Source organism: Sciurus carolinensis, chromosome 4 (assembly GCF_902686445.1).
Source record: "Sciurus carolinensis chromosome 4, mSciCar1.2, whole genome shotgun sequence".
NCBI lineage: Eukaryota > Metazoa > Chordata > Mammalia > Rodentia > Sciuridae > Sciurus > Sciurus carolinensis.
The window spans coordinates 129,910,695-129,982,783 of record NC_062216.1 but is presented as its reverse complement, the minus strand read 5'-3'; the positions used below and the strand labels follow the sequence as shown (position 1 = coordinate 129,982,783).

Genomic DNA, 72,089 nt, shown 5'->3' with positions numbered 1-72,089 from the left:
AGTGGGTAGTGAAATGAATGGAAACTTTCTATTTCTTTCATTTGAGAGGATAGTGTTGTTATTAGGGGAATCTTGGAATTAGTATTGAATTGTCCCTGGATTCCCAACCATCATTAGTGGATCACAGATGTGTACACTATCTATGCCGATTTTTGTTTTTTAGATGCAGACTCATTTACACCATAAGATGGGTAACAGCAACAAAGGGGGTCATGCATTATATTTTCTGTTGTAAGTGGTTTGTAGTGTAGTTTGGCATCCAGGGCTTCTAACACTAAAGATTTGACACTGCTAGGTTTTTATAACTATACTTCCTGAAAATCATGAGTTTCTCCTCTTCTGAAAATGTTGCACCAACAAAGAAACCCATGTTTGCAAAATTGCATCTTGGGCAACTCCAAAGGAACAATATTGTTTTACTGAACAATGCCCTTAGTATTCTTTAATGGAAACTTACAGGAAAGAAGAGCACCAGATGTGTGAAATTATAGAGAATGAGAGGATTAATGCTATACATGTAAAATGCATGTAGATTTGGTGCCAACATTTCCTTTAATTGATTTCCAGGATTCAGTCTTGGCAGTTTTACTTTATTGGTGGTGACCTACATGTAATGTATGGATGCAAGTCCAATTGGTTTACTAAAGTGGAGTGAATTTATGTTCATTTTGACAGTTTAAATGTTTTTATTTCATTGATCTTTGACTTTTGTCCACACTTCTTTTGTTCCTTGTGGAAAGGAGTTTGTTGGATTGTAACCAGTTTGAAACAAAGTATAGCAAGGTCACATTATTCAAACAATGGCAGCAGGGTGGGAAGGTGGGAGGGTGGGTTGCCCTCCCAGTTTGGTGGGTAGGACTCATTGGCCAAATGAGGTCATGAGAGACAATGGGTAAAATTCACCATTCTATTTTATATACTGAAGTCAAGGGCAGGGGAACCGAAGGATACTCCTGCCTCTGCCTTGATTGCTATCCCAGGGTAACCGATTTATGCTAATGACAGTGCAACATTGATGTTGATGAGCCATGCCAAAAACAGTCACGACAACCAAAAGGACCAGAGCAAATCCTTATAAAATATCACAGTTCCCTTTCCTTTGTTTTCTTTCCTCCCTTCCTGCTTCCCTCCATTCTTTCCCTCGTTCCTCCCTTCCCCTTTCCTTCCATTCTCCCTGTCTCCTATTCCCTCTTCCTTCCATTTAATGATTGAGTGCAAAACCTACGCTAATGGTGTTCATCTACCCTTCTACTCATCTGGGGAAACTAATTAGCTACGGACATAGAGGCAGGTGGCTTAGCAGACTTTTTGAAAATATGGTCAATCAGGTTTATAGTGGAAACAGAACAAAAAAAGAATACTCGGTAGTATCAATGTGAAGGGAGAGACCTGCACTGCAGCTGTTCGCACTAAACTCACTGAAGAGGTTTTAAATGAAACAAACTGTTTGCTTTGATGAAACAGTAACACATGATGTAGCATGAAATGGGGGAAGAGTACAAGCCTCAGAAAGTCACACAAGTGATGAGATTTTTTAATTTGTGTATTTCCCCTGGGTGTGATGGCCTCATATTTGGAATGTTTTGCATAATTACCAATGTGGAACTGTTTTGTATTGTAAAGTCTGCTGTGGGTATAGCTGGCATCTGCGTGCAAATTCATTTTTTTTTTTTCACAACAAACTAATCTTAGTTTCTAGAATCTTCCTTATGGAAAGAACAAAGTCTGTTGAAGTAAGCAGAGCTCTCTAAAGATGGTATATACAGCATAATACATACATACTCTATTTTTGATGTCCTTAATATACCTGGTTCCTTAGAACAAATTTATAACTCTTGATCACTTTAAAAGAAATGAATAGGGATAAATAGAATTTTTTAGGGTAGTGAAAATATTCAGTATTATATTAGAATACATGTCATAAACTTGTAGAATGTATACCACCAACAGTGAACCCTGGTGTAAACTATAAATCTTTGAGTGACATGCTCTGTCAATGTAGGGTCACCATCTGCACTAAAGGTACAGCTCTGGTGGGGGATGCTGATAATGGGGGAGGAAATGCATATGTGGAAGAAGGGGAAATCTCTGCACCTTCTGCTCAAGGTTGCTGTGAACCTAAAACTGCCAAAAATATAAAAGTCTTTTTAATAAAAAAAATGAAATGTCCTTTTCTAACTCTTAAGGACATGACATTATTAAAATGGCCCTCGAATATACCAGTCCTTCTGACTGCTCCAACAGAAATAAACATACAAAGACCTTTTCAATAGTCAATTGATAAAATGTAAGAAAAGTAAAAGTCATGGTTCAGGTAGTGGACATTTCTCAGGAAAAATTTTTTGGGGGATGCCCAAGGACAGTTTTCACACTGATTCTACTTTTAAAATATCTCAAGGTCAGGATGATTTTGTAAGCCAAATTTCCCAAAGGAACCAGAATATTACTTCCTTGTTTATTGTAAGAAAAGACTATTCTTTGAATATTTCAAGGCAAGAGAACTCATAGTATATATATATATATATATATATATATATATATATATATGGTAATATAACTGCTTTAGCAGTAAAGAAATGAAGTTGAGGGAAGTGCCTTTGTCTTTTAAAAGGACTAGGCACATTTGTTTGCAGCATCCATATGGGATTGTTAAACCTTGAGCAGTGCAACATAAGCCCCGTGAAGGCATAATCGTATGATCTTATGGTTATGTGCAATGAACATCCTTGGTCTTGTCCTGTATCATAAAAATCAATGAGTTGAATTTTAATCCTATCAATTGTTGCATCTAAAACACACAGGAATTAGGATGCACTTTTTGTGTATCATCACAAAATATTATATATAGGATTTCCTAATGCAATTGTGCTAGATATATAATAATATCATTTGTGTTTATCATATAGGAATTAATCATATTCTTAAATGGGTGTCTGCAAAAGATCCCTTTTTGAATTAGTAATAAATACTTACAGATCTCTATCACCTCTGAGTTATGTACAAAAAATCAAAAGAGAGGAAGAATATAGCTACATAATGTTATTCCCCACTATAGAATTCAAAGCTTGGTTTACAAGAGGATTCTATGGCTGCACTTTCTCCAAACTCTCAGGCCTGACCCTCTCAAGGTCATGTCTTTCTGAATCTCAGTTTCCTAGTCTGCAAAATAGGGATAGTAATATACAGTTCACAGTGTTATTAGATTTGATAAGAATGTATAAGTAGTTTCTGGCATGTTAACACACACACACACACACACACACACACACACACACACACAAATATCCAAATAATTCAGGAAGAATACTTAAAAGAGAAGGGAGGGTTTATATTACACTTTTACTAGATATCAGTATTGAGGGTATTGCATCAGATACTCAGTACAGTGAAAAGGAGATGGTATCTTTTCCAAGGCCATTGCCTGGGTTTAATAGTTTGCCACTGGACCACATCAGCAGAGAGGCAATACCACCTGCTACTCTAGAACTCTGGCTAGAGAAAGTCCCGTGTTTGCATGCCAGCTTAGTCACTTCAAATTCCTCAAAGTGCAATCATACTTACCATACTTATGTTTAAGGGTGGCTGTAGGAAGAATGACATAAAGCAATGAATGTTTAAAGTTTAGCACAGGGTCACACACTGTGTAATCTCTATTCATACTAGTTATTTGTGTTTGAAATGTGATCATAAGTGACATAATAACAAGTACATTAACATGAACACAACTGAATTGAAATTTAAACACCACTGAAAAGAGCAGAGATAATTGCTTACATATTGCTCCAGGGCTATGATTTATCGTCTGGAGGATGTGACCTTATAGGACATTGTTGGTGGCATCTCAAATCACAGTAGCACTAGAAATGTATGGAAAACATACCTTGATAACATATTGAACTCTGTTCTTACATTGTCCCAAATGTAAGAACAGAGTCTCTAGGAGCTAAGCTGGCAGCTACCACTGGAAATGACTGATTGCTTTAGTCTCCTTGAACCATGCATGTAGACAAATTTATTTTAATTTTAAGAGACTACTAAAGTTCTCTTTGCTGTGCTATCAGAATAATTTTTACAGAAGGGAAGGTCTCAGGAAGCAGATGCGAATCAATGAGTGACAGGGCTTGTGTATGTGTGTGTTCACATATGTGTATGTGAGCAATGCCCACATTTTCTATTGCAAGAGTGACTTGAAGAGGAGCTAGAAAATAAACAATGGATCAGTGAGTATATTGACTACACAAAATTAAAAAAAAAAAAAGAAAGGACAACAGTGAAGATTGGTTTTGGTAAGAAGAGCTTGTCAAGTGTCTACTGATGATTTACATTCTGCAGTTCTCTGGGTTTGAGGGTTCAGTATTAGAATATTGAGTATTCCCTTTTCCTCCCTGCCAGCACCCCGTCACCTCACTCTGCATATACCACACTGTCCCTTCTTTCACCACACTCAGGAGAATAGGTTCATCCCACCCAAGATGTGCTCTACAGTCAGTTCTTCCCAACCCAAGAGGGCCAGGAGCTCACTTTCTTCATTTCCTCTCTCATCTGCGTTTTATCCTTTCTTGATCTTCTTCTTGTTGTTGTAATGCATACTTAAGTGAGCATCTCATCTATACCTTAAACAACAACAACAACAACAACAAAAGCAGTAGACACTTGAGAAGTTCCTGTCCTTCTTTATCTACCTTCTATCACTGGTCTTTCCTTCCCTGTCAAATTTATTCAAAGGTATGTATTTCCTTTACATGCTTAATCCATTCACTTTTTATAAATTTAGCCTAAATTTTTATCAAAAGTAAAGTTTGATTTTAAAAAATCTCATTTTTAAGATTCAAATAGTTCTTAAAGGTTTGTAACAAACACCAGCAGTTTCCTAAGCATTGCCTCTCTGACAGGTCATACATGATAAAGTTTAATTTCCTTTGTGTTCTTCATATCTCTACATAACACACTACTACTCCTTGATTTTTCCATTCTTGGATATCTATTGACTTCAGCTATGAAAGATAAGGATTTGTCTCTTACTAATACTGCCCTTTACACAAGTTTCCCAAAACTTTCTAAGTTATATGTTAATTTTGATTAGTATGACTTTTTAATGCAATCATGGGTGAATCATAGGATCATATTTCTTTTCTTGCACACCTCTTTGTATACCCTGAGTTAACAGTAATTTTTTTTCTCTCATCTGCCTGGTTTTTCTACGTACTTGTCTAACCCCTCTCAATTGTCTCAATGTGCTCCCCTTGTGCTCAAACACACCAGATTCTATCAATGTCATCTTTTGCAGACATCTTTCCTGGAGCCTTCTGACCTGCCCCAGTTTAGTGGATTGTTACCCACACCTGGCACACAGCTGTCATATTGGTATCTCTCTTCATTACTCAGGATGTCTTTGCTTCACTCTTAAAGTGCTTGGATTCTCTGTTTTCATACCCTCATTTTAGTAGAACACTCCTTTCAGTAATTTCCAGAGAAAGACTGCATGTAGTGTGTATGTGTAAATATTTTGGCTCCTTGCATGTTTATCATAATCATGTACAGTCTGCTGTCAAACTTAAATTACTAGTGTGGTAGTGTGGTAGTGTTAGTGTGCTTGTATATAGAATTCTGAGCTGGAAATCACTTCTCCTCAGAATTAGGAAACCGCTCTGTTATTACAGTGTTGTTAAAAAATTCAGGTCACTGAGAAGCCGGATAGCTCTCTAGTTCATGTTTTTCCCCAACAAATAACAACATGACAGTCATCAACAGACAAAAGTGCTTTTGTTTGAGCTTTGGGATCCAAGTGAAAGGTTGCAGAAACCCTAGTGAAACCCAAGACTGAGGAGAGTCACTTTGATAAGACATACCTATGTCCTGACTGCATACCAAGAGCAGTCCCATTCCTTCATGGACTGGACTTCCAGCTGCACTTAGCCATGGTCTTGAGTCTAACCTGATCTAACAAGAGATCTGAAAGGAGCCATGCTCATGATATCTCTAAGAACAGGTGTGCTGATGCTGGTCCTGACTGGAGGACCAGGAGATGCACCCCTATGACCAGGCTCTAGCCCTGTTCAAACATGGGTCAGTCCTGTCTGTCAGGAGAATTGACTGGAGACACATCTGTTTCTGCTCACAGCATAAGGCCCCCAGCTTTCCATCCAAAAGCAGCACCTGAAGCAGCCTTGTGACCTGGCTTAATCCCACTCTAATATGGTCCCAGAGTCAATCATACCCCAGGTTTTGGCAGGAGACCTCAAACCATGCCCTCTGACCACAGGCCCACTGTCTTCTGATCTGATTGCAGAATTGAAAGCAGCTTCTGACTTGGCTTTAACTGTCCTCCACTATGGTTCCAGACATAGTCCTGTCTACCTGAGAATGTGGCAGCAACCTAGCCTCTTCACATCCCCCAGTAACAGATCTGCCAACTAAAACCAACTGTGGACCCAGCAGTGCCCAGGCCTGGTTCAACTATGTTCCTGGAGACAGTCTGAGAATCTGGCAGGAAAAGGTTGATACTTTGCCAAAACAATCACAAAAAACAGGAAGAGATATTTGCTCCTTAAAACGTAGAGACAGTAATGCAAGTCTAGACAGATGTTGAAGGATCAGGCTTACATGACATTGCCAAAGGAAACTAGTAGAGCTCCAGTAACTAGCCCCAAAGAAATGAATATCTATGAATCATCAGATGAAGAATTCAGTGCAATTATTTTAAGGAGGCTCAGCATGCTCCAAGAGAATACAGATAGTTTCATGAAATCAAGAAAATAATACATGAATAAAGTGAACTGCTCATCAAAGAGATAGAAATCATTAAAAGAACCAAAAAAAAAAAAAAAAAAAAAACCTGGAGTGGAACAATATAATGAATAAAATGAAAGAGAGAGAAAGAAAGAGAGGAAATTTTTAATAGGTCCAATTAAGCAGAAGACATTCATGACCACAAAGATAGTTCATATGAAAATGCTTACTAGAGGAATAAGAAGAAAAAACATTGGAAGAGACTGAAGAAAGTGATAGTATTTATGGAAGATCATCCATACACATATGCAAAATGCACAAAAAGTGCATTACATTCAACATGAGGAAAATTGGAAAATTCACAAAAGTATGGCAATTAAGCACATTGCTGAAAAACCAAAGACTCGAAGAAGAAATCAAAGGGAAATAAAAAATATCTTGAGACAAACAAAAATGGAAACAAGACACATTAGAACTTATGAAAGACAGCTAAATACCTACATGAAGAAAAAGAAAGATCTGAAACAAATAACTTTGAACCTTAAGAAACTAGAAAGACAACAAACTAACCGCAAAGGCAGCAGACGGAAGAATGTAGTAGAGATAAGGACAGAAATAGAGAATAGGCAAAAAGAAAGAAAAAGAAAAAGAAATAAAACTAAGATTTTTTAAAAAAATAAAATTAATATATACTTAGCTAAACTTACGAGAGAAGATTCAAATAAAATCAGAAATAAAAGAGGAGAAATTACAGTTGGGGCCTCAGAAACAAAAATGATCATAAAGGACTATCATGGACAATTATGCATCAGAAAACTGGATAGTCTAGAAGAAAGGAATAAAATCAGGTATTAGAAACCTGCACAGACTAATAACAATGGGATTCAATAATTAATCAAAAACTTCTCAACAAAGAAAAACCTAAGGCCAGATGACTTCACCAGTTAATTCTACCAAGTATTCAAAGAAAAAAATTAATATCTTCTTAAGCTAACCCAGAAAAACGAAAAGGTTACACTTTCAAACTCATTTTATAAAGACAGCATTACCTTGATACCAAAGTCAGACAAAAATACTACAAGAAAAGAAAACTATGGACCAATATTCCTAATAAAAATTATGGTGGGAAAATCCTCAATAAAATGAGATAACTGAATTCAACAGCACGTTAAAAGAAATTTACAGCACAACAAAATGGGATTTCTCCCTGCTATGCAATTACAGTTCAACATATGCAAATAAACAAATATGATATGCTACATTAAGAAAATGAAAGAAAGAAAACCCACATGATCATTTCAATAGATACAGAAAATGCATTTCACAATGTTTAACAACATTCATGTTAAAGCTTTCAACAAAATATAGATGGCAATTGTCTAAACATGTACGTTTAGATATTTTCATATGTGAAAAGACAGCATGATAATCAACAGGGAAAAGCTAAACCCTTTCCTCTAAGTTCTAGTGTAAGGAAAGGATGCCTGCTCTTATCATTTCTATTTAAGTAGTAGTGAGTAAGTAGAAAAGAAAAATAAATAAAAGACGATTACATTGGAAAAGAAGAAGTAAAATTATCTCTGCAGATGACATAATTATATATGTAAAGTTTAAAGACTTATCTAAAAACTTTTAGAAATAATAAACAGATTCAGTAAACTTGTAGGATACAAAATCAACATACAAAAATTAGTTGTGTTTTGGTAGATAAATGATGAACTATATTTGAAAAATAAATTAATTCTATTCATGGAAACAACAAAAAGAATAAAGTGCTTAAGAATAAACTTAACAAAAGAGGTAAAAAACTTATAATCTGAAAATTATGAGTACTGGAGGAAATGAAAGGAGACAAAGATAAATAGATAGATGCTCTGTGTTTATGGATTGGAAGAATTAATATTTTTAAACTGTCCATATTACCCAGAGTAATTTGTAGATTTAATGCAATCCTTATCAAAATCCTAAGTTCATTCTTTCCAGAAAGAAAAAAATCCTAAAATCATATGTAACCCTAAAGAATATAAATAGTCAAATCAATCTAGACAAAAAAGGACAAAGACACAGTAATTAAAACAGTATGATACTGGCATACACACAGACACATAGACCAAGGGGCCAAAATAAACCCAGGCATTGATGGTCAACTAATCTTTGGTAAGGATGCTAAAAATACACAACAGGAAAAGAATAGTCTCTTCAATATTGGTGTTAGAAAAATTGGATAGCCATATATAAAAGAGTGAAAGTGGACCTGATGCCATTACAAAAATCAACTCACAATGGAATAAAGATTTAAATGTCAGACTTGAAACTGTAAAATCCTAGAAGAAAATGTCAGGGAAAAGGTTCTTGACATCTGTCTGTGTTATGGCTTAGATATGAGGTGTCCCCCAGAAGCTCATGCGTAGGACAATGCAAGAAGGTTTAGAGGTGAAATGATCGGGGTATGAGAGCCTTAACCTGATCAGTGTGTTAATCTCCTGATGTAGATTAACTGGTGGCTATAAGCTGGGAGGGTGTAGCTGGAGGAGGTGGGTCTCTGGGGCTATATATATGGTGAGCTGAACTTAGGCTCTCTCTCTGCTTCTTGGTACAATGTTCTGTGGCACTTTTCTCTACCATGGCTTCTTCCTCACCTCTTGCTCAGAGCAATGGAATCAGTCATCTATGAACTGAGACCTTTGAAATCATGAGCCCCATGTAAACTTTTCCTCCTTAAAGTTGTTCTTATTAGGTCTTTTGGTCACAGTGGTGAAAAAAATCAAAACTGACTGAAACAGTCTGAAAAGTGATTTTCTTTTTCATAATACATCAAAAGTACAAGCAAAGAAAGCAAAAATAAATGAGATTTCATCCATTAAAATGAAATGAAATCCACTAAATGAAAACCTATGAAGAGAATATTTTTAGAAACTGTACACTTAGTGATTACTATTCAAAATATATAATGAATTCAACAACTCAATAGGAAATAATAATGATGGTGGATAATAATAATGATAAACAAAACTTTAAAATGACAAAGAATCTGAAAATACATTTCTTCAGAGCAGACACACAAATGGTCAACAGGTATATCAAAAGGTGCTCAATATCTCTAAATGTTAGGGAAATCCTAATCAAAACCTCAAAGAGATCTTATCTTATTTTTGTTAGAATATTATCAAAAAAGACAAAAGATAAGTGTTACTGAGGTTGTTGAACAAAGGAAACCCTTTTACACTGTTTATGTGAGCATAAATCGGTACAGCCAGTACTGAAAATAGTCTGGAATTTCATTCAAAATTAAAAATATAGTAGTATATGATTTAGCGACCTCACTTCTAGGTATATATCCAAAGAAAATGAAATCAGTATGTTTAAGAGATATCTATACTCCATGTTCATTGTACCATTATTCACAATATCAGGGTAGGGAATCACCCTAAGTAGTGTCCACTTGTGGATGAATGAATAAAGAAAATATGATGTGTGTGTATGTGTGTGTGTGTGGTGTGTATTAAATATATTGGTCAGCTTTATGGTACTATAATGAATTACCTGAGGCTGTTAACTTGAAAAGAAAAAAGTTTATTTTGGCAAATGGCTTTGTAGATTCCAGTCCAAGACTGGACTTTGGGCACGTGGTGAAGACAGCACATCATGGTAGGAGTGTGTGGCAGAGCAAACTGTTTACATTATCAACCAGAAAGTAGAAAAGAGAAAGGGGAAAAGGTAGGAGTTCAACAATACTCATTAAGAACGTACTCCACTGACCTATGGACCTACCTCTAGGCCTCACTTCCTAAAGACTTAATCCCTTCTAACAGTTCCACTTGAGAGCTAAGCCTTAAACACACAAACCTTTAGGGAGAATAACTGTATTCAAACCATTGCAATGGAACATTATTCAGTCTTTTAAAAGAAGGAATCCCGTTATTTGAGACAACAATAGATGAACCTGGAGGACATTATGCTAAGTGAAATAAGCCAGACACAGAGAGACAAATACTGCATGATCTCACTTTCATGTGGAATCCAAGAAAGTTGAACTCATCAAGACAGAGTAGAGTGATGGTATCCAGGGCCTGGAGGATGGGTGGGTTAAAAAGGGAGATTGTGGCCAAAGACAGCAAAGATTCATTCATGTGGGATGAATAAATTCTGGTGCTCTAACATATATCATAGTTAATAATACCATATTTACTATAGTTAATAATACCATATTGTATACTTAAAATTCATGGAGAATTGCTCTTAAGTGTCCTCACCACACACACAAAATTATAACTACATAAAATAATGGATATGCTAATTCATTTGGGTGTGGTAATCATTTCACAATGTATGTGTATATCAAACCATCACTTTTTACATCTTAAATATATTAAATTTTTAATTTGTCAAATATATTTCAATAAATCAGAGGGAAAAATCCAAAGCCACTTTACTTTCTTTTATATGTGACTTAAATTTACTTATATTTTCATTTTATTTTATTTTTTCTTTGATTGATTTTTAGGACTGTATAGGTCCATAATTGTCCCGGCCTGCGGGACATCAACGCAGGACGGCAAACCTAAGAGAGAAGGAATGAAAGGGACAAGAGACACAGGGAGTGGCAGCAAGACAGGAATCCTGATCAAGCTGCAAACTTTTATTGTTCTCACGGGTATTTATGCTGAGGGAATGAGGGGTATGACGAGGTGCAGGCTGGTTGGCTGTGTTCTTCTATTGGGCTCCTGATAGGCTGCAAGTTCGCGCTGGCGGGAAGGTGAGGTTCGCACCCGCGGGAAGGTGAGGTCGGGGAAGAGAAGCAGGGACGGCGTCATAGGCGCCATACTGTCAGAATTATCAGCCAGGAGTGGGGGAGGGGCGCTGCTGCTTATTGTAAAGGTCAGAATGTTCTCAGAATGAGAACTTCTTGGTCCCTGACACATAATGTTCTGAATCAGGATATTCTTTGATGTATGTGCATTTTTTAATCAATGAATGTTTTCAACATAGGAGATGTTCTTATGTTTGTTAGTGATTTTTACCTCCACTTTATTCATTCTTTCTGAAATTTCCATGATTTTATTGTTGGACTCTTAATTCTCTAATTTTTTCTCTGTTATTTTTACATTTGACTTTTTCTCTATAGGACAGTTCCTCAATATCTTAACTCCTTTTCTAGAATTTTCATTTCTGCAATATATTTTAATTGTTATAGGTACTCCTATAACAATTAAAATTGTTCCCTTTATTTACTTACTGCTTCTTCTCATATTTCTTTCTGACTATACTATTGATTTTCACTTCTTTGCATAGTTCGTTATTCACTACTTGTTTCATTTTTTGCTTTTTATGTTCAAAGTTTTGTCTGGTTGTCTGGGGGTCCTCGACCATCTGCTCCTGTCGCAGGTTGTAGTACTGAGAAGCTGATGGAAAGCTGTGGAAGAGTGAGATGGTTCTGCTGTGAGGTGTTGGTTTTGATTCCAGTGGTCAGGCTGGGCTGTTTGGATTTGCTCCTTAGGGGTTCCATAATGTTCTTAGGTCTTTTCCCCTAGGCTGGTTATAGTCTCTGATGAAGACTGCTCTAGTCTCCTGTCTGGAAGGCATAATTCTGACTACCAGTTTTCTGGGTGCAGAGTTGGGAAAGAGGGCTATATTTTTGATATTTGGAATGAAAACTTCCTTTAAAAAACTCCCGAATTTAGTATGGCACATCGCTAATGACTATGTTGGTATCTTCTAGGGTAAGAACTTTCATTCATTCTCAGCATACCATAAATTTCTGGGCTTCCATAAAGTGGTGAAACCTATCTGCAGGAGAACAAAGGCTGTTGTGGAGTCTGAGAGTTTTTTACACAAACGTTAAATAATCCTCTTTTATATCCTGCCTTCAGTTAGACTTACAGTGACATTAGCATCTGGTGCTGCTCCTTCCATATGATTTGGGTGCAGGATCTGGGGTGCCAATTGGTGGCCTCAGTTAACCTTACCCAGTTATTCGCATTCACTTTTTAAGTAACTTTTCCAACTATGGTTCCACATTGCTGAAAAACTGCTCTAGTGAGAGAACAGGTGACTTGGGCCTTGGTAGGACTTGTCTTATGCGTGGTTTGAAATTGACCATTTCTTTCATCCTTGAAAACTGCTCTTCCCCATAGCATTTATACCTTACTCATTCCTGAATCCCCTACTTCTCTTTCTTCCTGTGACTTCGTGGGTCCTCTTTCTTGATCTGCTTTTATTATTCATATGCCCCTAACATTCTTTTCCCTCTCTTTTCTCTTCTGACTTTTCTGCATAGCCAGAATAATTTCATGCCATCTCATGGTTTCAGCTGTCCATTGTGGTGCAAGATTCATGAATCTTCATCACTGTTCAGACTTTTCCTGTGAGCGCCAGTCTACGGTATCCAACTTTCCTCTAGATATTTTCACTTCAAATTCAACATGTCCATAACTAAGCTCATCGTTCCTCCAAATCTGTTTTTTTTTTCACTTCTTCCTACTTCAGTGAATGATGTCATACCTCCCCAGTAACTTGTAATAGAAACATTATTATAAGTCATCTTAACGTCATTGGTCTCTTGACTCCCCATATCTGAGTTCTGTCAACTCTACTTCCTACATGGCATGTGTCTGGGTATGTATGTGTGTATATAGTCATCCTCTGACTCTCCAATAATGCTGCTTTGGTTTGGGTCTTCGTTGTTTCTTGCCTTCCCTACTTCCACAGTTTCTTAATTATTATCCTAGTCTCATCCAGCATCTATGTTGCCTTCAAAGAATAAGGACCACAATTCTTTATAAAGAGCTAAACAGATCTTGGCAAAACAGATCATGGCTTTCATCAACTTTGAACGTTTATGCCAGTTCTTCATTCGTCACAGACATGAATATTTAAAAATTTGGCCCCAAAGGCGCTCCATCACGTGACCTCACTACACCCCTAGTACATTAACTCATTTGATTCTCTTTCCAGAAATCCCCTGCTCCGACCTACAGATGCACCTGAGTCAGTTATCTCCTCCAGTTTCCCCTCACCTTAATCAAAGTAGAATTAAGTCTTCTGTCCTTTGTGGGAAGACTGTATAGTATAGAGACTAGAATAAGGACTCTGGAGTCATACTTAGATCTAGAGAAAAACTCTACCACTCATGACCTGTGGGCTCTCCTCTCCTGGGCTCTCCTCTCCTCTCTCCTGGGCTCCCCTCCCCTCCCCTCCTCTCCTTTCCCTTTTCTTTCTCTCTCCCTTTCCTTCTTCCTTCCTTCCTTTTCCCTGTCTTCCTTCTTCCCTCCCTCTTCCTCTCTCCCTCTCTCTCTCCTTCTCTCCCTCTTCCTCCCTTCCTTTCTTTTGACAGGGTCTCACTGTGTTGCCTGGGTTGGTCTAGAACTGATAGACTCAAGTAATCCTCCTACCTCAGTTTCATGGGCAGCTGGGACTGTAGACATGCCTCACTGAACCTGGCCTTGTGGGTACATTTTTTTAATTCTTTTGTGCCTGAGTTTTCTCACCTGAAAAATGGGGTTAGTAATGGTATTTACCTTATGGAGCCAAGAGGTTTAAAGGGAACTATCACGTAAAAAGCATTAGAACAAGTATAGGCACAAAAACACTTACTGAAAAGTCACTCATTATTTCTGCCCTCGCTGTGTTCTGTATAAACCATTATTATAACCTCTCTGGAACTTTTTGCCCTCATTTTTTTTGCCCATATGTCTCTTCCTGTGATATTTTAGGTTTTCTGAGGAAAAGGAATATGGTATGATTCTTTTTTTGGGTCCCAAGAGACTAGCCCTTCTGGTATACAGGAGTATTTCAACATATGTTTAGGGGTAAATAGTTTGAGGATGATATGCTATGTATATGCCCCATTTGCTAAAGGACAGAATTTGTGCTTCAGTGAAAAACACTGCCTTATGAGAATTATCTGATTGTGATTTCATAAAGGCTCTAGACTATCATTGCTTTTGAGCTACTTTACAACTCTGAAAATTAGAGATAACTGAGAGCAAAGAAAAATAATTATTGTTTTGGACATGTAAATAGATTTAGCCCAACAGAGATTCAACTGACTTTTTTTTTTTATTGTAAACAAATGGGATACATGTTGTTTCTCTGTCTGTACATGGCGTAAAGGCATACCATTTGTGTAATCATAAATTTACATAGGGTAATGTTGTTTGATTCATTCTGCCATTTTTTCCCTTCCCCCCACCCCTCCCACCCCTCCCCTCCCTCTATACAGTCCTTCCTTCCTCCATTCCTGCCCCCCTCCCTAAACCCAACTCCAACCCCAGCACTAACCCTTCCCACCCCCCATTATGTGTCATCATCCACTTATTAGCGATATCATTCTTCCTTTGGTTTTTTTGAGATTGGCTTATCTCACTTAGCATGATATTCTCCAGTTTCATCCATTTGCCTGCAAATGCCATAATTTTATCATTCTTTATGGCTGAGTAATATTCCATTGTATATATATACCACATTTTCTTTATCCATTCATCAATTGAAGGACATCTAGGTTGGTTCCACAATCTGGCTATTGTGAACTGAGCAGCTATGAACATTGATGTGGCTGTATCTCTGTAATATGCTGATTTTAAGTCCTTTGGGTATAGGCCAAGGAGTGGGATAGCTGGGTCAAATGGTGGTTCCATTCCAAGTTTTCTAAGGAGTCTCCACACTGCTTTCCAGAGTGGCTGCACAGCCCCGCCAGCAATGTAAGAGTGTACCTTTCTCCCCACATCCTCGCCAACACCTGTTGTTGCTTGTATTCTTGATAATTGCCATTCTAACTGGGGTGAGATGGAATCTTAGGATGGTTTTGATTTGCATTTCTCTTATTACTAGAGATGTTGAACATTTTTCCATAAGTTTGTTGATTGCTTGTATATCTTCTTCTGTGAAGTGTCTATTCATTTCTTTAGCCCATTTGTCAATTGCATTATTTACATTCTTGGTGTAGAGTTTTTTGAGTTCTTTATAGATTCTGGAGATTAGCGCTCTATCTGAAGTATGATTGGCAAAGATTTTCTCCCACTCTGTAGGCTCTTTCTTCGCATTGCTGATAGTTTCCTTTGCTGAGAGAAAGCTTTTTAGTTTGAATCTATCCCAGTTATTAATTCTTGCTTTTATTTCTTGTGCTATGGGAGTCCTGTTGAGGAAGTCTGGTCCTAAGCCGACATGTTGAAGCTCTGGACCTACTTTTTCTTCTATAAGATGCAAGGTCTTTGGTCTGATTCCGAGATCCTTAATCCATTTTGAGTTTAGTTTCGTGCATGGTGAGAGATATGGGTTTAGTTTCGTTCTGTTGCATATGGATTTCCAATTCTCCCAGCACCATTTGTTGAAAAGGCTATCTTTTCTCCATTGCATATTTTTGGCCCCTTTGTCTAGTATGAGAAAATTGTATTTATTTGGGTTTGTGTCTGTGTCCTCTATTCTGTACCATTGATCCACCTTTCTATTTTGGTACCAATACCATGCTGTTTTTGTTACTATTGCTTTGTAGTAGAGTTGAAGATCTGGTATTGCGATACCCCCTGCTTCACTCTTTCTGCCAAGGATTGCTTTAGCTATTCTGGGTTTTTTATTCTTCCAGATGAATTTCATAATTGCTTGCTCTATTTCTGCAAGGTACATCATTGGGATTTTAATTGGAATTGCATTGAATCTGTATAGCACTTTTGGTAGTATGGCCATTTTGACAATATTAATTCTTCCTATCCAAGAACATGGGAGATCTTTCCATCTTCTAAGGTTTTCTTGAATTTCTTTCTTTAGTGTTCTGTAGTTCTCATTGTAGAGGTCTTTCACCTCTTTGTGAGATTGATTCCCAAATACTTTATTTTTTTCGATGCTATTGTGAATGGGGTAGTTTTCCTAATTTCTCTTTCTGAAGATTCATCGCTTATGTATAAAAATGCCTTAGATTTATGTGCATTGATCTTATATCCCGCTACTTTACTGAATTCACTTATGAGATCTAAAAGTTTTCTGGTGGAATTTCCTGGTTCCTCTAAATATATAATCATGTCATCAGTGAACAGGGATAGTTTGAGTTCTTCTTTTCCTATTTGTATCCCTTTAATTTCTTTGGTCTGTCTAATTGCTCTGGCTAGAGTTTCAAGGACGATATTGAATAGAAGTGGTGAAAGAGGGCATCCCTGCCTTATTCCAGTTTTTAGAGGGAATGCTTTCAGTTTTTCACCATTTAGAATGATATTAGCCATGGGTTTAGCGTAGATGGCCTTTACAATGTTAAGGAATATTCCCACTATCCCTATTTTTTCTAGTGTTTTGAGCATGAAGGGGTGCTGTATTTTATCAAATGCTTTTTCTGCATCTATCGAAATAATCATGTGATTCTTGACTTTAAGTCTATTGATATGGTGAATGACATTTATTGATTTTCTGATGTTGAACCAACCTTGCATCCCTGGGATGAAACCCACTTGATCATGGTGCACTATCTTTTTAATATGTTTTTGTATGCGATTTGCTAAAATTTTGTTTAGAATTTTTGCGTCGATGTTCATTAAGGATATTGGTCTGAAATTTTCGTTCCTTGATGTGTCTCTGTCTGGTTTAGGAATCAGGGTGATATTGGCTTCATAGAACGAGTTTGGGATGGTTCCCTCCTCTTCTATTTTATGGAATACTTTGAGAAGTATTGGAATGAGCTCTTCTTTAAAAGTTTTGTAGAACTCGGCTGAAAACCCATCTGGTCCTGGACTTTTCTTTGTTGGAAGGCTTTTGATGACTTCTTCTATTTCATTACTTGAAATTGGTCTATTTAAATTGTGTATGTCCTCCTCGTTCAGTTTAGGCAATTCATATGTCTCTAGAAACCTGTTGATATCTTCGAAATTTTCTATTTTGTTGGAGTATAGATTTTCAAAATAGCTTCTAATTATGTTTTGTATTTCAGTCATGTCTGTTGTGATATTTCCTTGTTCATTCCGAATTTTAGTGATTTGGATTTTCTCTTGTCTTCTCTTTGTTAGTGTGGCTAAAGGTTTATCAATTTTGTTTATTTTTTCAAGGAACCAACTATTTATTTTGTCAATTTTTTGTATTGTTTCTTTTGTTTCAATTTCGTTGATTTCAGCTCTCAGTTTAACTATTTCCTGTCTTCTACTACTTTTGGTGTTGGTCTGTTCTTCTTTTTCTAGGGCTTTGAGCTGTAGTGTTAGGTCATTTATTTTTTGAGTTTTACTTCTTTTATTAAATGCGCTCCATGAAATAAATCTTCCTCTAAGTACTGCTTTCATAGTGTCCCAGAGATTTTGATGTTTCTTTGTTCTCATTTACCTCTAAGAATTTTTTAATTTCCTTCCTAATATCTTCTGTTATCCATTCATCATATAGTAGCATATTGTTTAATCTCCAGGTGTTGGAGTAGTTTCTGTTTTTTACTCTTTCATTAATTTGTAACTTCAATCCATTATGATCTGATAGAATACAAGGTAGTGTCTCTATCTTCTTGTATTTGCTGACATTAGCTTTGTGGCATAATATATGGTCTATTTTAGAGAAGGATCCATGTGCTGCTGAGAAGAAAGTGTATACACTCGTGGTTGGATGGTATATTCTATAAATGTCTATTAAGTCTAAATTATTGATTGTGTTATTGAGATCTATGGTTTCTTTGTTCAATTTTTGTTTGGAAGATCTGTCCAGTGGTGAAAGAGGCGTGTTAAAATCACCTAGTATTATTGTGTTATGGTCTATTTGGTTTCTAAAATTGAGAAGGATTTGTTTAACATACATGGATGAGCCACTGTTTGGGGCATAGATGTTTATGATTGTTATATCTTGCTGATTTATGCTTCCCTTAAGCAGTATGAAATGTCCTTCTTTATCCCTTCTGACTAACATTGGCTTGAAGTCCACATTATCTGAAATGAGGATGGATACTCCAGCTTTTTTGGTGAGTCCATGTGCATGGTATGTTTTTCCCCATCCTTTCACCTTTAGTCTATGGGTATCTGTTTCTATGAGGTGAGTCTCTTGCAGGCAACATATTGTTGGATCTTTCTTTTTAATCCAATCTGCCAGTCTATGTCTTTTGATTGATGAGTTCAGGCCATTAACATTCAGGGTTATTATTGAGATATGATTTGTATTCCCGGTCATTTGGTTCATATTTAAAATTTTTGACACATCTTGGTTCCTCCTTTATTTGACAGTTCCTTTAGGATAATTCCTCCCTTTGCTGATTTGCTTCTTTGTTTTTTATCTCTTCCTCATGAAATATTTTGCTGAGAATGTTCTGTAATGCTGGCTTTCTTTTTGTAAATTCTTTTAGCTTTTGTTTATCATGGAATGATCTTATTTCATCGTCAAATTTGAAGGTAAGTTTTGCTGGGTATAAGATTCTTGGTTGGCATCCATTTTCTTTCAGAGCTTGAAAAATGTTGTTCCAGGCCCTTCTAGCTTTTAGGGTCTGGATTGAAAAATCTGCTGATATCTGTATTGGCTTCCCCCTGAATGTAATTTGGTTCTTTTCTCTTACAGCCTTTAAAATTCTGTCTTTATTTTGTATGTTAGGTATTTTCATTATAATGTGCCTTGGTGTGGGTCTGTTGTAATTTTGTGTATTTGGAGTCCTATAAGCCTCTTGAACTTGATTTTCCATTTCATTCTTCAGATTTGGGAAATTTTCTGATATTATTTCTTCAAATAGATTGTTCATTCCTTTGGTTTGTTTCTCTAAGCCTTCCTCAATCCCAATAATTCTCAAATTTGGCCTTTTCATGATATCCCATAGTTCTTGGAGATTCTGCTCATGATTTCTCACCATCTTCTCTGTTTGTTCAACTTTGTTTTCGAGGTTAAATATTTTGTCTTCAATATCTGAAGTTCTGTCTTTCCAGCTGTTCTATCCTATTGGTTATGCTTTCTATGGAGTTCTTAATTTGGTTTATTGTTTCCTTCATTTCAAGTATTTCTATTTGGTTTTTTTTCAATATCTCTAACTCTTTATTGAAATGATCTTTTGCTTCCTGAATTTGCTCTGTTAACTGTCGATTGGTGCGATCGTTCAATGCCTGCATTTGCTCTTTCATCTCATCGTTTGCTTCCCTAATCATTTTGATTATGTACATTCTGAACTCCCTTTCTGTCATTTCTTCTGCCATGCTGCCGTTGGATTTTATTGATGCAACATCTAGATTTGTTTGGGGCATTTTCTTCCCCCGTTTTCCCATATTGTTCAGGAATCAGTGGGTCCTTAAGATATTGCAGATTTCCTCCATCAACTCATAGTGTCCCTGAAGATTGCCAGTATATCCCCTCTTATCCTTCAGTAGCCTGAAGTCTTGGAGGAGGTTGATAATGCAGAGCTCCACGAAGAAGCTGCCTCTCTAGGGGTGGTGACCCTCAGGTGGCGTATATTACCTGCTAGTGGGCAGAGGTGCCTCCACTTGTTGACCAATGGTCATCCAATGGGGAACTAGACTGCGGGCTGAGGCAAGGCCTGTTTGTGCCTGTGTCTCTGGTTTTACCGTCCCTGTGGGAAAACCTCCCCCGGCCGGGAAGACTCACTCGGTGGGGACGTCTCGCTGGTCAATTGCCCTCCTAGAGGTTCCCCTCAATCTACAACTACCGCCTGGGCTGGGCTGTCTTCCTCTGCAACGATTCTAGGGGCCTGGACCTACGTCCTGGGCCTGGGAGCCTCACCCTTCACAGGCGAGTCTCCTTAGGCTGCCTCTCCCAGAGAATCTGCCCGCAGCCCTGGAAACTTCACTCTGCCCCTAGGCGTGTCTCTGTGCGGCTCTTCCAGCAAGAAGCCACCTAGCTCCTGGGACCCTGCTCTGCACCAATCGCCTGGCTATGCAGCCCCTCCTCTGAGCCACCACCTGGAACCCCATACAATAGCTCCGAGACCCAGAGACCCGCCACACACCTCCTCCTCCGCACAGCCGCCCGGTTTTCGACGCAGTCACTAGGAGTCCAAACAACTCACTTCGGGTCTCCTCCTCCCGCCAACCACCCGTAGCCCTAGGCAGTCACTCCAAGTCCAAGTGACCCACCCTGTTCCTCCTCCTCCTCCTTGGGGTAGCCCCCCGGGTGTTCAGGAGCGGTCGCTTTTAGTCCAATCAACTCACCACTCGCCTTCTCCTCTGGCAACCACCTGTGGCTCTGATGCAGTCACTCCTAGACCAAGCGTCCCACCGCTCTCCTCCTCCAGGCAGGCCACCAGTGTTCTGGAGCAGTTGTTCTGAGTTCAAACAGCTCGCCACGCAGCTCCTCCTCTGGCAATTGCCTGTGGCTCTGATGCAGTCACTCCTAGGTCAAGTAACCCGCCGCGCTCCTCCTCTTCCTCCGGGCAACCTCCCGGTGTTCAGGAGCGCTCGCTCTGAGTTCAAACAGCTCACCACGCAGCTCCTCCTCTGGCAACCACCTGTGGCTCTGATGCAGTCACTCCTAGACCAAGCGACCTGCCGGGCTTCTCCTCTTCCTCCGGGCAACCCCCCAGTGTTCAGAAGCGGTCGTTCTGGGTCTAAACAGCTCACCACGCAGCTCCTCCTCAGGCAGCCGCCTGGAGCCCCAGTGGTTGCTCTGAGTCCAAGCGCTGTGCTGAGCCGCCTCCTCTACGATGAGCCCAGTTGTCCGTGTTTACCGCTCCAGCGGGGGAAGGGGCGTCTCGCTGAGCAACTCCACTTCACAAATTCCCTGCGTTCCGGGGCTACCGCCCCATCTGGGACGCCTCCCCAACGGGAGAGACTCACCCGTTGGCTTTGAGTTGGTCCCAAGTCTCTCACTATCTCCTCCTTTGAATCCTGCGTCCTGGAGCAACGTGAAATGCAGCCGCCCTCTAGTCCGCCATCTTGGCCTCCCTCTCAACTGACTTTTCTCTTCCCACTACGGAAATAGGGAGAGTTGTGTCTCTGTTTGATCATTTATTTTAATATTGTTGACTACCAATTGTCTTTGAATTCTTGTTTCATTCACTTGTTTGTAGTTCCTTACCAATTCTCTCACTAACTTACTTAGTATCTGCATGAGAATACAAGAATCACGCCATTATCTTCTTCTTCTTCTTTTTTTTTTTAAAGTTATCCTTTTAACATTGCCCAAAACTTGTCTAATGATGATCTTGGGCATTTTAAAATATTTTGTAAGATGGTCTGAAAAGGACACATTGTAGCAATGATCTGAAACCATCCTTCCTATGTGATATCAAGATTATCATTTGTGATTAATACTGTGTATTATTCATTCAAGGCAAGTTTGGGAACTTTTGTCTAAGGGGAGGCCTGGCTTCTGGGTGTCTGAACTAAAACTTACATACACATCTTCTAATGACTCATCTCCTCCCATGAGGCAGAGAACAAAGACATTTTTTTTTAAGTATTTAGAGAGTCATATGGGGCCCTTATGGGTCTCTAGCATATGGAATCAGAGATGTGAAAATAGTCTTGAGGATTACAGAAAGGAAGGTTTGGCAGAATAATAAAGGAAGGAAAATTACATCTTGAACACCCTTTCAATCTTTATCAAATTATAAATATTACCAAGGTCATTTAACCATAAAAGAGTCTACCTTAACTGAATCCACTACCTTCTGGAAAATGACAAAGTATAAATTATCAAAAGCTTCTAAAGGGAACAGGTCAACTTCAAACTGACCATATAGAAAACTCTGATTTGGACTAACTGAAGAGAAAAATCAGTCTAAATTAGCAGCATAATGTACTTAGAGCAAACTTGATGTCAAGAAATACAAGTCGACAAAGGTCGTGTTACAGAGTAAGACTTTATTTGCCTTGCTTTAATGAGGAAATTCAAGTCATTTGTAATCAACACATGAATTACATGCAAATGTGTGGTTAAAGCTCTCAGAAGCAACAGATTTTCCTTAATTAAATTAAAAATTCTGCCTCCTTGCATTTTGATTATATTATTCACTTGCATCACAGATTGAATTAGTAAGGTTTTGCCATAACACAGAAATCCAGATGAGAGATTTATCAAAGAAAAAAGAGGGAAAGAGGCTGAGTTTCTTATGAGATTTTCTCTATGTTTAGTAAAATGTCCTGTATCCTTCCCTCTTCTTTAGAGATGTAACTGCTGGTGCTTATTATGTATCTGTTAGGGTATAAAAGACTGTTTAGGATCCTAAGCTTTTATAGGTCGGCTACAAGTTTTTATAGGTCAACAGTCATAACAATAAGAAGAATAATTACTTGCTAAGTAATAAGTGTTGGCCCTGTGCCAAATACTTTATACATAAACCTTTATATGTGCACCCATTTTATGGATGAGGTAAAATATCTTTACTCTCCCTGGTTAATTTATCTCCCTCAGCCTCTTTGTATGGGAAACTTTGTTTTTCATATCAAGTAAGACATTACTCCTGATAGGATACCTTCTAGACCAGGAGATCAAAGCAGGTTCTTACAACCACTTACTTTCTTGACATTCTGTGTTTTTCTTACACAGCACTTATCATCGTTTTAAGTGTAAATTGATCTGCTGGCTTGTTTTTTATTCTATGCCCTACTAGACTGTAATATCTATAAAGGCCGAGATTATATTTGCTTTATTGTCTATTATATACCAACACTTAGCAGGCACTTAAAAATATTTGTTGAACAGACAAAAGAAAAAAGTTCTTTGTAAAAAGCAGATTCTTATTTTCAAACCCAGAACTTTCTGAAGACCGAGCCTTAGGTTTGTACTTCTCTGGGTAGCTCACTGCCTCCTCCATTGGAAACTTCATCTCACGGTTTCTCTGATGGAGCTCGACTGTCTTCCCTGCAAGCGGAGCTGCCTGGCATGTCACTGTTACAGGAAAAAGCTGAGCCTTCCAGTTCTGAAAACATGGTGTTATTCTGATTTCAGTGGACAATGTTTTCACCCTGCTGTCTGTTAGCTTAATTAGAACCTGCCCTCCTCTTGGGAGGGCTGCTTCGTGCAAGGTGACTTCATGATGAACAATGCTAACATGAAAGCATTCAAAAGATGTCAAATGGTTAGGAAAGCTGGAGAAGGATGTTAGTAGAGATAAAAGGGATAAGAAAGAGGGATGCTGACAAGTTAGAATGCAGTTTTTGGTTTTGCTTTGCTACTTTCATGTTAGGTTACAATATTACAGCAGGTTTAATAAAAGGAAGCACTGGATTTTGTGCCAAAATACCTAGAAAGTCTAAAAAATATGGTAATGATACAGAAAAGTTGGTGAGCTGGGGAACAGTACTTTTGTTAAAAGTTTGTTTTTCAAAATTATACTTTCTTATCTCTTTAGAAATTCCTTAGGAAAATACAAAATCACATTTATTTTTCTTTTATTCATTCAGTATCTGCTAGAGATATTTCTTGATATGAGATACAAAGTTAAAGAAATGCATTCACTTGTTGACTTCATCCTGGAAGAGAAAATAGAAATAGGTACCAACTGTAATAGAGAGTGCTTAAATTAAACTGTGGGGGTGTTATGGTTTGGATCTTAAAAATCCCCCAAAAGAAGATGAGTTGAAGGCTTGGTCCCCAGCCTGGAGAATTATGTTCAATCCGGTACTTGTGTTCCTTAGTATTTGCCTAAATAGGTTAATAAAAACTGTGTCCATATAAAAACTTTAACATGATGTTTATAGCAGCTTTATTCATACTTGACAACACTTGAAAACAATCAATCTGGCTGTAAACATGTGAACAGAGGAAGAAATTGTGTCATATTTATACAATGAAATACTATTCAGCATTTAAAACAATGATCCACTAAGCCATTCTTAATGCAGTGATCTGAGTCTCGAGTTCCAGGCCTGCACTGACCTCAGGCACCGTCTTGTACACCATTATGGGCGTGTACTTCAGTGCATGTTTCTAAGTGAAAGAAGCCAATCTGAAACGGTATATACTCTATAATTCCAACTGTATGACAGCCTGAAAAAGGCAAAACTATTGGACAGATAAAAGATCATTGGTTGCTAGGGTGGGAGGAAGAAAGGCTTATTCAATGGATCACTGGGGATTTTTAGGGTAGTGAAACTACTATGAATGATACTATAATGGTGAGTACACATTATTGTACATTTTTCAATGTCCGCAAACAAAGACTAAACTCTCAGGTAAACTATGGACTTTGATAGTAATGTACCAATACTGGCTCATCAGCTGTAATAAATGTACCACGTCAACATGAGATGCAATGGGAGAATATGGGGGGTGTTGGAGTAGAGAGCTTAAGAGACTTTTCTACTTTCCATTTGATTTTTTTCTGTAAATCTACCACTATTCTAAAAAATTAAGTCTATTAATGAAAAAAAGAAGATAACAGATGATTGTTGGTTGTTTGGAAGAACAAATTAGTTTAATCTGATAAAATCTTGAGTCCTGTGAAATGTAAAGATACATATACGACATATAAATGGATTTACTATTAGGGGAAAAAAGGACCCACTAGGAAAACTTCCCTGTGACCCCCACCAAAAAAAATTTTTGGACACAATAGCATCAAAACAGAGAACAGTTGGAGCTGGGGTTCTGGCTCAGTGGTAGAGCACTTGCCTAGCATGCATGAGGCACTGAGTTTGATCCTCAGTACCACATAAAAAAAATAAATAAAATAGTTATAAAATACTTAAAAATTAGAGAATAGTAATCAAAGTTGGCAGGACTCTCAGGACTGTTCACATTTGAAATATTTCTTTTATCTGGTGGTCGTACCTTGGGAAAAACACAATAGAGTTGGGGCTTTGACACTGGGGATCCTGTGAGGAACCAGCCTCTTCCCTTGCTCTTATCATTAACTTCCAGCGTTAGCAGAATCCATGTTTTTGTTTTTGTTTTTTTCCCTTCTGGAAAAGAGTCTAACATGTTCCAAATTGGTCTTTCTACCAATTGTAAAATGAAAGAATTGTAAAATGAAAACACAGCAAAGAACCTCATCTTAGAATGGATACTCATAGAACAATGTTCTCATATGTATCTACCTGGTATGACATCCATGAAAATTGTGTTCAATTTCCCTTATCTAAAAATTCACCTAAAAGTTTGATTGGGACTCTGGTCACTGACTCCCCCTTTACATATTTAGCATCTGCTTCCACTCTTTTAAGCTGGCCTAAGCTGCTAATGTCATCTATCCAAGCCTTCTCCTCCTCCACTCTTTCTGGAACATAGCATAATGTAACTTTTTAAAGTCTCACTATAGTTTCACCTTGATTTCTCACCCCATACTTTTGATATTTGATTAGATTTATTAATTCAGTTGATATATGTTATTTCTTATGGATAACCTACATAACTTTTCTGTTAAGATATGGATTCAAGTTGACATGACTATAGCCATCTTGAATCATAATTGCTCTATAGTAACCCTAATTGGTTTTTCCTGCATCATTTCCCAGAAAACCAGAAATAAACAAAACCATTAAAATGGTATGTAGAGCATTACATGGGACCCTGGTGCAAGAAATGTGCCTGACTCTTTACTATAACTTAAGATGAACTGGGTATATTCCATCTCAAATGAAGTTTGTTCTGACCCATCTATATGCTCCTCCTCCTGGTTAAAATTGTGGGGATCCACTTGGCATTACTACTGCCCAGTAAAGTAAATGCTTCTGTCATTAAGTTCCTCGATAAATTGTACTCTTTGTGATCCTGGATCTGTTTTCTTGGGTCTCACAACAACTTGGGGTTGGTTCTAATATGCCAGGACCTGGTTGTTTCAGGACATAAACAATTCCTAGTTACAGTGGCATTTGAGAGAGATTTATGTGTATGACAATAAAAGAAGTTATTATCTAAGAAATTCTGTTGTTTTAATCGGCTTTTTTTTTTTTTTGCCACTGCGACAAAATGACCGACCAGCACAATTGCAGAGGAGGAAAAGTTTATTTAAGAGTTCATGGTTGCAAAACATAATTAGAAGCTATTTTGAAAATCTATACTCCAACAAAATAGAAAATTTCGAAGACATCAACAGGTTTCTAGAGACATATGAATTGCCTAAACTGAATGAGGAGGACATACACAATTTAAATAGACCAATTTCAAGTAATGAAATAGAAGAAGTCATCAAAAGCCTACCAACAAAGAAAAGTCCAGGACCAGATGGGTTCTCAGCCGAGTTCTACAAAACTTTTAAAGAAGAGCTCATTCCAATACTTCTCAAAGTATTCCAGAAAATAGAAGAGGAGGGAACTCTCCCAAACTCATTCTATGAAGCCAATATTACCCTGATTCCTAAACCAGACAGAGACACATCGAGGAAAGAAAATTTCAGACCAATATCCTTAATGAACATCGACGCAAAAATTCTAAACAAAATTTTAGCAAATCGCATACAAAAACATATTAAAAAGATAGTGCACCATGATCAAGTGGGTTTCATCCCAGGGATGCAAGGTTGGTTCAACATCAGAAAATCAATAAATGTCATTCACCATATCAATAGACTTAAAGTCAAGAATCACATGATTATTTCAATAGATGCAGAAAAAGCATTTGATAAAATACAGCACCCCTTCATGCTCAAAACACTAGAAAAAATAGGGATAGTGGGAACATTCCTTAACATTGTAAAGGCCATCTACGCTAAACCCATTGCTAATATCATTCTAAATGGTGAAAAACTGAAAGCATTCCCTCTAAAAACTGGAATAAGGCAGGGATGCCCTCTTTCACCACTTCTATTCAATATCGTCCTTGAAACTCTAGCCAGAGCAATTAGACAGACCAAAGAAATTAAAGGGATACGAATAGGAAAAGAAGAACTCAAACTATCCCTATTTGCTGATGATATGATGGTATACTTAGAGGAACCAGGAAATTCCACCAGAAAACTTTTAGATCTCATAAGTGAATTCAGTAAAGTAGCGGGATATAAGATCAATGCACATAAATCGAAGGCATTTTTATATATAAGCGATGAATCTTCAGAAAGAGAAATTAGGAAAACTACCCCATTCACAATAGCTTCGAAAAAAATAAAGTATTTGGGAATCAATCTCACAAAAGAGGTGAAAGACCTCTACAATGAGAACTACAGAACACTAAAGAAAGAAATTCAAGAAAACCTTAGAAGATGGAAAGATCTCCCATGTTCTTGGATAGGAAGAATTAATATTGTCAAAATGGCCATACTACCAAAAGTGCTATACAGATTCAATGCAATTCCAATTAAAATCCCAATGATGTACCTTGCAGAAATAGAGCAAGCAATTATGAAATTCATCTGGAAGAATAAAAAACCCAGAATAGCTAAAGCAATCCTTGGCAGAAAGAGTGAAGCAGGGGGTATCGCAATACCAGATCTTCAACTCTACTACAAAGCAATAGTAACAAAAACGGCATGGTATTGGTACCAAAATAGAAAGGTGGATCAATGGTACAGAATAGAGGACACGGACAGAAACCCAAATAAATACAATTTTCTCATACTAGACAAAGGTTCCAACAATATGCAATGGAGAAAAGATAGCCTCTTCAACAAATGGTGCTGGGAGAATTGGAAATCCATATGCAACAGAACGAAACTAAACCCATATCTCTCACCATGCACGAAACTAAACTCAAAATGGATTAAGGATCTCGGAATCAGACCAAAGACCTTGCATCTTATAGAAGAAAAAGTAGGTCCAGAGCTTCAACATGTCGGCTTAGGACCAGACTTCCTCAACAGGACTCCCATAGCACAAGAAATAAAAGCAAGAATTAATAACTGGGATAGATTCAAACTAAAAAGCTTTCTCTCAGCAAAGGAAACTATCAGCAATGCAAAGAAAGAGCCTACAGAGTGGGAGAAAATCTTTGCCAATCATACTTCAGATAGAGCGCTAATCTCCAGAATCTATAAAGAACTCAAAAAACTCTACACCAAGAATGTAAATAATCCAATCGACAAATGGGCTAAGGAAATGAATAGACACTTCACAGAAGAAGATATACAAGCAATCAACAAACTTATGGAAAAATGTTCAACATCTCTAGTAATAAGAGAAATGCAAATCAAAACCACCCTAAGATTCCATCTCACCCCAATTAGAATGGCAATTATCAAGAATACAACCAACAACAGGTGTTGGCGAGGATGTGGGGAGAAAGGTACACTCTTACATTGCTGGCGGGGCTGTGCAGCCACTCTGGAAAGCAGTGTGGAGATTCCTTAGAAAACTTGGAATGGAAACACCATTTGACCCAGCTATCCCACTCCTTGGCCTATACCCAAAGGACTTAAAATCAGCATAGTACAGAGATACAGCCACATCAATGTTCATAGCTGCTCAGTTCACAATAGCCAGATTGTGGAACCAACCTAGATGTCCTTCAATTGATGAATGGATAAAGAAAATGTGGTATATATATACAATGGAATATTACTCAGCCATAAAGAACGATAAAATTATGGCATTTGCAGGCAAATGGATGAAACTGGAGAATGAGATAAGCCAATCTCAAAAAACCAAAGGAAGAATGATATCGCTAATAAGTGGATGATGACACATAATGGGGGGTGGGAAGGGTTAGTGCTGGGGTTGGAGTTGGATTTAGGGAGGGGGGCAGGAATGGAGGAAGGAAGGACTGTATAGATGGAGGGGAAGGGTGGGAGGGGAGGGGGGGAAGGGAAAAAATGGCAGAATGAATCAAACAACATTACCCTATGTAGATTTATGATTACACAAATGGTATGCCTTTACGCCATGTACAGACAGAGAAACAACATGTATCCCATTTGTTTACAATTTTATAATAAAAAAAATAAATAAATAAATAAAAAAAAAAAAAAAAAAAAAAAAGAGTTCATGGTTGCAGAGGTCTCCATCCATAGACAGCCAGCTCCATTCCTTGGGACTTGAGTGAGGCAGAACATCATGGCCACAGAGTGTGGCAGAGGAAAGTGGCTCACATGTTGATCAGAAAGCAGAGAGAGAAAGACTCCACTTTCTAGATACAAATGTGTACCCCAAAGCCACACCCCAAAGCCACACCCCAATTCCCACCTCCTCCAGCCATACCCTACCACTTCAGTTACCATTCAGTTAATTCCCATCAGGGGATTAAATCTCTTTGGGTTAAGACTCTTACAACCAAATCATTTCTCCTCTGAACATTCTTGCATTGTTTCACACATGAGCTTTTGGGGGACACCTCACATCCAAACGACAACATCTATTATTTATATTTTTCTACCTTGTACTAAAATCTAAACTGTGAGCTGCATTTATGATTTCTTACAGGATTTCTTCTTTCAATGAAAAGTTTAAATTTATAATACAACATCATAATATTAATTGTTCATATGGTAAGAAATTCTCCCATTCATTTTACATGGGAAAAATATTCACTTCTTTTTGAAATTCCCAGTGGACAGTGGTACTATATAAACCAATATTATCCCAGATGTCATTTATTTGGTGCCTCCCTTTGCAGCAATGATTATTTCAATGATTTCACTTCGTACTTCTCATTCCTTCTTTGATCCTTTCCATTTAGGCTCTTTCCCCACTATGTGGCTAAAACTGGTCTTCTCTCAAACACAGCAGTAATCTCCATTCTATCCCAACAAGTCTCATCTTATCAGATTTCTTTCTCTACAGCTGGGCAGTTGCCCATCTTTCCTCAAGACACTTTCCTTGGGACTTGGCAACTGCCCATTTTTCCTTAAGACATTGTCTATTTCTTGCTTTTTGGATACCAGGCTGCTGGTTTTCCTCTTAATTCACTGTTAACTGCTTTTCAATTCTATGTATTTAATCTTCCTCCTTTTGACAACTTTAAATATTGGTCCGCTGTAGGGGAAAAGTCAGAGTTCTGTTGTCTTCTATCCAGGCCTTCTCCTTGGATAATTTTATCCAATATTTTGCTTCTAAATATTAACCATATGGCTTGGATTCCCAAATCTACATCTCTAATCCTGAAATTTTCTCTGAATTTTGTATTTATATATCAAACAGGCCACTTGCCATCAGCACTTGGACATCCAATGGACTTCTCAAATCTATGATGTTCAAAACAGAGCCTCTGCTCCTTCCCCAGTTTTCTATCTTGGAGGCATCCCTATCAACCAAGTGATTCAAGTTAAAATCTGAATGGTACCCATGTTCCCCACTTTCCCTCACTGTCAATGCTGATTTCACCCTTAAAGTATATCCTAAATCTATTCCTTCCTCTATGCTACTCTCATCCCAAACAGCCATTGTCATCTCCTTCCTGAAGAAGGAGTCAGTGGGTCAGGCCACTTCATTGCTTCAGATCTGCATGCCTGTCCAATAATTCTTCTGTAAACCTTGTTCTTTTTTCTCTGGCTTACAACTCTACAGGATCTGGACTGAAGAGTTTTCTCTCTAAACTCATCTCATACCAACTCCTAGTCTACACTGACACTGACCGTCTTTCTCCAGCATGACCTTTGTGATCACCTTAGAGCCTTTGTGCTGTCACCTGTGTCTGTCTGTAATGCCTACCCTAGGTCCGGGCATGGCTTGTGTCTTCTTTATCAGGCAGATTCAGGTTAAATGCCACCTCCTAGGGGTTTCTGTGATGGGAAGGAGTTCCTGCTCTTACCTTGTAACACAGGATCTTGCTATTACATGGTACTTCCTTGTGTAATTATTTGTGTGTTATTTGTTTGCTTTCCCAAGTGCATAGAATGTATGGTCCATCAGTGTTTGTAGGTTTTACCTTTCTTTTGCAATGCAGAAGCACATAGTGGTGATTCTAATCTGCCAGTTACTATGCTAGGCAGCAGGAAGACAGTGGTGAACACAAATAGATGCTCTATTATTATTATTATTATTAAAAATGGATTCATATATTTAGATAATTTGCTATTCACCTGCTCATGGAAGAAATATTTGTTATCTGACGATTATATTCCAGGCCCTGAAGATGTGGCAGTGAACAACAGAGGAAATGACCCCACCTAAGGTTTAAATTCTAGAAAGGAAACCAAAAAGAAAACAACAGGTAAACAAATATGTAATCTAACAAATGCAGACGATGAAACATCTGGCTCTGCACGAGAGGGAGAAGAAGCAGTGGGAAAGCCCTGAGTGAGGAATACATTTGGGAAGTCAAGGAGTCCACTGGGGCTGGAGCAGCATGAGCGGGGAGGAAACGGGAGTGAGCACAGTGGGCGAGGCAGCCAGAGCCCATTATATGTGGCTTTGGATTTTATTCTAACAGTGATGGGAATCCATTAGAGAGTTCAAAGCAGGGGAGTGACATAATCTTTCACAGCAAAGAGGACTGCTTTATGAACTGTTTTCTTCTCAAAAAGCTCCCAGGGAATTGGCTGCAAATACAGTGATTCTCGAGAAACTTGACATTTCTGGCTGATAATTCTTATGCATCAGGTCCTATGCGACCAGCACAGAAATCCTGGAATAGGCGCCCATATAAGCACATTCCTTTTGGAGGGCCTTGGTCAGGCCAGTCTATCTGGCTTACCAATCCCTCTCTACACTCATGAACAAAGAGAAGGGAGAGCAGAGTACTCAGGAATTTCCTGGCTCTTTGAAGCCTCAAGTAAGAACATGGCATGGATAAATTAGTATTCAGAAAGAGTTTGAGTCCTTTCTACAATGCGAAAAAACAAAACAAAACAAAACAAAACAAAATCAGGAAGTTCTCCTTTGGAATATTTTCTCAAGGTTTAATGATTTATATAGGCCAAATTAAGAGATCGATGTGACTCTGTAAAGCAAAACAATCCCTGGGATTTGTTTTACCCTTAGGCATTCAAAAGACTCCCAAGAGTAGCTTATATATAAAAAAAAAAAAAAAAAATTCTGACTTCCTCACATGGTTGACTTAGGAGAAGCACTTTCTGAATCAACCAGGGTGTTAATAAGTAAGAGAATTACTGAGAAGGTCTGGGAAGGAAGCATTAATGTCTGACCATAAATGGAGAAAGAAACTGAGAGAGTTCTGGGAGAAATGGTGCTTTCACTACTGATTGCTAAAAAGACTGTATTTGGAGATTGTGTTCTTAAAGACATGCACTTTGATTTAATATGACTGAAATTGGGGTGGTGCATTCACAGGGGGTGAAGATAAGGCAAATGCAGGTAGGCCATTGTCCTCTTTCCTCAGAACAACAGTTAAGCACTCAGTCATGAGTTTTCTGGTACATCTTTTGTCTTCTCACAAGTCTTCCAAGTACTCAAGAAAAACTTAAAATAGGACGTTTTGTGGTTTGAAAAAAAAAAAATTCATTTAAACCAGAGCATGAGTTTTTTTTCTACCCGAGCTTATTTGAAATATATTTTGTTCTTTCTTATAAAGGTGTAAATGCAGGTTTGGGATTTCCTCATAAGTGACCTTTACAATGACTTCCTGTTATTTTATTGTTCCTTGGGAACCAGAATAGCTGTGTAACACATTTCACCATGTGAGGCTGAATAAATCTTTCTAATTTGGAATTAGTCACTTGTGAATCCTAATTTGTGTTATGAGTACAATGTCTATGTTTATTTCTGACCAGTCATGACGCAAACCTGTATTATAGTCAATGTAACATTTTGTTGGGTTCCTTCAGTTTGAGAAGTTGGTGTCTGATACAAGCATTAAATATCCCCATCTTACTGTATTATTATTATTATTATTATTATTATTATTATTTTACTTTTAAATTCTGTGTTGGTGGTCTCTACTTATACCCCTACCTCTGAATCACTGTTAGCTCAGAACTTAATCATGTCCAGCAGTTAATGTGTACCTTGTGAACTTGCTAAACAAAGGACCAATTCAGACAGCTCATGGAAAAGCAAGTTGGCATTTAAACTTACAAAGCAAATACCCAGGTAAAAATTTGGCACAAAAAAGGTCTATTCAAGACTCCTGGGCTGGTGATCACAGGCCCTGTTTTGTACTCTTTATTCTCTTGCTGGGTGTTATAGTCACTAGGCACAGGTCCTAATTTGAAGAGAAGGAAAATAAAAATTGACCTCTGAGAAATCAGCTAGCAAAATCATAGAGCAGGATGAAGAAATCAAACATGAGTAAGTAAAGAATTTTAGAAGTATCTAAAATGCAATGAAAAGGTAATCTTGGAAGGAGGACTGAATTGCAATTACAGCTTGGTAAATGAAAACCTTTTAAGTTATCATGCATCCTTGTCTGGGGATAGACTGCGATCATGGAGAGGCAGAGCTAAGTGGAGTATAGAGAAGGTGACCTTGAGAAGGAAGACTTGCTGGGGGGGAGTGTCTCAGAAAAATGCCCTGGGACGATGCTAAGACCACTGAGACCTTCATCAGGAGGATTTGGCTGTCGGATCCTGGGACTTTTCTAGACACATCAGCCTATCCAGTCTCTGCAAAACATCTACTGACTCCTGAAATGAATTTATCTCCAGACACCACCTGTGCATGCTCTGGTTTCTGTGACACTGTTTTATGGGGGAGAAGATTCTCTGAACAGCCACTGTCTTATGCTAGATGGGTTTTTGGACATATTTTTTCATGAAAAACTAAGAAATTGGCATTCTGGCTCCTAGAAGAGCATTTAAGGTGAAACTTTCCAAACAAGTAGATCATTCCTGGAAAGGGTGTCTAAGCTAAGCTTCAGGAACTGTCAAAACAAGGACCTAACCCCAGGCCTCAGCCAGCATCTGACTTTTTTTCCCCTCAACTTTCCAGAACTACTATAAATATAAAAGGAGCATAAGTATGGTAGTGAGGCATCTCTAATTCTTTATGGTCTAAAACTGCATTTTTAATCACAACTATTTTGCCTCAATTTTTACTTACAAATGCCAACAGATTTTGGTGATCTAGAATTTGCTTCCTAAATACACATTTTTCTTTATGTGATCTAGATGGGAACTTTCCATGTAGGCACAAATCATGAATATTAGAATAAAAATATCCATAGGAGAGAAAGAATGTTGGTTATTGGATAGTGGATACCCACAACTCTAAATCACACTTTATTTCTGAGCTGGAATTAATATTAGGGGTACAGTTTGTTGTTTTCTAATGTCCTGAACAAGAAGGAGGGGGACCGTTCTCACACCAGATGCTTCCCATGCTGAGTGGGAATGTATGGAGAGTTTTTATGAGCCAGTCTGTGAAGCACATTGGGTAGTTCGTGCAGAACAGTGAGCTCACGGGAAAGCAGAGCGCTGATCTTGAGGAGGCTAGAATCAGATTAGAAGACAGCAGAAGCCAAGGCTGTGCTCCCACGAGAGGACCACAAAGCCCAGAAGTGGGCAACTTTCACTTTCTAGAAATAAAAAAAAGGGATTCCCAAAATGAGAAACACTAAAAGAGAACCAGAACTTTCTCTTCACTCTAATTGTTTAGAGCACATGACCTGATGCTCTTATATACATACCCTTAAGTACGGTCATAAGGAAATTTCAACATCATTTTCTTCCTCCTGTTACCAACCTTTAAGAAAATGAATTGATGTCACAATGCCATTAAAAGCATATAGTATAAAGTGACAGTTATGAAGGGAAGATACATAACGAGAGAGAAAGGGCTGTAAAACACATGATCTGCTTTTTAACTCCCTATTCTGTTGAAAAGTAGCCTACTAGATTTTGGAAACAAAACCACAAAGAGAACATTATCTTCTCACAGTAAGCATCGTGAGAGCATTGATTTTTTTTTTATCTTGTTTTGTAAACTTCTGTGTATCTGCACCTAGTATAGCATTTGAAATATTTGTTGAATGAAGTTTTTGAGTTTATCTTACAGAGGGGAAGATAATATCATGAAGAAAGTATGAATCACCTATCTTTGCTTGTTTATGGGATCAAATTCTGTCTTACTTGGTTTTGTGCTGCTATAACAAAATACCTAAGACTTGGATAATTTATAAAGGATAGATTTATTTCTGGAGGCTGGAAAATTCAAGTCAAGGGGCCCACATCTGATAAGGGCCTTCCTGATGCATTAGTCCATAGTGGATGGCAGATGGGTAAAAGAGTGTGTGTGTGTGTGTGTGTGTGTGTGTGTGTGTGTGCACAGGAGGGTATGGGGAGGAAGAAGCAATAGGGTGAGAGAAGGCTGAACTCCCTTTTCTTACAAATCCACTCCCACAGTAGTGCTGACAAAGCCTTCATGACCTAGTCACCACTTAAAAGTCCACCTCTCAACCCTGTCGCATTAGGGATTAAGTTTCCAACACATGAACTTTGGGGGTGGATTCAAACAAGTCCTAAATGTAAGTCTAGTTTGCCTGGTGACCTTGGGAAAGTACCATAATTTTATAGGGCATTCGCTGGTCCTCCTCAGATTGTCTCCTCTACCCTGAGCATACAGGATTTTTCTCTTTTCTCTGCCAGAGTCCCCGTGCTGCTAGCTAAACCTAGTTTAATAATGATTACCTCCCTAAATAACTACCAGCTAGTGAGGGGAATCACTAGCTGAACTTCCCGGGGAGCTAGGCACTGTTACACACCTTTTTATTTTCAGTTTCTGTGACTTCAGATCCTTTTAGGCATAAAGGATCAACTAGGAGAGAGACACAAATAAACAAATACAGGATGGCAACTGCAGAGTAAAGGTTTGTTCTAGTCATATTGGGTGTGAGGACTGAGAGGCAAGAGCGAGGCAGCAAATGAGGAAGGGAAACCTCTGCAGGCAAAGAGCTGAGCACCAAAGGGTGTTTGTGATAATTCTCCAAGGTAGAGATGGTAGGAAAGGGTATTCCAGGAAGGAGGAACAGCATGACCCGAAGGCATAAAAGGCCATAATATGCTACAGGCCACTGAACTAATTCTGTGTTTCTAGAGGCTGGGAGTAGAGGCAGCAGGAGAGAGTTCTACTAGGTGGGTACCATGTGCTTCAAATGCATCCTAAGGAGTCTGAAATTTATCCCATAAGTAATAAGAAACCATCCTTAGGTTGGCTTTTAATAAGAGGAATTCTGGAGTGCTAGGGCAGCTGGGGGGAAGTGGCTGTCAGGGAAACCAATTATGATTTCATTGAAGGGACAAGAGATGTTCAGGGCTGGATAATGGCAATGGTCAAAGGGTGAGACGCAGCAAACAGATGAAGGAAATTTAGGAGCTTAACAGACCATGGGGAATCATTGATGTGAGGTAAGAAAGAAAGAGGAATACAAAATGACCCTACAGTATTTAGCTTGGGCAAGTACTGTGCGATTTGAACATTCACTGAGCAGGAAAGTGAGAGGAATGAACAGTGCCATATTGGTTTTGAATTGGACTGTTCTATTCCACAGAGTCATTTTCCCGTAAAAGCACATCTATTGATTGCATTTCAGCATTCAAGAATGATTTAACTACAGACTGTATTCTTTTAAAGGAGATTCTTCTTCATTCACCAGAAAATCTAAACTGAAAATAAGTAGGTACTCAGATTTTTGTCAACAAAACAATTATTTAAATATATTTTACTTTTGATTTTACCTCTGTGTGATATCTAATTGTTTTGGGACTACAAATTCATTTTGTTTTTCAGTCGAATACATTTTCTTTTTTCAGATTCTTATATGAATTCTTATATGAATTTTATAGATTCTTATATGCACTAGCATCTCAGTAGAAGTGTGTGAAATTATTTCCATTTACTAGGAGGAAGCAGCACAGAACACGGGCAATGTTAGTGATGATTTAAATCTTAAGTCATTGTTATTTTTGGAACTAATTCTAAATTTGACCTTCAACCCTAAATATTATTGTCAATAATGCATTGAAATACATTACTTATTTTTAGGAAATAGGATTGTATATTAATGAAAATTAGAAAAATATTTTTCTTTTGGAAGAAGTCCCTGCTTGCTTATTGTATAGAATTTATAAAGAGTTTAAGGATTATTTCCCCAACAACCTTGTGAAGTATAAGGTTCTTTTATTTAGGGAGCTCCTTTTGAGAGGCAATGTGGAAACTTGTATGACCTGGGTTGTTTATGCAAAGCAGTCTACACCTCCCTGATTAGGTCAGATAATTTTTGCCTTGATCTGGATACAGTTGCCTTGTGTTAGCACTAGAAACAAACTACAGAATATATAATCAGAGATCCCTGACCACCTTCCCTTTTTTGGGGGGTTGGGGGTTCCAAGAGAATCCAGAATCCAGAAACTGAGTTGGTAGAATGGAGTTGTTGCTACACATAATCTATCAGAAGAAAGAAAGCACAGTATCCCCTTAAAAACACACCAAGCTACCAAGACTGGCTACACATTATAACAAGAGCACAATGGGACAGTCAGAGAGTAGCTCCTGGGAATTTATTTTGCATTGTAAAGAAATAAAGATAAAAACAGAGTAATCTTACCTTATAGGCAAGGCTGCCTCTCCCTCTGTACCCCCACCACTGTAGTGCATTTAAAGCAGCTCCCTTGGTCTGTTTTGAAAACAAAGTTAGAAGCTTCAGAAGGCAGATACATGTAATGGTTGTTTCACAATTCTGAGGTTAATGATAAAAGGTTTCTGTACCTAAGCTTGAAGTTTTAGGAAAATTTTAAGTGCATTTTACTGTATCTGGAAAAAAATTAATATTCTTGACAAAATGCAATGCAGAAATGAGTCGAGACATAATCCCTTTACCTGAGAGCAAAATGACCTATTTCCCTATGGTTCAACAGAAGGCAGGAAAATAAGGCTGTGGTTTCTGAAGTCTAACCACCCACGATCTCACTATGCCATTCTCCCCTCTGATCCAGCGCCACTCCCTTAACTTGATATCTGTTTACTTTAGAGGGGGCAGTTTTTGAGAAAGGATAATAAATATCCTGGCCCAGTGCCTCAGGAGCCATGATAAGCAAAAGCTCAAACTTGCCTGGAGATAGCCATAGTGATATTTAAATGTGTGGGTTAATTTCTTATCCATTGTAATAACTGAATTTCTCTTCCTTTGTCCCCCCTGCCCCCCTTCTACTTCTTTGCTTTCTATTTCTGCTCTGAGGCCCTGGGCACAGCACTGTCTGCAGGCAATAGCTCTAGAGCATATTGAAGGACACTCTTAGAACGAATAGTTTGTTTCCTGGCATCTGGATTCCTGCTCCTTTTTCGAAATGGCAGGTGTGAATGTCTTTATAAAATATTCTATGTTTATCTTCAACTTCGTGTTGTGGGTAAGTGTTTTTTTTATTATCAATTTTATGCAAGGAAGGGGATTCTGATATAAATATCATAAATAAGAACAGACTCTATACTAGAGAAATAGGATGAGGAAGAAAATGTATTTTCCATTACTCGTTTGGATTATTTGTTCTTTCTTTGGTTACTTCGGCAATTAAAAATAAGTCAATTAGTCAAAAAAGTGCACTTCAGGATCTATAAGGATAAACACTGCATAAATGTTTTGATATTGTTGCAAAAACAATCAAAGGAAAAACTACCCCTTCATTAAAGGAAAATTATTTTTAGTTGTGTATCAATCAGGGCTCCTCTGTTTAAGGACTCTATGGGAAAAACAGGGTCCGATTCATCCAGAGCCTGTATCCTGATTCCCCTTTTTACATTTGGGTTTGAAACAGGTGGCTAACTGGTTGTGGGATGAGAAAGACATGAGAAGAAGGTCATTTTCAGAGTCCCAAAGGAAAAAAAAATGAGTCATGAAAACTTGAAGGGAAAACAATAAAATTATTTAATCATAAGATTAGGCTAGTGGATATGTTTAGAGATTATAAAAATCAGAATTTTGATGTGTCATCAACCTACCTTTTAAGTGGCAGGGTTTGTATTTAGCAAATTATATTTCTCTTGAAAGCCTATTGACATAGACTAGCAAGGAAGTTTTAAGTAGCATCTAACATTGGAAATTGAAAAACAAGGTGTGAAAAGGGCAGGCTGGGATGTTGGAAAGTGACCTTATCATTTTTAGCATATATAATTCAGCTTTTATTTGTCCAAAAGTAAATTAGTGGAATAGTGCTTAAATAAGAAAAATCATGTTGTATGCTGGATTGAAAAATAGATTACATGGTACAAAGAGAATAGAATTCTGTGTTTGCTTTTGCATTTGGTTGCCTTCAGTAAGCAGCCAGCCAGTATCTATATGTTGGTAAATTTATATACTATTAAAATAATGTTGAACTTTATTGAACTTAACTACATGAGTACAGCTTTATTGCATAGAATGACTTTCCATTCAATGGTCAGTAGCCCTAATGAATACAGATGACATACTGGTAAATTAAATAAAGGGATATACGAATAAATAAAATAAAAAGAAGGTTTGTTCTTTGTACTTTCTTCTTTCCCTCAAAAAATGAACTGCTTCTGAAAATATTAAATGAAGCTCATGCACATATGTGCTTTCTAACATTGGTTCTGATAAATTTCTTCCCTTGAAATATTTAAAACATTGGGAGTAGAATATAAAGAAAGAAATGCTTATGTTCTTTGGCTTGGTTTTGTTTTTAGCTGATTATTATGGAGACCTGCCAACATTCACAAAAGATAAAATAAGCTAACTGACCCCATCACCCAACCCCAACAGCCTTGAATCCACAGCCAATCTTTCTTTATTCATGCTCATTCATTTCCCCTGTCCCCTGCTATTTTGAAGCAATCTAAAATATGCCATTTCATTTATCAGTATTTTGATATATATATTTGAAAGAAAATATTTCCTTTAAAAAGTATAGCCACAATATAATTATCATACTTTAAAAACTTCGTAAGAATTTCTTAATCAATTATGAAATATCCATCTAGGGCTCCAATTTCCAGTTGCCTCAGAAATATTTCTGTTAGGATTCAGGTCCAAGTAAGGTCCACACACATTGTGACTGACTGATATGTTTCTATGTCATTTTTAGTCAATCTGTAGATTCTCCCTCCAACTCATCTTTTTTCTCCCCCCCTCAAATTTTATATAATGGTGTGTGCTGTTTGGCTTATCACATTTTTCTATGGTCTGAGTTTTCCTATTTGTGTACTCAAAGTGTAACTTAACATGTCTCTCTGTACTATCTGAAAGTTAATAGTTACATGAGATAGTTTCATAAGCCTTAGGTTTGGTATTTTTTCTTTGCACAACTACATCATAAGTGATAGTGTGTTCTTTCATCAGGAGGCACACCATGTGTCACATTTCTGTAATGATGCTCAAGTGCTCCATTTTTAATTCATTGAGGTGAAATTTGCTGCTATTCTAGTTCTATGAACTTTTCTGCATATATTAGCTGGAATACTTTCCATAAGGAGAATATTCTCATTTACTAAGAATATTTAGATTGCCAGTGGTACCCAGTATATATGTATGTATGTGTGTATGTGTGTGTGTGTGTGTGTGTGTGTGTGTGTGTGTGTATACCAATCATACATAATTAAATAAAAAGTAGCATGAATACTTCTTTCTTAATTTTCATTTACCAGTTTTCAAACAATGAGTTGGCTTACTAGTATCATTCAGCAATGATGTTTGTCTTTCTTTAAGTATCCTTATGAAATGATAAGTTCCATTACAGTTCTTATCCTTTTTAATGTGCTATTTTTCCATGTTTGACCACTAGGAGCTTCTTCAAGTTGGCTTCTGAGTCTTTTTGATATGATCCTAATAACTTTGATATTTTCTTCCTTATGTGGTATATCACGATGCTCCAAGATCATTTGCATTTTCCTGCCCTGACTTGTAATTAGTTATTTCTCCAGGAAATCCTAAGAACTGCAGTCATTGTCTTCTTTCTATGATACAGAATATATGTGGTCCTTTTAAACAAACCAACTATCAATATATTAATAACTTTATACTAATAAATTGATGGCTCCAATTTTAGTAAGATATCCCAAAGCACCCAAACCAATAACAATCTTCAAATTAGAAAACAATAAAAAATATATCTTTCTTGCATAAAAGCAAGTTGGTAAGTGTTGTTAATCCCTCCTCCCCCCCCACACACCTTGTTAGATAACTAATTGGGAACTTGGAATAGATCTGAATTTTAAACCCAAATGATAAAGACAATCTAGGAAAAGGAGTATGTCATAGGTCTGGGGTTATTTATTTAAGATTGAGGTTCAAGGTCAGTTGTAGAAGTCTGTACCATGTTGTACCCAGACACTGTCCTGGCTTTCCTGGGGAGCTCTGAAGATTCTGTTTTTCTGATAACACAAAATATTTCTGATGCTGTAGATTTCAGTTAGATAGTTCTAACTTCCTTCAGGATCTCTTCCTGGCAGCCTGCATCTTGGATTTTACAATCTCTGTGTAAGAAATCCTGAAATGGAATCCTTCAGAAAGAAAAACTAGAGCAATGGTTTTAAAGATCATTGGTTATTCCTTAGCCAACATGTGACATCAGTATTTTAAAATCAAAATCTGAGTGTCTGAGTAGGCTGGGTATCTGAGATTAGGGAATGTTTCTATTTCTACTCTTCCCTCTACCCCCAACCCAGAGCTTGCAGTTAGGATTTTATGATCCTTCATAGGAAATTAGCAATTTGTCACATTCTTAATGTTTACTTAAGCAAAAATTTTAACAGTCCCACTGATGTGGTTTTCTTGTGGATGCCCATGGCCTTATGTTTTCAAATGCATTCTTTCTGGGGTAACTTTCAAAACTAAGTTTTTGCAAAGTGGGGCCAGATGTTGAAATATCTTTAAGATATGCATTTGGTCATTTAAATTAAACATACCAGTTTCTTTTGGGGGAGAACTTGAAATAGGTCACATAAATATGCAGGAATTTCAATTTGTTAGAATTACTAATTGAGGAGAAATATGTAAATACAAAAATCATTTCTAACCATTCATTCTAGAGTTTGCTGCAAATTAGAGAGTTTGAGGTGCTATAGATGATAGAGAAGTTATAGGTGCAAAACCTCTTTAAGTCTTTAATTAAAAACTGATGATTGGGCTGTGGAGATAGCTTAGCTGGTAGAGTGCTTATCTCACAAGCACAAGGCCCTGAGTTCGATCCCCAGTACAAAAAAAAAAAAAAAAAAAAAAAAAAAGAGTGAAAAAACTGATGAAATACCCACATTTCTTTTGCTCCTCTCAGAAAGTTCAGACCTGAGAGTATAGTAGATAATTAGACTTTCTTAAAGGTTTGGGTAAACATGGAACATGGGGCTTTCCAATGGAAAATGCAGTATAATAATGACTGGAGACAGAGAGATATGGACAGGAAAACTCTAAATGAGGCAAAATAGAGTGAGGTAGGATTACCAATCCCAATGAGGCAAGAAGAGAAGAAGGAGCCAAGCTGTAAAGGCAAAGGTATTAGCAACTGAAGGAAGCCGATGCATGAGGAGACTTGGACAGAGCAGAAGACTGCTTGTGGCGTGAACCCAGGAACCAGCATTTCAGTGTCTATTATTGTGTTTTTGTTGTGCCTGGGCCTCTAGATTGGATGTGCTGAGAATGATTAAAAATCTGGAAGCAAAGCAAACATAACTGAGATCGGGGTATATTAAAAATAATCAGACGCAATTATATTTTATTCTGTCCATAGATGATGCCCCAAGACAAAGACTTAAAAGTGGCTGAAATGTGTGAACTTGGTAAAAACAGAAGTTGTCTGACATTATACATTTAGTGTTGGTTGATGACAAAAGGCATTAGAGCCCAGTGTCTGAGTACTTGACCTGAATATCACCAGATGTGCTTCTGTCCTGCTTTGTTACCTGAAATATGTTCAATGACTTTTCTATGCCCTCGTCTCTGCATTTGAAAATAAAAGATGATAATTTTTCCAGGAAGATGATAATTTTTCTTTTACAAAGAATTAGCTAAGACACAGTATGAAAGCCTAAAACCAAGATCTGACATACAACAGTAGTTCAAAATACATTTTTTCTGATTCCAATCGTCATATTGTTTTTTAACTTGAGAATATTAGAATCAGGTGTGACAGTATTTTATACATAATGAGCTTTTAAAATTAATGTAATTTTAACCCACCTCTGACCCTCCTCTTTCCTCACAGGGACAGGAATCTGTAGGGATAGAGGAAATATGCCCACTCTGAGGCTCCACTTTGGGTACCTGGGATCCCATATTTCCCTGCCCAAATGACTTCAAACCTGCTACCAGGGACTGCACAAGCTACTTTCTAGGAGAGATTATGGTCTTGAAATTAACTTGCCTTTGTAGACTGAAGTATCTACATTCATTTGTGTTGGGTCCCTCAGAGCTCAAAACAGAGGAAGTAGTGTGGGTGGGAAAGGGTGTTGACTCTCCCACGACATCCAAGGAATTTGAGAATTTTAAATCAAACCTCATCCTCCAGGTCATTAAGCATACACATTTGTTAAGGTAGGAAGATAAAACACATTTTTTTCTGTGCTTACTATCTTGAGTTATAGCTTCTCCACATAGAGACCTGTGGTTTATGGACTAGTATTTGTATTCTCGCCCTAGGATCTCCAAATACATGTACAGGTCTACATCTGTTACTTAAATGGAAGTTGTAATTTGGAAACAATGTGATAAGAACATTTCTGAATTTGCATCATTTTAAACAAAAGTTTTCCATACCAGAGATTGACCCTAGGGGTGCTTTACCACTGACTCATTCCCCAGCCCTTTTTATTTTTTATTTTGAGACTCTAAATTGCTTAGAGTCTTACTAAATTGTTGAGGCTTGCCTTGAACTTGTGATCTTCCTGCCTCAGCCTCCTGAGCCACTAGGATTACAGGTGTGTGCCACCACACTTGGCTGAGTTTTCATCATTTTATGTTTTGTAAAACATTAGAAAGCAGATAAAATGCTGAACATTCATATCTCTTCATATATTTTGAAGTTATAGGAATTTTAGTGATTTAGTGTTTACCCAGGACTTATTTGTTTCAGAAAGAAGGGTGGTTTATTTCTTTGCCCTAAATCTAAAGCTATTTAAAATTAGAGTTTGCAGCAGTTGTACTGATACTGTTTTTACTTAATGGATGAGGAAATTTGCATGAATGCATCCAAAATATCATGTATACTCTGTACATGACACTCATTGACACAAAAAATGTCATTCATTTAGGGCAGAAGATAAAAAAAAAAAAATCATGATTGCTGAGTCTGCTAGAAATTGAAGATTTAAACCTCAGCGATTTAAAGCACTGGAAAGTCAGATATTATGTAAAGGATAGAAGACTATCTTAGTTCATCAGAACCACATTAGGCCACACCTGTACGTAGCAACCATTCCTCCAGCAGGAGGTCTGAGAAGAATCATAACTCATATGATTAAAAAGTGAGGTGAAGCACCTATCCTGTTCCCAATGAATAATATATCGGAATAGGGCCCATCTTCTTCAACAAGAATAAAGAAAAATTTAGCATAAGGACTCATAAAAAATACTGTTGACATTTTTATCAGATAATGTTACCCTGAAGACTTAGAGGACAGACACACATCTCTGAAAGAAACACTTCACAGTTCTGAAGTCAATATCTGCAAATTGGTATCTACAATGTGATGTCAGAAAATAACTCACACCCCCACCCATTAAACAGTGGTTAGAGGCCAGAAGATAAGATAAAGTTAAGTGGAAAACCAGAGGACAAGTTGAAAAAAAATAAATAGAAACTTTGAATAAATTAGAAACTGAATAGTAAAATAAAAATTCAATGTGGATGCCACATTAAACAAAAACAGTGATGTAGAACCTAAAATTGAGACATTCTCAAGGGGAAAATAAAAAGGAAAGTGATAGACACAAAAAAACAGAATGAAAACCCCATACAAGTTGTTTGCCTGAAAAAGAGGACATAATAAATGGAACAAAAACAATAACCAAATTAATATATGGAAATATGTAGAATTAAAAATATACCTCATATATAGTTGGAAAATGCCTTTTTGCCCCAGTGAGAGAAGACATCTATGCCTAGATAAATATCAAGAAAATGATTTGATCTAAAGGTAAAATTATTACAAAGGTCTGGATATAAATGAAGGAGGAGGAAGAGGGGGATAAGGATAGGAGGAGGAGAAAGAAGCAGCAAACAATACATGAACAAAAGCAAAGCTTACCATAGACTTCTCTATTGCAACACTGAATGTCAGAAGACAGTGGAGTGAGCAATGCCTGCTTAATATGTAAAGGCTTTTGCATGTGAAGGAGAGACAAAGATGTCTTCAGATACTCGTATTATAAAACGGACTTAAACATATCCCAAATGATTAAGGTATGAACTAAAAGTAGGTAAACCTAGGAAAATCATAAATAGCAGTATTTTTCTAAATAGCAGTATTTTTATTATGGAGTGTAAATTTAGAAAATAGTTTTCAAAGGGAAGAGACATCATAGGAAAAAAATAACAATTTCGTAACAACTACTGAAGCTTAACCCAAGGACAAATATAGCACTTACTAGGTTCTGTGGAATAAATACTGTTAGAAATACCTAGTAGTGAGCACAAACACTCTTAATCTAATTTTATACATTTCTCAGTGTTTGATGGCTCAAGAAGAAAAAGAAAAACAGGGATACAGAATATATAAATGACATAATGAACAAGGTATATTTAATAGATTTCTAAAAGTGTTTATGCCCTCTTGAAACTTTATTATCTTTTCTAGTATCTTTGGATATTTAGAAATTGGTGGAGAAAATGCAAAAACTTCTCACAAGTAGCAATTGTACATTCTGAATTCTACCACCAGAATGCAGTTGAACTAGACTTTTAAATAATAGATGTTCAGTAAAAGAAGAAAACTAAAAATTAATAACCATAGTAATAGCATCAGCAGCAGCAGCAGCACTGTCCTAATATGGCAGGGCAGTCAGGATCCTTGCTTCCTAGAGTCATGGAGTCACTTTAGTGTTTTGAAGTTATCATACATACAAATCTCATAGTTATCCACTTGGATATTATAGGAAGAGTCATCTTATGCTTATCATTTGGTCCCTTTCAGACCAATAATGATATAGCTCACAATCCACTCCTTTGCACGGCATACAGCACTACATATTTTCTTCCATTTTTAGCATCCTCCAAACACACTTTGATAAACACCCAAATCAAAAGATAGAAGTGGGAGGGATGATTGGAGGACACATTATGAGAGAAGAGGATGGATCAGCATTCTACAATTTATCTTTATCTTGGATAATGTCTTCCCATTTTCTTTCTACTATTTGATGGTTTTCAGTTTCTGTCCTATCTGCTTAGGCTTCTACAACAAAATACCAGAGACTGAGTAGTTCACAAAAATTTATTTTCTTATTGTGCTGAGAACTGGGAAGTCCTGGCCAACTGGGTTTGGTGAGGGCCCTTGTCATTGTGTTCTTATACGACCCTTCCTTACGGGTGTTAGTGGAGAGCAAGACACATCCCTCGTATTAGGCCACAATTCTATTGGATTAAGATTCCATTTTTATAACCTCATATAATCTTAGTTATCCTCTAAAACTCCTATCTCCAAATTTGTAGTCTCCCTGAAATTTAGGGCTTCAACATAAGAACTTTGAGGGATACAAATCAGTCCATTGCATATCCATAATAAACATCAAAGTTGCCTAACTTCTTAGGATGTTGATTCAGACCAACTATATTCTAATTACATAAGGAGCAAGATGTCCTGTGAGAGCTGAGTGAAATCCACAAGGATTCTCCTCATAAAGAAACCTGAAGCAGGACAAAGGTAGGCTGATTTAGTGCTACAGAGTCACTAATGGAAGACCAGAGTCCAAAATATTAACCCCCTTCCTTTCACAACCTCCCAATAGAAAGTAGGATACAGCTAGATCTTTCTTAATTCATACTTTTAGTTGTTTAAATCAGTATGAAAAACCAAGGAACAAACCCTGAAGGCCAAACTATGGAAAGGATTCAAAGAACCATTATGATGCTCAATCTTCAAAGAGGAAAATGAAATAATTTACTATTAATCATGATTCTAGAATGATCACATTTGATGAAAAAATAAATTTAATTTTAAAGTCAATCAAAACATTTGTGAATAATTTTGTGGCATTTAGACTGTGATCTTTATATGTAAATTTCTCCAAATCAGATGAGAATGATGTATTTCTTTTTATTTTAAAAATAAAGTTTGAAAGAGAGAGAGAGGGATACAAATGAAAGTTTATCCTATTTCAAAATCTCTAAAAGAATTTTGTTTAATTATGAAGATTGAAGTTGGGCAAAATATTCTAGACTTCTGAAATCGTTTGATACTCCTTCTTTTCCATATTGATGTCACAGACAATGTTCAGTGACTGAGAAGACTAAAAGTTGTTACTTGATTGGCATATTTGGTTGATTTAATAAGATATATGTATAGTTTAATTTCTAACTACTTCACCAAAGGGAAGTAAATAGTAACACAAACAAAAAGAGTGGGTATTTTAAAAAACCTACTCTATAAGGTTTAAGTTTCTTCTTTGACAGTTTAGTAAATACCCGTAAGCATGCTGATCACAATTAGCTGCTAGATAATTAATATTAATTTTAGTCAAAGCTAAAAGCCAGAGAGACTATCAAGACAATCCATGTAAGTCTACTTGTGAAAGAAGAAAAATATCAGCAAATCAAATAAAAGAAACAAATCCACTGGTTTAAAATTACTGAAAAATCTCAGAGGGTTTCATTATCTTTTAACAAAATTTTAGCACAGATTTATTAGCAAAGAACTGCTAATAAAGATAATGAGCACTTATCTCCATTTGCAAATGAAATTAGAATTTTGTGGAAGGCAGTTGGGCATGAAGAAGTAAGGGAGATTTTTTTAAGCTCCAAAGCTATTTTTGTTTTTCAATGGTTTGTACTTTAGAGTGTGTATAAAATAATTACATTGTGTAGGTTATTTGGTGAATGATAAAGAACTTTGCCTTTCAATCTCATTGGAATGACTGCAATTATTTTATAGGAGTTGAAGCATGCTGTAGGGGTGAATTGGTTAAGAGTTGCATTGAAGTTTTATGATGTGATTGCTATCTCTCAGGATTTCAGTTTCTTTAACCAAAATGAAGAATTTGGATGATTTTTGAGGTCTTTTAGGGAGCACAGATTCCATGACTATTCAGCTGCTCACTGCGCTTCTACTTGGTAACAAGGTCTTTGACTTCATTTCCATTGCAAACTTAACGAGAAACCATTAATAGTGCTGCTGGGCGTTCCAGGCATATGGCTCACCCATGCATAAAAACAAGGACGATCCAAGGTCAATGCGTTTTGGAAAACTCAGATGTTTCTTTGTCAGAGTTTTGAAAGGTTGGACAGTCTAGAAAGTCCTCCAAGTCTGGTATGTTACCAGGCTACTCTCAACATATCTATCTAATAATAAATCTTTGGGTTTTTTTGAAGCCACTATGTGTATGCGTGTGTGTATGCGTGTGTGTATGTGTGTGTGTGTGTGTGTGTGTGTGTGTGTGTGTACTTTTTAAAACCCTGAAAGACAAAGGTTTTCCTTAACACTGAAATAAAATGTGTTTCCCATTTTATGTGTTGGCTTTTCTCCAAATTAAATAATCTGGTAAAGTCATTAAAGGAATTTAAGACTTTAAGTACTGTTCTCCATTGTTCCTTCTCTCTGGGTAAGCTTATTTTTTAAAAGTTTATTTAGGTTCAAAAAGTATTGGTTGATATACAACCTTGTTACTTAACTGAATGTTTTGTCAAATGTTCTACTGTTTCCTTTTGATTCCAACTTCAACCTCCCTCTTGAATCTTGAATGAATATTTGGTAATTGGTTATTCCTTCTTCCTTGATCTAAGATAGCTTCTCAGTGACAAACCCAAGGGCACAATAAGGATCTTTTACATTCAAACTGTTGTGACTTACCCTTTTGTGTGCAATTATCTAACAAAATTACATGATTAGAAGTAAATCATGGAAAATACTTTTTCTCCTGTTAGTAGAGATGACTTCTTGGCTATAGACTATAAATGGACTATGAATAAGAAGCAGAGTTATTCTTGTCAAACTTGTGAATTACAATACTTCAGCAATTACCTATGCATGAATATGCCTTAGTTGTGTCTGTCAGACTGTAATGTACAGTTAATGACAAACTATTGTAACCAGAAGGATGGGGTGTATGGAAATAGTGTTTCGTTTTATCTTAATTGTTCTCTAACATTCTTTGTTTCTTTTCTGCAGCTATGTGGTATGCTGATCCTGGCAGTAGCAATATGGATACGAGCAAACATATATAATAAAGAGGTAAACATAACATAATCTACTCTGCCCTGCAGTTTCTCTTATAATGATGAAAGTAATGACAATTTTTATAATAATAAATATTTCTGAAGTCTTTTCTTAACTGCCTCATATAATCATACGGATAATTTAAGTTTGTAATTCAATCAAAATTACTTACTATGTGCGTGGGACACAGTAAGTAATCACTGTGCATAGAACAACCTTCTGGAGAGTGGAAGAGGTATTATCCCACAACTAGGAAGAGTTCAGTGGAACTGAAGGTAGGAAGGGGCCAACGTGGAAATTTGACTCCTTTTCTGTTGTTTAAGGCTGGTCTGACACAGCTTGAGGATATAGACCACTGCTTCCTGCCCACCCAGAAGAATAATTTTTATGGCACCAGGTACTGACAATAATTTAGCTGATCCCAAGGTGCTTGGCCCCAAAGGAAAGAACATGAGATGTTCCTCGGAGAAGAATGTGCATCAGTGTTGTAAAGGTAGTAGACCTGTTGCAACTAGCATTGAGGGCAACCCCTTATGACAACAGGGAGCTGATCATGCTAGTGCAACTCAGCAGGTAGCTGGGAGGAAGCCCACCTTCTTGCTATCTACACAAGATCAAAATGACCCCTTCCCACCACTGCAAGCCTTTCCATCCCTGGAGCAAAGCTCTTACTAACATTTCCACAGGTTTGAAGGAAGTTTAGTTCTGAGTATTGATTCTGGCTCCAGCCTTTGGACTCCACATGTGTTATTTCTGCTTCATAAAATAGAGTCACAATGTGGAAGGAGGAGGCAGGGACTCAGTGTGTGGGCAGGTGGTTTTATCAATATAATGCTTATAACCCCCCCTCCCATGTAGTACTTATCTCCAGGCACTATCTCCAGGTTCCTCTGCTTCCATTATTTTCTTTCCCTTCTCTTGTCAGGAGTAACCTTTTCCTCAAATTGTTATTCTTACTCCATGCAGAGCAGTTGAATTGTTCTCCTTGTTTTTTTATGCTCTTGTCACTTTTCAAGATTGCACTGTCTTTTCAAAAGTCTTCCTTTTAAGAGGAAAATTGATGTCTATTGATAATGAAGACAATGCATTTTCTTTTAGAATTTACTATAGTGGGGCAGTTGAACGTCTTTGGCCACAGCCTGGTGGAGAAAAGATTTAAAAGCAAATTAACATCTGTTTTGCTTCCTTTCCTAAAGTGGTTGACTTTATGGAAATTTATTTATTTTTTTCCTCTTTCTCTTTTTCTTTTGTAATTTTCTTTCTATCCCTAGAGAATCTAGAGAATCATCACGGCAATTAGCTGCTTGCACATTCTAGGCCTTGCCCTGGTAAAGAAACTGGACTGGGGGCAGGGCAGCAAGTAGTTAGTAACTTCCTAATTTATCAGTTTCATTTATTATTTATTCAGATAAATGCGACTCTGACTGCCTAATGGCCTGGGGATCTGATGTTTGGGTCCAAAGAGAGTACTAGAGAGTGTGTAGAACCTGTCTGACTTTGGAGCTCATAATTGGGCACAGAGACTAAAAGCCACAGCTTCGAGGGTGCTTTTGGTATTTTAAAGATGTGTGTGCAGTCTGCATTCCATTGTATTTCATTTTCTTATTTCTGGTTGATAGTCGCTTTCTCCCAAGTGTTTCTGGTAAACAAACGTGGTGTTTAGTCTGTTAAGGAATGGCACACATTGAACATATTAAAGGAGCACTGTTGTCCTTGAGAGGGTGTGACTCCACATCTGGGAGAATGAACTAATGGGACTCGACAGCATCTTTAGTTACATTTTGACTCTTATGCTGTCAGTCTCTTACCCTGAAGGAAAGTCTCAATCTGCCAGGAAAACGTTAACCAGTCTGACATGTGAAACTGTTGATTTACATTTATATGAAGTCATTGACAACCAATCAGGACTGAGAGAAGAGTTGATTTATTACTAGAAAAACAGGTAGCATTTTAAGAAAACATGGGCATAAAACAAAAAAGGAGGTTGTCATGGAGGTGACATCTCTTTCTGCTAAAGTGTCTCAGAGGGACCCTATTTTCTCAGGATAAATTTTGCACCTTGAGGCAAAGCCTGCGGGCAGCCATCTTGTCCCAGCAGATACCTTCTAGTCCACAGAGGACATCCAAATCCTTCTCTTTCAGGTCCAGCCATCCTGCTTCCTGTAGAAAGTCTCCCCTTGTCTTAAGATACACATAGACTCATGTTCATCCAAGACAGTTTTAAAACCCTGCTGTCTCTCTGCAGGAGCAAACATCTGAACTTGTTTCTATTTCATTCTTCCTAACAATAGCCACTTGTTGGGCTGGACTTGGAACAGGGACTTCTAGGCAGTCAACACACTGGTTTCTGCTCAATCCCTAGCTGTGGGTCACTGGGCTTGGTCTGGCTCACAGAATGCCCAGTATAGGTGCTGGCTGCACTGCCCAGGCTCCTGTGTAGGTATTTGGTCTATTCTTTCTAAGTCTGGGCTATGCATCCTAAGTTCTAATGACCCAGTTAGGAAGTCTCCAGCCCTCCAGGTACCTTAGATTTGCCTGCACTGGTGCAATGTTCTGGTGAGCAATATTTGATGGTGAATTGATAGAGCTTTTTTTTTCTCCTTATGATTGCTTTTTTGTACCATCTATTTTGACCCAGATGTCATGCCTGTTTATTAACAAAAATGATTTCCTAGCTACAATTATAACAATAAAACAAACAGAAAACCCCCAAAACAAACAGAAATCTTTAGGACATAAGCAAACTTTCAAAATATGTAAATTGAAACATTATCTGTAAGCATAGACTTTTGGAGACAAAAGAGTCTTTGGAAATCACAGACCTGACCCACTTCCCTTTTATAAATGGAAAACTGGGCCCAATGGGTTAGTTGGCTATCCTAGCTAGGGTTACAAACTTAGTTACTTAACTAACAAGTAAGTAATACAAGACAAGAATACAGATCTTCATTTTAATGCTTTTATCGTGTCTATACATTTCTTCCTACTCATTGTCTAATAAAGGATTTCTCTAGGCTGAGTGGATTTAAAAAGCCTTTAAAACAAAAGAATTATTAGTAGTGGCGACAGTTATTTTTGTATTGACCGTTAAGGGAGGTGACCTTTGGGCTGTATGGCAGATTCTGAAAGGCAGAATCTTGAGTGGGTGGAAGGACTATTGCCCTTCCTAAAGACAGTCTTGCGGATAGCAGCTGTGGTCATTATAGGAGACAGATGGGCGACCCACGGCACAGATGTTAACACAGGCACAAGTTCCACTCTAATCGTGATGGATTATAGAACATTCATGGAGGACAAGTGGTAGACTGAGGCTAGGTGTAATGAGGGTGGTGAAGAAGAGGATATACTGTGCTGCTGGGTGAACTGAATTATGGCAGATGGGTAGCCCATCTATCTTGAAGGGCCCTCACATCTTTTCCTCTCATCTGATGACTTAACAGTACATAAAATAGCGTTTCTGGAATATGCCTGCTGGGAACAAGATAGAATTGATATGGATATTAGGAACTGTTCTTATTTTTTATCAAAATGCAAAGCATTTTTATTAACCTGTAAAATGTCCCTCATCTTCCCATCAGTCAATTCCTGTCTCCTTACTTCTTTGCTCAAAGGAATACACTGTTCTGATTTTTATTGCCATGGTTTTGCTTGGTTTTGAACTCTGTATATATGGAATCAAACAGTATTTACTCATATTATGGGGTTTTTTTCCTGCTCAACATAATGAGTCTGAGATTCATTCCTATTGTGTATATCAGTGATTTGAAGAACTTGGGCTTTTTTAATTAAAATAATTAAATTCCCAAAAACACATACTTTATATTCCACTTTATGTATAAAATGCAAAATATGTGAATTAAAGATCAAATCAAGAAGAGTGAAAGCTGTTCTTCTGAGCTTTTAAAAATGGTTTTTTAACACTCTTACATTTCTTCCACCCGACTTTTAACATGTATTAGAAAAAGATAAGGTTGTAAACATTATTCAGGGAAAGTGTCAGCTTAATCAAATATAGGAGGGCTGATTTTTGTTAGTTTAGATCACGGAAGTGTATCAAGGTCCCCCAAACAGGGTCTTGTACAGAGTTGGTACTCAATGGATATTTATTGAATGAGCACAAACACTGAGGAAGGGAATTTCTGTCATTAATATCTCTTTTTTAAATTTCCAGATCGTCAATTCTGGGGACACTGAGGTTAGCTCCAATGCTCCTGTGAATATCTTGATTGCTGCAGGTGCCATCATCATGATTCTGGGTTTCCTGGGATGTTGGGGTGCCATAAAAGAGAATCGCTTCATGCTTCTTTTGGTGAGTTCTCCAGACAAATCCCATTCCAACCCCCAGATTCTTGAGGTTGATCTCCTGTCCCCATTCTCTGTCAAAAAGACTTGCCAAGATTGATGCAACTTTAACTTCTGTTTTGAAGATTTGATTGTAGACACGAATGCTGTTTAGATTTGGCTTAGCCTGATTTAGATTAGAAGATGTTCTGAGAGGGTCATATTTTAATTATCCATCTGTTCATTCATTCACTCTGTTTATTCATGCAACATGACTGCATAGCTCTATATGCCAGATAATGTGCTAAATGATACATAAGATTTAAGGATGATTAAAACCCACCAGGGAAGATTAGTAAGTAAACAAATAGCTCTAGTGGGAGTGGCCCCAGAGGAGAAGGGCCAGGATAGAAGAGGGAGCTTTCTGGCCAGGGGCAGAGGTGAATTAGGTGTCTGTATGGTAAGAGGGTAATGATGTCTCTGGGAAGTCAGCCTGGCAGTCCAGGGCTGGCATGTTTGGGTAACTGAAAGGCTTTGGGTGTGGCTGGGGAGTGGCAGAGGCTATTTTCAGTCAATAATAGGAGAGTATGAGTGTGGAGTGTGGCCAAATCTTGAAGTGTCCACATGCCATGCTAAGAAAATCTTAAGGGAGGGAATCAACTTTGTCACTTAGAAAATTCCAAGGAAGGTAGACTGCGCTGTGATAACCCGTAGGCAGTCACTTTTGTATGTGTGTGTGTGTGTGTGTGTGTGTGTGTGTGTGTACTTAGGGTTGAACCCAGGGATGCTTGCTATCTCACTCAGCCACCTCTCCAACCGTTATATATATATTTTTTATTTTGAGACAGGGTCTTGCTAAATTACTGAGGCTGACCTCAAACTTGCCATCCCCTGCATCAGCCTCCCAAGTCACTATGATCATAGGCATGTGCCACCACACCTGGCTAAGCATTCACTTTAAACACGTACAGTAGAAAATAATAAATGGGTATGGTAAAAAAACTTAGAAGAAATCAATTGATTTTCAGATATAAATGTGATATAAGCACTTATCAGAGCTAATTTAAAGTTGTTTCTCTAATAAATTATTATGTCAGTCCTTGAAAACACATTTTTAACTGTTTATTGTAAGGAGAAATGGAGACAGAGTTTAATAGGACTTTAAGAGCATCCCAGTGTTGTTTTAATCAAAACATAAAAAGGCATCATTTGAAATTTGTGGAATTTAATGACTTGAGATGCTTGTTTAAGAAAAAACAAAAACAAAACATTAATTTGGAAGCTTCATCTTTCAAAATTATGATTCAGCAGATCTGAGGAAGATTTCGGGATTCTACAAGATGTCATGTGATTGTAATGGTGGTGGCTCTACTGTTTTGAAGCCAGCACTGAGTTTGCATGTGTTTGTATTTGATGAAGAAAAGAAAGGAGAAATAATAGTCCAACAAATTCACTTACGTTTTCAAGCTTTCCTCCCTTTAATATCAGACGTATACCAACAGTCCTATAAATTAAGTTTTGTTTGAACCACTTTCTTTGATCAGCCTTTGAAACAAATGTTTCTGAGTAGTAATGAATCCCAAATTTGGAGTTTGACACAAAGGGTGGAGGAAATGAAGATTGTGGCTAATACTTCAACTGCTATCTGATTCAGGTTGTCAAGAGAGTGTCATGCTGAAATGTCCCAGATGTTACTGGATACACTGAGGGTAACAGATATTCCTTTTTTTTTCCCCCCTCCAGTATTTCATAGGCTTGTCCCTGATCATGGTCCTGCAGGTGATATCAGGTATCATGGAATCTTCTTCCAAATCTAAGGTGTGTACACAGAAGATGTTTGATAATTTTGGAAAATCTAAAAATTTGAAATACGATCTCTGAGATGAATAATGTAACAATACTTTTTGATTTTCAGTCTGAGAGCAAATTGGATAGGACTCTTCGTGAAAATGCAAAGCTCTTGAGTGAAACAAGTGAAAGAGGAAAACAATTCCGGAAAATCATGGCTGAATTTCAACAAGAGGTAATTAGAATTCACAGGTCCTTTGGGGAGCTGGACATAGCTATTCGATGTTGGTTTAATTTTTTTTAATAGGCATATTCCTTAAAGATTGAAAAATATCTCCTTTTGCAGATTTTAACCAATTATTCTTGTCACCTGGCAATAAGAAAAATTCAAACATATTTGTATTTTTTCAAACTTCTCATGAAAAGTTTGCATTTTTCATAACTTCTTATGAAGTTATGAAGCAGTTTAGGACACAGATTAGGAAGATATGTTCATGACAGATTAAGACTTGATTGGGTGAAACTAATAATTGTTTCATTATCTACTATTTAAAACAGTAGTGTATTTGGGGTATTTCTCTCTTCCTCCATAAAATGATAGTAGCTAACATTCACTGCTACTTACTTTGTATCAGATTTTATATTTAGTAGCAAACTTAATACAACAGCCCTAGGAGATGGTGTTTTAGTCTGTTTTGTGGTGCTTAACAAAATACCTGAGACTGAACACTGTATTAAAAAAATGAAGATGTATTTAGCGCATAGTTCTGAAGATTCAAAATTATGTCGCCATCATCTGCTCAGCTCAGGTGAGGGCCCCATGGAGGTTGGCACCACACTGGTAGGAGCATGTGCAGAAGAGATCACATGGTTAGATAGGAAGCTGGAGACCAGCAGGTTCAGTCTTGCTTTTTTTATAGCAACTCATTCTCCTGAGAACTTTCTCACTCCTGTGAAACCCATCCATTCCTCAAGACCAGCAATAATCCATTCATGATGGTGGAGCCCTGTGACCTCCCTCAAGGTCTCATCTCTTGAAAGTACTTCAATACTATTACACTGGGGACCAACTTTCCAGCACATGGAACTTTCCAGCACACTGAAACCATATCCAAACCATGACAGATAGAAATAAGGATCAACATTAAAGTCCAGCCAGGTTTGTCTACTCACAGTCCCTTGAGTGACTCTGTCTTCCTGCCCTCATATCATTCCCCATCCTAGCAATGTACTTGTTGCTCTTCTTTCTTCCCAAATATGTGTACTTTAAAGCTTAACTAAAATGTGATTTTCTCTGTAAAAGTCCTCCTCACCACACCTTTGTAATTCGAAATTCCCATAATATTAAGTACATGTGGCATTCACTCCAGGCATGTCATAAAAATTCTCAGAAACTTAAAGAACTGCTATGTCCTATAGGTATTTAACCCGACTTTTCATTGATTAAAGTATTTTAAATTTATGGTCATCTACTAATTAAATACTGAAGAACTGAAAGTTGGTCAGTTTTTGCCCATCCCTCTTTTATACAAAACTGATGATAAGTATGTTCCTTCCCAACTTGAAACAAATACTCGCCTCCCTAGAATTTACATCATTTAGTCCTAATTGTTCTGGAGGTTCAGAGGTAGGAAAAAAGTGTATGGGTCCTTTTATACATGATAGCTTTGTCTTTGAATATGTCTATTGCTTGACATATTTTTTTTTCCAGAGCATTTACCAGTCCCTGTTTGGATAGACTCTAGCTTATAAACATTCTGTTTAAAGCACTGTTTCCAAGAATGGAAAACTGGTATGGGCTAGTCCCTTTTAACCTCCTCTGTTGTGCTTTTTTTCCCCACCTTTTTCATAGCTACATCATTTGTCTTCCCTCTTGGATCATTCCCATTCTAGAACACAGACTAATTTAGGCTTACAGCAGGAGAATTTGGCCAACCTTGGTCCTTTCACTGGGTGGGGCTGAGCATTCTTGACTCTCCCTTGGACAAAATGAAATAGAGGTATCTGCTGGGCTTCTGGGTTAGGTCCTGAGTCATATTTGCTGCATACTGTTCCTGGAATTTAAGGTCTCAATGCCAGTTGTGGGTTTCTAAACATTCTGTCTGTTATGTTCTTCTGATGTGCTACCATTCTTGTGTAGAAATCTTGTGCCCGAAGCTCCTTGTGTTCATGATTCTAGATTTCTTTTTTATTATCCATTTCTGTTTTTCTTCTCCATGTTCTTATCTACTTTGGCTTTCTGTTTTTAGTTACTCTTCTTTGGGAAAAGGGTCCTACCCTGAACATTGACTGACTGATTTGGGGTTCTCTTACACATGGACAGAAGTTGCCGAGACTGAGTGACTTTCTCTTTGGATTTCAGGAATTCCCCCAAATACCCTGTTAACATTGTATGGAATGTGCCCTTCTTGGGTTCTTGGTGATGACTAATCGTCTAGAGGTGTTCTACCATTCACTGCATAATGCCATTTTTGTTCAGCTGTTATATTACTTTCAACAAGTTCTGACCAATTTCTTCCCTAAGTGCTTCCACTGCTGATGTAGAGACCAGATATCAAGACAAGCATTAGCCTTCCTGCCTCTTACCTGGTCTCCTCTATTTCTCTGTGCCACCCCAAGGACTCCTGAAGTATACTGTACTCCAAATATGGATTGACCTGTGAGTGTATTTAGGAGACTTATATTCTATTTGATATATAATATCTATATCAATACTATTCAAGATTATGAAATCCGAGAGTAAGCAATTAGTCATGCCTACCATGGGAAGAGGAAAAGGTTTTTTTCTCAAGAATATCCTTCTTGCTAATATTGACCTTAGAACCACCTAAAATTGCTAACTCTTTGTCATAGGAATGTCTAAATCATGTATTTGTACAATTCAGTCTTTGGGACAAAGTATAAGACTTTATATTTGCCTCAGTTGAACTTGTTAGTTTAAATCCATTGTTTGAATTATCTTTGAAACTTGATTCTGTCTTCCAGCATATTAATCATCACTCCCTATGCTATATCAAATATTGTGTTGAACGAAGACTTTCTATGTCTTTATCCAAATCTTTGATAACAATGTTGAACAGATCATGTTTATGCAAGAGCATAACAGAAACAACAACAGATGACAAAAATAAAATTATAGCAGCTAGTCCATATTGTTAAGTGCTTTCTATAAGTCAGGCTCTGAGCTTAGCACTTCATATGGATTTTCTCAAATCTATGAATAAAATGTTATTTAAGAATTGTTATTATCTGGATTTTTCAAATGAAGAAACTATGACACAGAGAGGTTTAAGCAACATGAGTAACATGATCACCTTCCCATTAAATGACAATTCTTTCAATAATATGGCACTTCAATGCATTAAAGCCTGGAAGATCAGCGAGGGCGGGTTCTAGTTTCTTCAGTCATTTTTTTTTCCTTGCCCTTTCTGCATGAAGAGTCTTCACTCTAATAGATCAGTTAGGAGCAAGATGAAGGATAAGTTATCTTTTTCATTTAGTAATTTTATAACTTCCAATGAGTTATTGGGCTTATCACTTCCTTTCTTCCTTCCTCAAACTTGACCACACATCCTCTTAGTGCTTCCCCATCTTTGGTGTTTTGCCATGTTTCTGTCTATGTTGGGTCTTAAGCTTACTGACATTATTCTAAGAGCTCCAGCTTGCATTTTTTAAAGATGTCTGTGCAAAGTGCATCTCAGGGGAGGGCCCCTGGAGTATGTTCATTGATCTTTGACATATCTCTTGTCCTTTTCCTCCTCTTTACCAAAAGTGATCAGAAATCATGGGATAAAAATCGTATTTTTAACACTTCTTGTCTCTTTTGAGCAACAGTTCTTTAATGAGACCTTAACACTCTTGTGAAAACTTGGAAACTTCCTTGCTAAAATCTAGAATAACTAGACCTAACTCTGCTCTCTCTTCTGTCATTAAAACTAGAAGGCATGCTTTTTCTTTTTCAAAATCAATTTTCCAAGTTCCTCAGACTTTTGCATCTAGGCTCAAATTTTCCTGTTATTACTTAATTAAGAACTATTAAGACCAAAATGAGAGATTCCTTTATTTTTGCTTCTATGTTCAGAGAAATGAGTGAATTGACTTACATTTTAGCATAATAAATATGTTCATAATGATATTCAGAAGAATATAATTCAATGTATTAAAGTGTTTTTAATCTTCTCAATGACTTTTTATTCTACTTTTCATTGAACAGAATAAATGCTGTGGTTTGTTCAATGGAGCTGATGATTGGGGAACTAATTTTGAACAAATTTATGAGACATGTAAATGTTCAAAGCCATCAGATTCTTGTATATCTTATGCTGGAAGAAACATTCATAAACAGGTGAGAACTAAATCAAACTTCTCACAATAAGTGGTTCTGTTATTTTCTTTACCCAATGATAGTCTCTACAAAAATTTGAAATGCAGCAAGTAATGGAAATCATGATATGAAAATCTCATATTAGGTAAAGGGGAGGGAAGGAAAAGGAAGGGGTCTGGGGGGAGGAAGGATGGTAAAGTGAAATAGACGTTATTACCTCATGTACATATATGACTCCATGATTGATGTGATCTACAATATGTATAATCAGAAAAATAAGAAACTATACTCCATTTATGTAGGATATATCAAAGTGCATAAATGTGTTCTACTGTCATGTACAACTAATTAGAAGTAATAAAAAATGAAAAAAATAAATGACAAATAAAATTATAAAAAAAATCTCAGGAATTACTCAAATAAAAAGGAAATCCTTAACTAAAAGATAAAAAATAGAGCTGGGCTCTATGGTGCACACCTGTAATCCCAGTGGCTCAGGAGGCTGAGACAGGAGGACATCAAGTTTAAGGCCAGCCTCAGCTTTACAGTGAGGCCCTAAGCAACTTAGTGAGACCCTGTCTCAAAAAAAAAAAAAAAAAATTTAAATGTCTGGGAATGTGCTCTGTGGTGAAGCACCCCTGGGTTCAATCCCCAATACCAAAAAAAAAAAAAAAAAAAAAAATAGAAGAAGATAAAAGCATATATATATATATATATATATATATAAAACATTTCATTAATATATATATATTAAAAGTATTTCATTAATTTCTTTGGGTTTGGTATTATTTAAACCCAACTTTAGTAAGTCAAAGTAACATTCTACGTGGAAAGGCAAGGTACAAACTAACATAAAAGTTTATTTTGCCCTGTCTTTGGTGACCTTGATCATTATTCTCTTTTTTTCCCTATTGTAAACTAAGTTCCAGAGATAAATATTTTCACTTCAATTTGTAAAGTCAGGCCTCCTCTTGCCCTCCCAAATCAAAGGTTTCTTTTCTTAAGAAATTGTACATGTGTAAAGAAAGGACTTGGCATTTAAGGGTTTAGGTTCTGAATGTTAATGTACCTACCAGTTTACCTAGTTAGTGTTGCAATTGAGAAGTTGCTTTGCATATTTAAAGTCAGTTTAAAAGAGGAGTTTTTTTAATGTGTTGTAGATGTCACATCTATGTGACTTGTGGATATCCATATGTATTTGTCATAGTTCTTTTTTTAATCAATTCATCGAATAATTTTGAACTACCTCCTATGTGCCATGCCTTCTGCCAGCCAGTGGAAATCCATTCTTGAACAGGGTACAATGTTGTACACATGGAGGTGATGCTTAAATAGGAAAAGGAGATGTAATCAGGCAACTTCCATCTGATGGACTGTTGGTATTGTTTGGATAGGGACAGATACAGTTATCATGGGACCCATCTAAGTCAACATTTGAAGTTCAGGATATGCTTCATTGGAGGACATGACATCTGTCCCTCACCAAAGGATTTTTCATAAACTGTTCCTTTTGTCTGGAAGGAATACATAAAAAAGTAACAGTTGATATTAGTGTATCATTTATTATATTATATTATATATAATTATATTATATATAATTATATATAATATTATATATAGTATTATATATTATTATATTATAATTATATATTATATATGATTACATTATTATATATTATATTATTATAATATTATTATATTATAATTATATATTATTATATTATATTATATATTATTATAATATGATTATATTATATTATAATAAATTATATATAATATAATAAATTATATATAATATATAATTTATAATATAATATTATATATTATCATGTTATTCTTCACTGCCTATTATGCATCAAATAGATAGGATCAGATGTGCTTCAGGATCCTCTAGCAGGTTGTAATCTTCTGGGGAGAGAGACACATAATTATTTTAATTTACATGAGTTAATTTCTATAATATATGAAGATTATTTTCAGTCTCACTTTGTTGGACTTATTGATAACTCCTGAGATAAATATATTCAAGGAAATGAAGTATCTCAGAAAAATTTCCTCCTTCTGTGTCACTGATCTTATCAGAACTAAAGAGACTGTTCTAAAGAATTGCCATTACTAATATTTAAAAGTAACTGATGGGGGAGAAGTTATTTATCAGATTACAGTATTACTATGTCTTGTCATTGTCAAAGCAATATCACTTACACATTTTATTCTTATTTTTTATATTATTCCTGTTCCTTTATACCCTACTTAATTTTATAGGCACAATATCTTCAAAGGAGGAATAAATATAGTGTAAATGAATGTAGTTTCCACTTAGGATAATGAGGAAATGGCTAAATTCAATTGCAGATTGCTGACTTCTGTTAAAGATTCAACTCAAAGATATTTTGCCTCAAGATAGGTTTTGAAAAGCCCTTAGTATTATCAGGAGAAAAAAGAAAGATAGTCCCTGTAAATTCACACAACATTCATCTGAATGTAGGCTGAGAGCTGCCCCAGGTTCCCAAAGGAAGGTCATAAATTCATAAAATCTCATGCATCTACCACGTGTCATTTGCAAGAAGTCTGGAAAAGTATAAAATCTGGAATGTCCATAATTCACAATTCTTTTTTCCCCTCCCTTTTGCCAAGATAGCCTCCTTATCTTGGGGAAGTGGGAAGGAAAAACCCTCAAGTATAATCAGTGTGACTTAATAGACATTATCATTAATCTCATAGTTAACCCTAAATGACATGATAATCTGCTCAAATGCTTACTGCTTTGGATTAGATGTGAATGGAGAAACCCAGTAAGTTCAGGATGAAGGGGGAAGACCAAAGCTCAATGGAGAACTTGTATTTTATGAGTAGTAATATTTTATGAGCCCTTTGTGCACATATGCCTATCATAAGGGCGATAAATTTTATGGCAATACAGGTAATACCTACATTACATTGTGTAGTATTTCCATTTAAAAATTTATCCTTTTGATTTATAATTGTTGGAATTTTTAAGTGTGGTCTGAAATGATTTGAAATTAGAATTGCATGCTAGTTTGAATAAGCATCAAAAATATTGCAAAAATCACTTTCTAAATTTCTTATCTAAAGTAATAGCAGAATGACAGACATAATTTTTTCCCTTTTAAAGGTAAAAGTCACTGTGAGAGATATTATTGAAGGATTTAAAAATTTTTTGTTTTAAAAAAGTAAAATTTGTAATAAGTACCTCTCTGCTGCAGATTACAAACCTAAAATATCTATAATTGAGGTGATATCAGCTCTAAAATGAATTATCTGAAGTTAGGATAAATTTATTATTTATGATATTCAACTTTTAAAATTATAATTTTGGGATATGTTGGTGAAAAAACCCAGTGTTTATAACGTCAACTCCTAGATTCAGCAACTCAAAAGTCAAAGCAAAATTTTGCTCCTCAAATACTTTATAAATTTAGGAAGATATTAGTATAAAAATTGTCACTTATAATGAAAGGTCCTAGATTCAGTAATTAGGAAGTTGAGTAAAATTTTGTTATTCACATGCTTTTCAGTGGATGAACAAACCCCAGGGGTTGTAACCTTCCAAAGCAAGGATGAGCAGGGAGGGAAGAAATAATCCAATTGCTTTTTGTTGAGTGTGATCCTTAGGAGCAATATAAAAAGTCAACTAAATAAATAAAAATCTTAAATAGTTAATATATTAATTAAGGTCAACATTTTAACTGAAGGTAACCTTTTTTTTTAAACAGACATGTACTCCTTTGATAAAAGACTTAGTTTTAAATCGCAGTAAGATGATTATTGGAACATCATTTGGAGTGGCAGTTGTTGAGGTACAGTATAATCTTGCGTGATGTACTTTCCTATCTATTGTTTGCTCATTAGTTCTTCTAACAAATATTTATGGTGAGCCAAATTTAAAAAACCAGATGCTTTAGGAAAGCAAGGGATACCAAGTGCCCAAGAGCCAGCATCTCCTTCAATCAGCCTGAATCTGACAGGGGAGGATTAGAGTAGGGCTGAGGCTGCTATTTCTGAATGACCTCTCTATTGAGAGAAAAAAAAAAATAGAATCAATTTTCACAAAATTCTTAGTCCTAGATATCCTTTCCCCTTTGAAAACTAACACAAGGGTTAAAATTTCCTGAAATGAGAAGAAAAACTACCAAGCAAAGCACCAACATTTACAATTTCTGATTTCTCATCATGATTTTGAAACAAAATATAAACTGAACTTGAGCATGGGGAGTTGTTCTCTAATTATTCCTTTCTACAGAAACCAATAATTTCTAAAGACCAGGGGCAATTGCCTCTGATTTTTTCAGCCTAAGTTTTATAAACTCCCTTGGAGAAGTTTTCAAGGAAGCTTTGACTGGGACCTATGTATTACTGTCAGCAATTTAATTATTGATGTTAAAAAAAAGTATTCTGCATAGAATACTTATCTTGATGGGTTTTCTTGGCATGTACTTTTAGAACCTGAGGAATACTTTTTACATGGCCTAAGATAATCTTTGCCAACAGGATGAAATAAAGCTGTTTCTGAGAAGTATTTTTGGAATTATCCCAGATCTTGGGTAATTTAGATATCAAGTGAGTCAAATTCACTCACAGTCCTATTTCAGAGCATTCCCAAGAATTTAAAAAACATACGATATCTCAATGTAAGGTTAATGCCTCTGAGGGCCAGCTCCACTAAGTGCTGTTTGTTTCATTCTTAAGGAATACCCTGCAGCATCCCCTTAGGCTTTCTGATACTTTCCATCTCCTACTGGTACCACATTCCTGTCAGATAGGAATTTTAGTTGAGATCAAAGAGATTTAGTGTCCTAAATGATCATTTAGGTTATAGGTGGAATTTCCCAGCCAACTACTAGACAAAGGATAGGGATTATTAGCAGCAAATTGGGCTGTTGACCATTACTTTCTTGCAAAACAAAAGAATAGGTCTAAATGTGAAGCATTCTCTATTGTAGGATATGGCTGTCTTGCTTTGTCTGATATGCTACCAAAGTCAAATGGCAATGTGCATTAGGTCTATTTCTTGTGATTCTGCCTTTGGTAACATGTCTTTCCTTGCTCTGTATTCTGGGTTTATGTTAATTTAGAAAAAAGAGCTAATGTCCATAGTGGTGAGTGAAGACACATCGATACTCATATAGACACACAGCAACATGCACATATATTTTCATAGAGTAGACTTTAAATGAATGATTGGGGCAGAGGGTGTTGCTTGGTGGTAGACCATGTGCCTAACACGTGCCAGGCCCTGAGTTCAATCCCAGCACCAAAAATAAGTAAATGAATAAACACATGAAGGAATGATTGGGAAAGCAGGCTTGTGATGAGGTATTCAATATTGAGTGTTAAATTTCACGTTAGACCCAATTTCAGACAATGGACTATGACTTGCCACAAGTTACAGATGCTTTTAAGAAGCTTCTTGAAAGCAAAGCCAAAAATAAATAAATAAAATAAGACATAATCAATTATGAAGATTGATGTCTGTCATATCCAAAGCAGTGCCAAAACTCTGGATGCATCTAGTGGAAAATAAAATTACAAGAGGAAGATAGCATTTCAATATTTTATGAAATTGGTGTAATCCATGTACTTGTTACATGTTTAGATATTTCATGGGTTCTTCTGTACAGGAAAAATACCTTAATAAAAACCTTCAGTACAGTAGTTTATAGGTATAGAGTTTGTTTTAGTCAGCTTTTTTACTGCTGTGACTAAAAGGACCCAACCAGAACAATGTAGAATAGGAAAAGCTTATTTGGGGGCTCACAGTTTCAGAGGTCTCAATCCATAGACAGCAGACTCCATTCCTTGGGGCACAAGGTGAGGCTGAACATCATGGCAGAAGAGTGTGGCAGAGGGAGGCAGCTCACATGGTGATCAGAAAGCAGAGAGACTTCACTGTCAGATACAAATATATACCCCAAAGCCACATCCCCTGCCCACTTCCTCCAGTTACCACTCAGTTAATCATATTAGGGGAATCAATTCACTGATTGGATGAAGGCTCTCACAACCCAATCAATTCTTTCCTGAACTTTCTTGCATTCTCACACCTGAACTTCTGGGGACACCTCACATTCAAACCATAACAGAGTTTATATATGGTGCTGTCATGAAATGTAACCATTTATTTAGTTTTAGTTAGTTCAGTTAAATTAAGTATGATTTCTAGACTATCTATAAATATGGCAAATGTTTGGTTCAAGAACTATTTGAAACTTTTTTGCTGTTGTTCTTTTGTATAGTTCCTCAATCTAAAGCCTGCCTTCCCTCTTTTGTTTTAAAGAAAACAAAAAATTTGAAATACTTTCTCCATTTCATTCAAAAAGGATCTTTAAAATTGGCCTTTTGTTATCCAGTCTATAAAACATGTACCCTAAAATGTTCTGTGTTCTCAGTCATCAGGACTAGTTGCCTAACACTTAGGCCCAACCCCCTTCTCTCAAATTCAAATTTCTCAACTTCAAATTCAAAAATACATAAAGAAAAAATTTATTTCTTTTAAGGCAACAAGTGATTATCTCCCTGCAGAAAATATATTCAGACCATTTCCATAGGGAAATATCATATGGGGACAAACAACCAAAACCTTCCCACATTTAGACCTCTGCATTAGATGGGTCCTATGGGGTGGGCCCAGGATTATAAGACTTGCTCAGACTATATACCTGAGGAGTTCTCCTCAGATTGGATGCTAGGAATCTATACAGAATGCTTTATTATGTGAAAAAGAAAAATTATTACCGGACATTTTTTTGAATTTTTCATTAGACTTAAATAACTAGATTATCTCTCTTCTTAAATGAATACAGCAATTTATAAGCCCAGAAAAAAAAATCAGCACTTTTTCTCCTTGCTTTCATATAGAAAATAAAAAGGCATTGAAACTGTCAGTCATCACTTTGAAAGTCATCCTGACAAGAGGTCCAAAAGAACAGAGTGCTTAAAAGAAAAATGATGATTTTATCACAGTTTTTAGCCTGCTTCAGAACATGGGAACCTGTGCATAGCACTTGGGAAATCTATCATGAGTCTGAGCATACAGTATAATATGATGAATCTCTTTTATTTGCTATTTTCTGGAAAGATCATAAAAGTTCTTTACTCAAGAAACATCCTTGTCCTCCAGACTTAAAGTTTGGGATCAAGGTAAAAGAACTTACTTAGTCCTGGATTTTATATTCTCATTGAAAATCATCATTTCAGAGAATTTATGTCTGTTTTCTTTTTAAGAAGGAAGAAATACCAGCAGCAGTTCTCCTTTGAATTACATTTCCACCAAGGTGTTAGTTAGCAAAACGTCAACACAGTAGGAGTGTTTGAGATGACTCAGCATAAAGGGCACCTTGCCCTCCCTGCTTCTGCTTCCCTTCAAAGGGAACTGGTGGGGAGAAAATTTGTGATTTTGCAATGCACATAGGTCCTTTCTGTCATTTCTACATCAAAGTCACCACATGCAAGTCACTGACAGCAAAGGCAATTAGAGCAAGTTTTGGGGTCCCTTACTCTTGGGAGAGATAATGAGATGGAAATTACGCCTCAGATTTTCAACTGTGTTTTGGCACTTCAAAGGAAATTCCTGAATTAAGCGATTCTCCATACTTAACAAAGGTTTTTTTTTTTTTTTTTTTTTTTTTTAGTTTCTTCATTTTTTTTCTTTCCTCTAGGCAATGCCTAAAACTATGGCAAGAGAAATTCTAGACTCTCTGATTTTTATGCAGATGATCTAAACCAGATGACCACAGCTTTTTTTTTTTAAGGGTAAGAAATAGGTATATTTAACCCCCAGAAGCCTGAGGTCCCAGAGTTCCAGAAGAGATGCCCTCCTGAAAGATGTGCATGTTGGAGAAAGGGGAAGGGGTTCTCTGGTGGTAGTTCCTACTGCATAACTAAATAGGGGCTGTTAAAGACTGACTGGTGAAAAATCCCGATTAAAATATACACACAGAAAAAAACCTCAGAACTTTCTTAGTGGTCTCCTGTCCCACTGGTGTCTAATTTCCCCAATAGGACAGGAGATTCAGTAGACAGAATCTTCTCAAATATAATGTTCTTTCTGTTTACTTAATAATGTCTCTAGTGTTTTGCCTTAAAATTCCATGTCAATCTTTTCTTTTATTTTCTAGGTACTTGGTTTAGTGTTTTCTATGATCCTGTATCGCCAGATTGGGAAAAAATGAATACATGGACATGTCAAGTTACCATCAGTCAGACCTTTTAAAATCTTACTTTGGCTTTGTGACTTTAAATATACAAGTGCTCTATCTGTCAGAAGCAGCTGTCTTACTGAAATGTCTCCTTTAATAAGACTATAGATACCTTCTTTGGTGCTTTTTTTTTGGATGTCTGATCATTGTGTTCAGGTGGTTCTGTGCTTATAATGTTCATCTGGAATAATCCTCATTTCCAGGTGACAGGGGCCATAGAAACAAGACTCTTGTGAGCTTTAGTAGTCATTGGTGACAAAATTGAATTAAGTCTGAAGTTAAAAAAATCGAGAGTGATCTGGCTGAGTTGCTACCGCTTTTCTGCTGTGTGTCACTACTGCTAATGGTGCCTCTCTTTTGCCACCTACCTTGTGGTGGGGACAAGATCTGAGAGCTCCCCTCACAGCCACTGGGTCTCTGGTACCTGGATCTCAGACACTTAAAATTTACTTGTTATTAATGTACAGTATACATATAGTAAAATAAATGAATCTTAAATGTGTAGCTCTGTGAATAGGTATATGCCTGTGTGCTCCTCCCTGCCACATCTGGGCAGTGTGCTGAAGCTGGCTCATGCCAATTTGCCAGAGCAGATTGTACACATAGGCATCTCAAGTCTGAATAAGACTGTGTCCAGTGACATCATCTTGTTAACTTGTAACCTACCATAATGGGAGTATTTTCACCAAGGAAATTGGCAAATACTATCAAATTTAGGCTCTTATTATTTTAAGAACTGGTTGGTAAACATATCTATATACTCCGCCTCTCAGAAAATAGCTTCCCAAAAGTAACTACTCTTTTGGCAACCATGACTATGGATTCATATTGCCTGGTCTTAAACCTTCTCTAAAGGGAATAATAAATTATACACTCTGGCTTGTTTTGCACAGCATTTTGTCTGTGAGAATCATCTATGTTATTGCATGTAGCTGTAGTTCATTCTCATCGCTATGTAATATTCCACTGTATATGAATATATCACAATGTATTTATCCATTCTTCTGTTGATGGGCATTTGGTTCTCTATTATGAATAAAGCTGCTATAAACATTCTTTTACATGTCCTCTGATATATATATATGCATTCCTGGATATATGTGCATGAGTAGAACTGTTCTGTGTACATGTTTAGCTTTAATAGATTCTGCCAAGAAATCGTCTAATGTGATTTATGCTTATACTAGAAAGCTGTCATGGACTCACCTCTTCTGAGGAGTAAATGTTAAGGAAGGGGGTTATTGTCAACCACAAATAGAGTGATGGCCAAGAACTAGGTAACTTGGTGGAGACCTGCTGAGTTAGAACACCTCTTCTGTGCTTCTTTATTAATCCTAAAAGATAACAATGCTTCCATGAGCACAGTCTACCTTCCTGGAACTAGACCAGAAATTGTGTTTTTATGGTCTCATTTCTTTTCATCACATCCTTATGACATAGGTACTATTATTACCTCCACTTAAAAAAATATTTTTTAGTTGTAGATGGACACAATACCTTTATTTTATTTATTAATTTTTATGTGGTGCTGAGGATAGAACTCAGGGCCTCACATGTGCTAGGCAAGCACTCTACCACTGAGCTACCCCCATTTTGCAGGTGAGAACACTGAGACTTAGAGAAGTTAGGTAACTTACCCAGACTCAGTAACTGGCTGAAATGGCATTCAAACCTACGAAAGGCCTTCCAAATCTTGGCTGCTGATTATGTTGTCTTTCCCATAAAGTACATCAATAAAATTGCCATATTTTGTTATATTTACCAGTTCATGTGTTTGCCTCTAATATAATGAAACTCCTTGGTGATGTTAATGGTTACTTATTTGTGTTTATATCCTCAGTGCACAGCACTTGACACATAATTGACACTCAGTAAATTGGAGTTAAAAATAACATTTAGATTTACAGAGAACTTACTATATGCTTTAAAAGTATTCTAAGAACTTAGAATAATTCATTTAGTCTAGAATAACCCTCTTACATTAGTGCTATTACTAGACCCATTTTAGGAAACCAAGGCCGGAGAGATGCATTTTTCTTAGGTTCTTCAGTCAGTAAGGGAAGGAGTTATGATTCAGTGATTCAAAACCTGTGATACTTATGTCCTATCATTTTGTCTGCCTAATAATGTTGAGAGAAATAGGAAGAAATTTAAAAAAAAGTCTTCTGCACAATGTCAGACCTATTAGAAGCTCAATAAATATGACATGGTATCAATGGTATAAAGAACTTTGCTGGTCGGGATTGGCAAGAAGCAAGAAACCCTCTAGCCATTTCAAACCATTATGCAAGGTCCTGTCAGATGGAGCTGCTAGAACAAAGTAACATTTGACTGAGTGGCTTAAACAACAGACATTTTTTTCTCTCAGAATTTTGGAGACTAAAAATTTGAAGATCAAGGTGCAGGCAAATTCAGTTCCTGGTGAAGGCTTTTTTCTTTTTCTTTCTTCTTTCTTTTTTTTTTTTTCTGTTTCACAGACAACTCCTTGCTACATCCCCACATGGGGCAGGAGGGGAGACTGCATACTCTAGGTTGTCCTCTTATTTGGATAATAATCCTATCAGCTCAAGGCTCCACCCTTATGACCTTATTTAAAGTTAATTACTTCTTTATTACAAATTCCTCTACAGTAGGGGTAGACTTCAACCTGTGGATTTTAGGGGACCACAACTCATTCTATAGCAACTTCTTACACAGGTGATGGAAAATGTGAGAAACCCAATGGGGGCTGGTGAGGTAAACCAGAGATAGCACACAGCAGGAAGTCGCTACCACCCTAAAGGACCTAGAGAATCAGAGAAGCTATCAGAGGCCAGGATCCAGAGCCACCTAGTGGAAGACCGGGCCATGGCAGGGACCCCACATGAAGGACTTGTCTAGCAGGAGTAGGAGCCACGGTGGCAATTTAGCAACTATTATCAGAAGAGGAGAGAAAGAGAGAGAGAGCAGTGCTCTGGCTTCTATCCTCTTCTCCACTTCCAGCTTTTTCTAGAACTCCCATTGGCAGAACCCACCTAGAAGCCAGAAGACAAGGGAGCCTGGGAATGCAGTTTCCTGTGATACACAGCAGAGCTGGGAATAACAAGGAGTGAACGGCGAACAGACGGGGAAGACTCATGGCAACTGGAGAGTCGAAGAACGGGCAAATAGGTGCCAAACTTCTTGAGAAAACGGTTAAGACGATTGTGGAAAGTATAAAAGAGATTTAGAATTTTCATGAGAAATTGTACAAAGTTTCTTGAATTCTTCCTCTTTTGACTAATGTTCATGGCATTTTAGGGATAGAAAGGCTTTAGAATAGTTGATCTTAAAAGGGTGATTTTTGCCCTTTGGAGGATGTTTTGAAATGTCAAGAAACATTTTTGGTTGGGTTGTTACAACAGCACGAAGCAGGGGTGGGTAATACTGGCAGCTGGTGGGGCAGAACCAGAAATGCTGTCAAACCTGCATTACACAGGAATGTGCCCCACAACTAAGAATTACCCAGTCCAAGATGTCAGTAGGACTGTGACTGAGAATCTCTGTCTAGAGAATCACACAGGAATAAAAATGATTCCTTCCCACAAGACAACACCATGCATGTGATTACAGAAGGTGAATTGAACTGGAGTCAGAAGTCATGGACCAGGTTATGGATTTTGTGACCTTTGCAGGTCACTTAACTTGAGTGTCCTCTTCTTCAAATGAGAACTTTTATTGAGAAGTTATTTAGATTCCCTGCCATTACTTGAAAATCTCTGTGTATTATTTCTGAAATGTGTTTGGTCTCCTATTTAGGAATAGAAAAATAAGAAT

At 37.1% G+C, this 72,089-nt stretch overlaps 1 protein-coding gene across 1 annotated transcript; it reads left to right on the top strand.

Moving 5' to 3' along the window:
• The first annotated feature begins 38,394 nt into the window (after positions 1 to 38,394).
• Tspan8 (tetraspanin 8) lies at positions 38,395 to 69,350 on the top strand. The gene is made up of 8 exons (XM_047551281.1): positions 38,395 to 38,716; positions 49,635 to 49,697; positions 53,854 to 53,991; positions 55,707 to 55,781; positions 55,879 to 55,986; positions 59,965 to 60,096; positions 63,813 to 63,896; positions 68,214 to 69,350. Exons 1-8 carry the CDS (start codon positions 38,657 to 38,659, stop codon positions 68,265 to 68,267), a joined length of 714 nt encoding a protein of 237 aa, XP_047407237.1. The 5' UTR covers positions 38,395 to 38,656; the 3' UTR covers positions 68,268 to 69,350.
• Positions 69,351 to 72,089: the final 2,739 nt, after the last annotated feature.

Excerpts from the sequence above, each read along its gene's own strand:
- Tspan8 (XM_047551281.1), top strand. The coding sequence starts at position 38,657 with ATGGCAGGTGTGAATGTCTTTATAAAATATTCTATGTTTATCTTCAAC. Across the intron at positions 55,987-59,964 it reads TGGCTGAATTTCAACAAGAG|AATAAATGCTGTGGTTTGTT; the intron begins GTAATTAGAATT and ends TTCATTGAACAG. Across the intron at positions 63,897-68,213 it reads TTGGAGTGGCAGTTGTTGAG|GTACTTGGTTTAGTGTTTTC; the intron begins GTACAGTATAAT and ends TTTATTTTCTAG.